The sequence below is a fragment of the Cnephaeus nilssonii genome (genome assembly GCF_951640355.1).
Source record: "Cnephaeus nilssonii genome assembly, chromosome: 5".
Classification (NCBI taxonomy): Eukaryota; Metazoa; Chordata; class Mammalia; order Chiroptera; family Vespertilionidae; genus Cnephaeus; species Cnephaeus nilssonii.
In genome coordinates, this window is record NC_137076.1 from 26,529,800 (window position 1) to 26,601,888 (window position 72,089).

A 72,089-nucleotide genomic window follows, 5' to 3' on the forward strand; every position below is an offset into this window, starting at 1 on the left:
TTGCATCTGCCAAATCTATGTAATCAGGAAACTTCTGAGAATGCAGTTCACTGGTTTTTAATTATGGATTTTGTTGGAACCCTCTGGGGAGTTTTATAAATACTGATGACCGGGTCAGTTGGAGGAGTTCATCAAGATGTGACTGCCAGTGGACCCAGAGCTGGATCTGGGAAATCAGAGACTCATCCCCTTCCCCTGTCCTTGGAATGTTCATTTCACTTGCCTACCCTTCTCCAGAAGCTGGCCAAAGGATATACCCTTGAGCTAGTTATGTTTTGTTGAGACCATCTAGATGTTATGCATCACTGAACCCAGTTAAGGCCTTTATTGTATATAAACTTTTAAGATTTGGTGGGCAGGTGTATAGATACACTTTTCTTGTGCCCCCCCCCCCACCCGCCCAAGACAAGCCTTGCATATAAATTCACTGCTTCATGAAAACTGCCACCTGCCGGTCTATAGTGAGCTTTTTTTGGATTCTCCCAGCTTTGCATACAAGGGGGCTGGTTCAGATTTCACCTGGAAGTTCCTTAGACTGAGAACAAACAGAGTCTCCCTTGTCAAATATTAGTTGCCTGTGTATGCAGTGGTTTATTTCTGGGCTCTTGATTCTGTATCATCGGTCACTGTGTCCATTTTTAATCCATTCCTACATCCCATTGTGGCAATCGCTGCTCTTCTTCTTTGCTTTTAGCTGTGTCTTTATGTCTAAGCTTTGCCATTCTCTGGGTGGAGTGATATAAAACAGGTCTTTCCTATGGGGCACTAAAAGGTTTGGTAAACTAGTTGCTCACTCTACTCTCCCTTCTTCCATCAGGTTAACAACTCTTTCTAGCTTGGAGTTGCCTGTTGTTGCTGAGTAGCGAGGCCTGGGTGATGGCATGATGCAGGAACTATGAAGCTGCTCTTTGCTTCATTTTGTGTGGTCATTCTCAGGTGTGTTGTTCTACCGTGTTGCTGACATTCCATAAGTAGACTCTTGAGCTCTCCCAAATCTGCTTTTGTCCATGGATCTGATTGTTGATTTTGATGGGGCAATGGAGGCTAGTGTCTCCTACATTGCCAACTTGGTTTTGCGACATTTTCTACATATCAGTGAATGACAGACTGATCTCTAAATTCCTTATCCAACGTTCTCTGAGGCAGGAGGACTGCATGAGTAGGATGTGGCAGGTTGCAAAGTACCATCATTTCCATACTCATGTTATCAATTGGAAAAAAATAACAACAACGAAATAGGACCAAAACACACTATATAAATTTTAGGATCTGTGGACACAAAGCTAAAGAAAAATTCATCCTGGAATAGGTTAAGCTCTTCTCAATGACAGAAATCAGAAGCCATTGGCAACATTTGTTGAATCTGGGCACAGAATGGCGGCAGCTTGATGTGAGGGACCCTGGTGAAGGAAGGGAAACCATGTTGGCTTTTTTTAACTGTGTTTCCTGAGGGAACATGGTGGGGTTTGCAGAAACACCAAAACAGAGGCAATTTCTACTCATGTGTCAGTTTATCTGCAGAAATTTTGCTGAGAGCATTGTGGTGTGATGGGTTCTGGGCTATCTGGGAAGCAGAGCCATCTCTCCAGTGTTGTGGTGCTTAGAGACCAATGTCCTGATAGAGGGTGAGGCCTGCATGGTGGGCAGATTCCAATATGCTCCCAATGACATCTGCTCCCGTATTCATGCTGTTGTGGAGACACATCCTCTTGAGTGTGTCTTGGGCCTAGTGACTTGCTTCCAACCAACACAAGATGCAAAACTGATGAGATGTCACTTCTGATATTAGGGTACAAAAAGGCTTTATATTCCTGGCCCTTGTCTCCTGTTACCTGTCCTCATGGGAGCCACAGCCATGCATGAGCTTCCATGTGAGAGGCGCATTAGGCAGAGGACTGAGGAAAGCCTCTTGCCCACAGCCCACACGGAACTCCCTCCTTCCAAAAGTGAGTGGGAGTGGAAATAGATCAAACTCAGTCAAACTTTAAGGGGCCTGCCGCCCTTGCTAAAACTTTGATTGCACTCTTGTTGGGCACCCTGCTTAATTTAAGAGAAAGTCAGTAGTGTTTTAGTGTACCCAAAACGTCAATGAACAAGAAAATTCAGAAATTAGACTGTCATTTAAATAAGCAAACAATCCCTTACTTGACTCTGGGTCCTGAACACACAATACAATATACAGGTGACATATTATAAAATAGTACATCTGAAACCAATATAATTGTGTTAATCAATGTCATCCCCAATAAGTTCAAGAAGAAAAAATAAAAGAAAAAAGAAGTGAAAAAAGAGATCAGAAATACATAGTGCTGCAAAGAGCACCTTGCACACAGTACACCCCAATATACAATACGTATGTCTATTAAAAGTAAAACCTAAAAAAGAGAAATAGACTTTTTCTTTTAAAGACAGAAGATTTAACAAACAAAAGGGAAATAGTTGTAGGTTCTTGTTAGAGAAGGCCTAATCGTCCCTAACTTACATGATTAATACAATGATTTTGCAGATGTCAAACTCAAAATGTCATAAATTGAAAAGAATTTGCATTCTATGTTAAGATTCTTGAATCTGGAAGTCAAAAGCAAAGTGTACAGATGCGCATTCTCCTGAGAAGAGGGAAGTCCCAGACCCTCCTAAGTACATTCACTATTCTCCATTTCCTCTTTGTTAATATTAGGAAGTCCTCAGAGGTTAGGAAAACAATGGACCAATTTCACTAATTATGAGCTCTGTGCATTGAGCACAAAAGGCCATGCAGGCTGCCAGTCCCAGTTAAGAGTCAGGTGTGTGGCTCTTCCTCCCAGAATTGAGACCTGCTTCAGGAGATCCATGGCTGAGGCTGTCTTCACACCAGTCCTGAGAACAGAGCCTCAGGCTTCTCATTACCTGGCAAGAGACAGCAGTGGAACCAAACTCCTAGGTCATGACTCAGCAGAGAGACAGCACAAACCAGTGAGTGGCAAGGGATATGGTGGATGGAGGGGGAATTATGAAGAAACTTGTTTCCTTATTATCAAGGCAGCAGGACAGCTGAGATAGCCAGATGGGAGGGCATCGATAAGCACAGTTACAGCTCAGAGGCCTATGAAGTTTACGTTATTTTTTCCATTGGGGATTTTAGAACTCTCATTCAGAATTCTGCTCTCAATCAGAATTGTGCCAGATTCAGAGCTCTGTGTTATGTAGCTTCCATTGTCACCTGCATAATACCCTCAATATCAGGGTATACAACTTCTGTTATTTTAGAGTTGAGAAAAGAGCAAAATATTCGTATTCAATTTGTGCCCAGATCCTTGGCTAAAAAGGGTGGAGTCAGATTTGGATCTGAGCAGTGGGACGATTTTCACAGGACACAGGGTGCAGAAGGATGTCTTTCCCTACAATTTAGGTTCACATGGCTATTGAGCTCTTAAATTGTGGCTAGTCCCAACTGAGATGGGCTGTCCTTATAGTAGTAAAACACCGGGTTTTGAAGACGTATATAAAAAGACGGTAAAATATCTCAATTGTGTATATTGGTAAAACTATGTTTTTGGTATAATGGGTTAAATCAAATATGAAAATGAAAATAAACCCATAATATCTCCTGGCCAACCTACTCAGTCTATCCTTTCTCATTCCAGGTCACCGCAGGCAGCATGCTTGTGGGGACGCAACTGAGTCTCATTTATTTCTGATTGCCCAGCACCCACAATGTGGTTGGCACAGAGTAGGGAATTAGAAAAAACAAAAACATTTATACAATCTGTTACATATTGATTCCATGTTGTTAGTGGATAATAACACAGCATAGTCTATATGGCTGACACACACTGGCGGTTTTTCTGCCTGGGCTTTCATCACTTCTGGGGATGTCTTATGACTAAAGTAATGAATAATATTTGTCATTTTCCTCAAAGCACCCTTCCCAGAATGACTAATTGAAACTGATGAGGGGGCTTTGAGAACTTCTGATTTGTAGTTAACTTGGACTGAAGATTGTTTTTATTTTGTTTGTTTATTTTGTTCTTTAGATTCTGCATACTAGTGAAATCATATGGTATTTGTCTATCTCTGCCTGACTTATTTCACTTAGTATAATACCCTCTAGGTCCATCTATTCTGTCACAAAAGGTGAGATATCGTTCTTTTTTGCACACTAAATAATGGACTCATACAGTTTATTACACAGAGTTATGCATACTCATTTAAATTAGTGTTTCAAGTTTCTTCAGAGATATTCCCTGAAGTGAAATTGTTGAGTCATAAGACAATTTAATTTTTTTAGGAACTTCCACAATATTTTCCATAGTGGTTGCACCAATCTGTATTCCCACCAATGAACTAGGGTTCCTTTTTCTCCACATCCTCACCAACAGGCTTTCTTATCAGCTAGCCGGTGAACAGAAGGAGAAGACAGAGAAATGGATTAAAAACTGTTAGCAGCCAAACATCACACACACAAAAATGGACTCGGGCAGTTCATTACATAGTTCTTATAGCGTGCTTATAAACACTACAAATCAAACGAATTAATCACCCTGCATTTGGATAAAATAAAGTACATTTAACTGCTTATTAGTGTCCTTGAACTAATAATGACAATAATAAAAAGCATTTTGTTGGAAAAGATGGATAGTTCTCATTCCATTTTTTTCTTTCTTAGGAGGGTACTGATAAGCTTGTGTGTGCTTATGGATTTATAAACACCTAAATAACCTTACTTCTCTCATTTATTTGGCCCATCCTTTCCAAAGTGTAGCATGCAGTAATTGGCTCATGGAGCAAAATGCAATATGCAAAGAGTTCTAAGAAGAATGTTTGTCATAACCAAGGAATATTACTAAAGGGGCATGGACCTTAAGTGTGAAAACTATGAACTGCTTAAATTCCAAATATAGACACACTAATGTGCTTGTTTCCTTTATACCAGCCCTCAGGTATTTTCTCAAAGGTGTCTGTGCTATGTGGAGCCCCAGAATCTAACAGGTGCATTGGAATTCCTCCTTCTGGGCTTCTCAGATGATCCGGAACTGCAGCCTCTAACGTTCAGCCTGTTCCTGGCCATGTACCTGGTCACTCTGCTGGGGAATCTGCTCATCATCCTGGCCATCGGCTCTGACTCCCGCCTGCACACCCCCATGTACTTCTTCCTCTGCAACCTGTCCATGGCTGACATTGGCTTTTCTTCTACCACCGTCCCAAAGGTGCTTTTGGACATTCAAACTCATAGCAGAGTCATCTCCTATGCTGGCTGCCTGACTCAGTTGTCTTCTTTAGATTTTTTTGGGTGTTTGGACAGTACACTCCTCACTGTGATGGCCTACGATCGGTTTGTTGCTGTCTGTAATCCCCTGCACTACCTGGATATCATGAACCCCCGTGTCTGTAGCCTGCTGCTTCTGCTATCCTTTTTGATCAGCCTTTTGTACTCCCAACTGCACTGCTTGAATATATCACAGCTTTCCTTTTGCACAAACATGGAAATTCCTCATTTCTTCTGTGACCCTCCTCAACTTCTCCAGCTTGCTTGTAATGATACCTCTACTAGTAAAATATTACTCTATTTTATAGTAGCGATCTTTGCTGGCATTCCAGTCTCAGGTATCTTTTTCTCTTACTACCAAATTGTTTCCTCCATTCTGAGAATCTCATCATCAGGTGGAAAGTATAAAGCCTTCTCCACCTGTGGTTCTCACCTGTCAGTTGTTTGTTTATTTTATGGGACAGGCCTTGGTGTGTACCTCAGTTCCGCTGTCTCACATTTTTCCAGGAAGGCTGCAGCGGCCTCTGTGGTGTATACTGTGGTCACCCCTATGCTGAACCCTTTCATCTACAGTCTGAGGAACAGGGACATCAAGAGGGCCTTGCAGCGATTCCTCAACAGAATGGCCTAGTCTCAATACCTGGGCCATTGGAGATGTTTTTCTTATTCATTTATTTATAATTAATTTTTTCTGTGGATTAAAAATGACTCTAAACCAAACAAAGGTAGTTTGCAAACATACCTTTTTGGTCAGACAATTTTTGCAGCTTATGGTTTTCATTCCACTTGATCTATCATGTCTAAAAATAGTTTATTTGAGCACATCCCTGATGGGATTAAGGGAGTATTCTGGGATCCTATTTATGTCAAAATCACCACCCAATTGAATTCTATTACAATATGGAATTTTCTGTATTTGTTACCTATGACTCAGGCTTTCTTTAGAAATTCGCAACTCTTTTTTAATGCGAATGTTATATATGATTCTCAATCATTTCACTGTCTATGCTATTTTTTGTGTCCATCCTATTTTTCATAAAATTTTGGCTCTAATCAAATCTATTAGTGCAGGTGTATGAGAGAATGTGTGTCACTGATCTTCAATCTATAAAGCATCTGATGAACTTTAAAAATCTTCATGCCTGAGTCCATTAACCATACATAAAGCTTTAACTGAATTAGAGAGGAAAAGAGTATAATATTTTTAACAGTATCCCAAGTGGGTCTAATATGTATTTAGACAAGGCTGGGAACTACTGAATTTAGTCTGAGATTTTATTTAAAAAAGACTTGTATGTCTTGGGTTCTTTACAGTTCATTATCAGATACTGAAGATCTTAAAGTGATCAGAGCTCCAAAGGAGCAGATATGAAAGCTTGCCTTGGTAACAGTCAATGTGATTTCCTCCACTCACACTCTGGGTAATATCTTTTTTTACATATCTTCTCCCTTCACACTCCACAGATGTCTCTGTACTTGATATTAAGCTATAGTTTTTCTGCTCCAAACTTACCCTTTTAACTTTCAGTTGTTGTGCTGTGTTGCGGCCTCTGATTTCCCACCTGGCTTCTCTTTAGATTCTTCCAGTAATTGTCAATAAGAGGAAAGGTTCTTCCAGCCAGTTACCTTGCCCCTTATCCCATGTGGTTGTCACTACATCTGCAGTTATGACACTGTATTACCATATTTTTTCATTTATGCCTTACATCTTTCAAAAGCTATTTAATCATACCTATATTAAACTATCTCCATTAAAAATGACTCGTGTGGCTACTGTCTCCTTACTGAACCCTCACCGATAACTCATAATCTGGGGAATAAAACTATGGTGTGGTATACAATTGGAAGAATTTAAAGTGAGCTCAGGAACAAAAGATAATTGTAATGTTATGTGTGGGTCAGGGGCATCCAATTGAGTTTTAAAATAGTGGTATGGTATTTCCAGTGGCTGTGTGATTCTAATTGTGCCTGTAGATTGTTAAGTCTCCCAAGTCATTATGAATGAACTTAACTCTATTTTCATTTTCATTACTCAGGGATAGCAAAGGACCATGTCCTCAGCAAAGGGAATATTTTTCCTTTTACTGGCAACTACATCCTTAGGATTCCACTTTGTAACCATCATTCCTTCTTTGTAATCATGGAAGTCTGTCCTTGACCTCCTATTGTCTTATTCAATACTAGAAGCCAAGTGCACAAAATTCGTGCACTGGTAGGGTCCGCAGCAGCTGCTAGCTGCTGGCCAGGACCTCCCTCCCTTCCCCTGGGCAGCCCCACCACCTGGTTGAATTCCCGGTCGAGTGGGTAATTTGAATACTACGCTTTTATAATATAGAATACTTAGATATCTTTGTACATATCAATTTTTCCTTAAAAGATACTATACATATTTGCAGAGGTAGAAGTCTGAGCTTTCTGAGAAACTATCCAATAACTTATTTAATTTAACCACTACTCCATATAGCCTACCAGCTTCACTATAGTGAATTGAGTATCTAATTGGCTTAGTTTATCATTACACTTTTCCTCCTACCATAGCATTCTAAAATGTGCCAACACTCACATGTCCTTCTTCACTTTCCTATACTCCTGCTATTTGGTCATTTGGGATCACCAAAGTTATCTGATGCCATTTAGGAACACACACATAATTAGCATACTTGCCTTGATTGAGACAGGAGAGGCTTCACCCTTTCCGCCATAAAATGGCATTACATTTTTGGAATTGTATATTATTAGTAAGCACACTATCCTAATAATGGTTGAAATCCTTTGTTAAAAAAAATGATCAAACCTTTCTTGACTTCCAAACTTCCCTTAGGTCCCACACGTGGTCTAGAGATGAATGTTTGGCCATTTCCAAGAAGGAACACAAGCACAGAGATTCTGAGATTTCCACACACTCCACATGGAGGGCATGAAAGATTCAGGACTCAAAAATGGATCTCCTTAATCCTGCACCAGGGCACTGTTACCTCCATGTTAGCTAAGGAGTGGTTCTTTCAAACCTACTTGGTCCCCAATGTGAAAGGGAGGGAGAAGAACTGATTTATCCCCTTTTGGTTCAGTGAGTTCACCTGTGAATTAGGAAATATGTCAGTTATTTACATGTGCCATAATGTCACAAACATTGTGGATTTTATGGTTTTCAATAAATAGTCAAGCATTGTACAGTCCAATTTTGAAATCCAAAATGGTAAATAAATTTCTATGAAGATGAAAATTTCATGTGGAGCTTTCATGGAATGGTTATCATAAAACAGACTTCAACGATACTTTCAAATTCATACACTTATAGTAAAAGGTTGAAGTTAATAGAAAATGATAGAAAATGATTTTTGTATTGGAACAAGAAATACTGTCAATTAGGCGTTAGTTAAATTGGAGAAGAAACCTCAGTTCCCCAAGATATGTTATTAGTGCTGGGGCCCCGCCAGCAGGCGAGGGGATCCCAGGGCAGGTGCTAGGCGTGGAAGCCATGGGGGCATAGGCTACCAAGGAGACAGAACTGAACCTCACATCACCCTGCTTGGCCCCAGAGGATGGCTGGTTAGCCAGAGACGGGTAAGGTTCCTCAGGGAAGGAACAACCTAATACAGGCACATTCGCAGAGGGGCCTTCAGGAGAGAACTTGGGGGTCAAAAGAGGTGGGGCACAGACCTTCACCACCCCCAACTTTGCAGGGCCTGAACCCTCACCCCTTTGAGGGAGGTCTCCTGCCCCCATGGCTGCTTCACTTCCCATGCCCAGCTAAAATCGGGACCCAGGTAACAGATAGAGACTTGGCTGACAGCAGCTGCCCTCTCACTGCAACAAGACTTGTTTGAATTGTCTTGTACCCATGGTGTGGGGAAGTGGGTTTTTGATATCTAAATCCAGCCTAGCACCAGGAATGCTCACGGCCTACTCAAGAAGGCAAATAATCCTTTCCACTAATATTTACAGGGTAAAATAAGATTGTTGTTAGTGTATTAAATTTGACAGTAAAATAGTAGTCAAAATTTCAGACTATTTTCAATTGGCTAATTGAAATAAGCGAATATCAAGAAAAATTAATTGTACTGGACAAAAAGCTGTTCCTAAAGTGTTAACTAAAATTTTTATTGGTAGTTCATCTCATGGTAAAATTGCGTAATATGTAATGAGCCTAAAGCAGTCATATTTATTGCAAAAAAATGTAAATTTAAAAGCTATCAAGATTACATTATAAAATGTCCAAAAGCCTCCTAATATTTAGATAAAAAAAAGGGGGGGATAATAGAAGAATGTCATGTAAGGAAAAATATCCTTTAAGTAAATTACATCTAGAAAATTTTTACTTTAGAAAATTAACTTTTCATTTGTAATGCTAACAGCAAGACACCCATGAAAAACATACATGCTGTCAAAACAAGCCAAAGGAAATTCGTCTGGGCAAAAAATGAAAAAGGATCCCAAGTCAAATTTATAGAAAAGATTCCTTTATTAACTTTTGGTCGAGAATATGTTTGTATATTTTCAGAAAACAACTCCAAGACCATGTTGATTCAGGCAACAGAGAGGAATTGACAGGATTGTTCCAGCCATGAAGATAGAAGAGAAACAGTCCAGAGGTGGGAGACGCTGACGAAGCCTCACCATACTAGCAGTCAGCATCTGTGCATCACTGCAGGTTGCCCAGACCAAACCAGAGAGGGTCGGACCTGCATTACCACCATTTGTCCACCATCCAGAACTGAAATATCATTGCTGACATGTACACATAAGGAACAGTTTGACATTAAAATTAGGACTAAAAGAACTGTTGGCCCAGAAAGAAACTCACTACAGACTGATGCATTTGCCTCTCAGCATAACCATTATTACTTGTCTCATTTTCGTTTCTTATGAATGTGTTTCTAGTATCACATGCTCTCACTCATCTAGGGGAAATAATGAACAACATAAACTGATGAACAAAAACAGACCCAGAGACAGGGAAGCATCGATCAGACTGTCAAACCTTAGAGGGAAGGTATCAGAGGGTGGGGGTAAGGGGGAGAGATAAACCAAAGGACTTGTAGGCATGCATATAAGCCTAACCAGTGGTTAAGGACAACAGGGGTGTGGGGACATGCGTAGGGAGGGGTTTGGGATGGAAATGGGGGGATGAGGACAAATATGTGATACCTTAATCAATAAAGAAATTAAAAATAAAAAAAATATCTTTCCAAGAAAAAATAAAAATAAAAAATAAATTGCACATGTACCAATTTGTTGGGAAGCACAAGAGACTTGGTTGGAAAGTTGTAAGGAGGACCTTCTGATAAAAGGGAAGTGTGTGGAAGGCTGCCTGCTCTGTTTATTGGCATTCCAACCTAAAGGAGATTCAGGGGAGTGTGGAAGGCAGTGCCCCTAATTATTCCTTGACTCTTCCAAATAAGTCTGTGTGCATTCAAACCATCAGGTGTTTACTGGAATCCTTAATCTTAATCCCTGAATGTCCTTGCTAGAGGACAATGTAAACACATGTGTCCTCCCAAGATTACTCACCCTAATGCTTGTATCTAAAGATAAAAATTCCCATAAAGGCCTAATAAGGCAGGCAATAGAGGCTGCTCTGGTCACTAGAGCCAGGGAACCCCTTAGCCCTCTCTTTCACAGTCAAACTGTGTCAGAGTTATCTGTTCATCCTTAGTTCAGAGGCTGCAGATTAGCCCGGCACCAATTATTAGAAGTTGAAATATTAATCACCACTAACTTATCAATACAAATTCTCACTTGTGTGAAATCAAGAGAGATGCAAGAATTTTCATGGAATTGTGGTATGAAGAAACTGATATAAATAATAATATAATAGAAATATAAAATATATAATGTAAAATAAATAGGTAATATAAAAATAAAATGTATTAAATTATAAATATATGTTAAATATATTTTTACATTAATCAAATTTATATTAAAATGTATAGACATAAATTTATAAACCAAATAAAATGAAGTCTTCCCTCACATAATAATGTGTATCAGTAAAATGTTTAAGGTCAATGTATGTACTGCATAAAGAAACTTGAACACACTGTTGTGGTAAGGAGTACATTTAAGTGATAATGTGTATAGTATACTGGTTAGGCAAGGTTTTAAGAAAACTGCTTATGGGTACATAAGTCAACATTGACAAAAAAGAAAAATGCCCACCAAACCAATGACACTGGTTGCCTTTGGGCAATGAGTATATATAGAAATGGGATTGAATTAAGATACCAATAAAAATAAAAATTTATCAGTAATGTTTCAAATCTCTCCACAACATGAGATGTGAAGGAAATATTGTTAAATGTTTATATTTTTAATGTGGGTGGTGGGTATTAATGCCAGTAATAATAGGTAATATCAAAGGAGTATTACCTAAGTGTTTGGTAGTATTCTAAGGCAGTGTTTCTCAATTCCGGCTACACCCCAGGACAACCAAGAATCTCATATGTAGAGCTGCTGCATAAATTGGTTCTAGGCTGCGGCCACAGTCTCTGTATATTTTGAAAGAAACACAGGCAAATCTATCAATCAACTGGAAATAAGAATCACTGGTTTAAGCAACGTAAGTGATTTTTTAAACTTTCTTACAATAATATTTAAAGATAGCTTCAATTATTATCTCAATTTTACACCAGCGGAAACTGCCCAGATATATTTACATTGTTCTATTTTGCATTTTTTCTCAATTGAATCATAGTGTGATCTGTCAAAATAATAAACTTTCTGGTAGCTGAAGAAAGAGAATTTCAATCACTGTGTCAGAAAAGATTGATATGAATATCTACTATCTAGGCACTAGAGGCCTGGTGCCCGGAATTATGCACCGGTGGGGTCCCTTGTCCTGGCCTCTGGGGATCAGGCCGAAACCGGCTGTCCGACATCCATGAGGGGTCCTGGATTGCAAGAGGGCGCAGGCCAGGCCTAAAGACCCCACAGGTGCACAATCAGGGCCAGGGAGCAACCGTGGGAGGTCTCAAGGATGTCGGGCCCATCTTGCACAGCCCCAATCAGCCAGACCCCAGCAGCAAGCTAACCTACCGGTTGGAGCCCCGTTGTCAGTGAGTGTCATAGCGACTGGTCGAGTAGTCAAGCAAATGGTCAGACACTTACAATATTAGGCTTTTATTATGCAAGATAAAAAATCTTGGGCTTAGACCTCACAGTGGGACCTCCCCAATGCTAAACTCCTCAACTATAAATAGGAGGGATTATGATCAGAAAAACAAAAGTAACAGTCCTATATGAAAAGCTGTTCAACATCACTATCCATCAGGGAAATGGAAATAAAAATCACAAAAGTATATAACCTCACACCTATCAGAATGGATATTATAAAAAAGAAAATCTTATATGTGGTATCTAATCAATACAATAAACTGATGAGGAAAATATATCCAGGGACATAGAAGCATGGAACAGACTGATAAATCTCAGAAGGAAGGTAGTGGTGGGTGGGGTGGGTAGGGTGGGTGGGGAAAGATTAACCAAATGATTTATATGCATATATGCATAACCCATGGACACAGAGAACAGTGTAGTGAAGGCCTGGGGAGGGGCGTAGGGGTCTAGAGTGGAGGAGGTTAATGGGGAAAAAAGGGTGACATTTGTAATACTATCAACAAAAAAGATAAATTAAGGTGAAAAAAGACACATTTTGGGGAGGATGTGGAGAAAAGGGAACCCTGGTACACTGTTGGTGTGAATAAATATCATATAGGCATTATAATAAACAATATGGAGGCTCCTCAAAAAATTTTAAACTAGTACTACTTGAAAAAAGGACTTTAAAATGACTTAAAGGATACCTCTCATGCTTGAGTCATCACTTATTTCTATGAAGGAGAAACAGAAAACCAAAGAATGGTAAAACTCCTGAAGATAACTATCACATAAAAACATTTTCTGATTATGAACATTGAACTTTCATTTAGAATCCAGATTACACAATCCTGTTTTTTATACAGTGTTGAAATACTCTAAATAAAGGAACTATCTAGCTAGCATTGTATTTTAATAAAAGAAGGTATATTTAGCTACTTCTTAATTTCTTAAAATTAGAATGATTTTTTCCTTAAAGGGGGATGGGTATTTCTCATTATATTTATTTACACACACACACACACACACACACACACACACACACACACACACACACACATTAAAGAAGTAGCTGTGTTTTCCTGTGATTATGACTTTGTTATCCCTAATGTTCTTGCTCCTCTGATACTTTTCAATGGAGTTTCTGGACAGTAAAGTGTATATAGAAAGAGGTGAATAACATGGAATCCAATAAGGAAAGATAATAGTGTGGTGAAGGCCTGGGTCTGGGGGGGGGGCAGGCTGGAAGGGTCAATATGGGGGTGGGGACAAGTGTACATCTGTAATGCTTTCAACAATAAAAAAAAAAAGAAAATAAAGAAACAGTCCTAATTAAATAGGATTTGTCATACTGAGAAATATTGGTAAAGGTACTGGGGTATATGACCTCAGGAGTGAATAGCTTGAAAACAGAATATGCATAGTATTCTGTATGCTCATTTACTTATTTTCCTTTTCCCAATCCTCTTCTAAAGGTGCCCTGGCTACATAGAACCACAAAATCTATCACACGTCTCAGAATTCTTCCTCCTGGGTCTCTCCAATGACCTGGAACTGCAGCCTCTGCTCTTGGGACTCTTCCAGTCTATGTACCTGGTTGCCGTGTTGGGGAACATGCTCATCATCCTGACTGTCAGCTCTGACTCCCACCTGCACACCCCCATGTACTTCTTCCTCTGCAACCTGTCCTTGGCTGACATCGGTTTCATTTCTACCACTGTTCCAAAGATGATTGTGGGCATCCAGACTCACAGCAGAGTCATCTCCTATGGGGGCTGCCTGATACAGATGTCTTTTTTATTCTTTTTGGATGTATGGATGGCATGCTTTTGACTGTCATGGCTTATGACCGGTTTGTGGCCATCTGTCACCCTCTGCACTACTCAGCCACCATGAACCCACGCCTCTGCTGCTTCTTAGTTTTGGTGTCATTTTTATCAGCCTTTTGGACTCCCAGCTGCATACTTTAATTGTGTTACAACTTACCTGCTTTAAAGATGTAAACATTTCTAATTTCTTCTGTGATCCTTCTCAACTCTTTCATCTTGCCTGCTCTGACACCATCACCAATGACATAGTCATGTATTTTGTTGGCGCCATCTCTGGTTTTCTCCCTATCTCAGGGATATTTTTCTCTTACTATAAAATTGTTTCTTCCATTCTGAGAGTTCCATCGATAGGTGGGAAGTATAAAGCCTTCTCCACCTGTGGCTCTCACCTGTCAGTTGTTTGCTTATTTTATGGAACAGCTATTGGAGGTTACCTTGGATCAGCACTGTTGCCTTCCCCAGGAAGGACATGGAGCCCTCAGTCATGTACACTGTAGTCACCCCCATGCTGAACCATTTCATTTACAGTCTGAGGAACAGGGACATTAAGAGTGCCCTATGGAGGCTCTACAGCAGAACAGACTACTCTTAAAACCTCTGTAATCCCTTTTGGAGTATAGTTAGAAAATCTAGCAAAACCAAACATGTAGACCAGTGAACACTGTTTCCTTAGTCATATTGTGTTTAGTCTCATGGTTCTCATTCCTCTCCATGCTTCAAATATGAACTTTACTTCTTTTGCATTGAATTGGCAGAGTAACCTGGGATCCTTTGTATATCATCATAATTGCATAATAAATGCATGGACTGTGGTATCCAGTTGAAATGTACAATTTTCTTAATAAATACTTAAATGTTACATCTTTCCCCATGGTTTTGTTGCATTTTCCATACACACTTGCATCTGCCAAATCTATGTAATCAGGAAACTTCTGAGAATGCAGTTCACTGGTTTTTAATTGTGGATTTTGTTGGAACCCTGTGGGGAGTTTTATAAATACTGATGACCGGGTCAGTTGGAGGAGTTCATCAAGATGTGACTGCCAGTGGACCCAGAGCTGGATCTGGGGAATCAGAGACTCGTCCCCTTCCCCTGTCCTTGGAATGTCCATTTCACTTGCCTACCTTTCTCCAGAAGCTGGCCCAAGGAGATACCCTTGAGCTAGTTATGTTTTGTTGAGACCATCTAGATGTTATACATCACTGAACCCAGTTAAGGCCTTTATTGTATATAAACTTTTAAAATTTGGTGGGCAGGTGTATAGATACACTTTTCTTGTGGCCCCCCCCCATACTGGCCTTGCATATAAATTCACTGGTTTATGAAAACTGCCACCTCCCAGTCTGTAGTGATCTTTCTTTGGTCTCTCCCTGCTTTGCATGCATGGGGGGCTGGCTCAGATTTCACCTGGAAGTTCCTTAGACTTAGAACCAACAGAGTCTCCCTTGTCAAATATTAGTGGCCTGTGTATGCAGTGGTTTATTTCTGGGCTCTTGTCTCTGTGCCATCGGTCTCTGTGTCCATTTTTAATCCATTAAACATCCCATTGTGGCAATCCCTGCTCTTCCTCTTTGTTTTTAGCTGTGACTTTATGTCTAAGCTTTGCCATCCTCTGGGTGGAGTGAAATAAAACAGGTCTTTCCTATGGGGCACTAAAAAGCTTGGGAAACTAGTTGCTCACTCTACTCTCCCTTCTTCCACCAGGTTAACAACTCTTTCTAGCTTGGAGCTGCCTGTTGTTGCTGAATAGTGAGGTCTGGGCGATGTCATGATGATGGAACTATGAAGGTGCTCGCTGTTTCCTTTTGTGTGTTTATTCTCAGGTGTTTTGTTCCACAGTGTTGCTGATGTTTCATAAAGACTCTTGAGCTATGCCAGATCTGCTTTTGTTCATGGATCTAATTGTTGATCTTTGCCTGGCAACAGAGACTGGTGTCTCCTACATCACCAACTTGTTTTTGCCACATTTTCTTCCTATCAGTTAATGACAGACCGATCTCTATATTCCTCACCCAGAGTTATCTGATGCAGGAGGACTGCATGAGTAGGATGTGGGAGGTTGTGAAGTACCATCATTCCCATACTCATGTTATCAATTGGAAAAAAATAACAACAACGAAATAGGCCCAAAACACACTATATAAATTTTAGGATCTGTGGTCATAAACCTGAAGAAAAATTCATCCTGGAATAGGTTAAGCTCTTCTCAATGACAGAAATCAGAAGCCATTGGAGACATTTGTTGAATCTGGGCACAGAATGGCTGCAGCTTGATGTGAGGGACCCTGGTGATGGAAGGGAAACCATGCTGGCTTTTTCGGACTGCGTGTCCTGAGAGAACATGGTAGGGTCTGGGGAAACACCAAAACAGAGGCAATTTCTATTCATGTGCCAGTTTATCTGCAGAAAATTTTGCTGAGAGCATTGTGTTTAATGGATTGTGGACTATCTGGGAAGCAGAGCCATTTCTCCAATGTTGTGGTGCTTAGAGACCAATGTCCTGATAGAGTTGAGGCCTGCATGGTGGGCAGATTCCAATATGCTCCCAATGACATCCGCTCCTGTGTTCACGCTGTTGTGGAGACTGATCCTGTTGAGTGTGTCTTGGGCCTAGTGACTTGCTTCCAACCAACACAACATGGCAAAACTGATGAGATGTCACTTCTGATATTAGGGTATAAAAAGACTTTATATTCCTGGCCCTTGTCTCTTGTAACCTGTCCGCATGGAAGCCACAGCCATGCATGAGCTTCTCTGTGAGAGGCCCATTAGGCAGACGACTGAGCAAGGCCTCTGGCCAACAGGCCACAAGGAGCTCCCTCCTTTAAAACGTGTGTGGGATTGGAAATAGATCAACCCCAGTCAAACTTTGAGGGGCCTGCAGCCCTTGCTAAAACTTTGATTGCACTCTTGTTGGGTACCCTGCTTGGTTTAAGAGGAAGTCAGTAGTGTTTTAGTGTACCCAAAACATCAATGAACAAGAATAATCAGAACTTGGACTGTCACTTAAATAAGCAAACAATCCCTTACTTGACTCTGGGTGCTGAACACACAATACAATATACAGGTGACATATTATCGAATAGTACTTCTGAAACCAATATAATTGTGTTAATCAATGTCATCCCCACTAAGTTCAAGAAAAGAAAAAAGAAGTGAAAAAAGAGATCAGAAATGCATTGTGCTGCAAATAGCACCTTGCACACAGTAAATCCCAATATACAATACTTATGTCTATTAAAAGTAAAACCTATAAAGCAACAAACAGACTTTCAAATTACAGGGGGAAAGTTAAGGAGGGGGGGGAGATAAGAAATCAAACGAAGGACTTGTATTCATGCATATAAGCATAAACAATGGACGCAAAACTCTGGGGGGTGAGGGCATATGTGGGTGTGGGGTGGGAAGGGTAATGGTAAGATATGTACACATATAATACTTCAATAAAAAATTTTAAAAAATAAAAAATAAAAAAGAAATTATGTAAAAAAAAAAAAGTAAAACCTAAAAAAGAGAAATAGACTTTTTTTTTAAAGACACAAGATTTAACAAAGAAAATGGAAAGAGTTAAAAGTTCTTGTTAGAGAAGGCCTAATTGTCCCTAATTTACATGGTTAATACAATGATTTTGCAGATGTCAAACTCAAAAATTCATAAATAAAAAAGGGTCTGCATTCTATGTTAAGAATCTTGAAATTGGAAGTCAGAAGCAAAGTGTACAGATGCACTTTCTCCTGAGAAGAGGGAAGTCCCAGACCCTCCTAAGTACATTCACTATTCTCCATTTCCTCTTTGTTAATATTAGGAAGTCCTCCGAGGTTAGGAAAACAATGGACCAATTTCACTAATTATGAGCTCTGTGCATTGAGCGCTCAAGGCCATACAGCCTGCCAGTCCCAGTTAAGAGTCAGGTGTGTGGCTCTTCCTCCCAGAATTGAGACCTGCTTCAGGAGATCCATGGCTGAGGCTGTCTTCACACCAGTCCTGAGAACAGAGCCTCAGGCCTCTCATTACCTGGCAAAAGACAGCAGTGGATCCAAACTCCTAGGTCATGACTCAGCAGAGAGACAGCACAAACCAGTGAGTGGCAAGGGATATGGTGGATGGAGGGGGAATTATTGAGAAACTTGTTTCCTCATTATCAAGGCAGCAGGACAGCTCAGATAGCCAGATGGGAGGGCATCGATAAGCAGAGTTACAGCTCAGAGGCCTATGAAGTTTACGTTATTTTTTCCATTGGGGATTTTAGAACTCTCATTCAGAGTTCTGCTCTCAATCAGAATTGTGCCAGATTCAGAGGTCTGAGCTATGTAGCTTCCATAGTCACCTGCATAATACCTTCAACATCAGGGTATACAACTACTGTTATTTTAGAGTTAAGGAAAGGAGTAAAATATTCCTATTCAATTTGTACCCACGTCCTTGGGTAAAAAGGGTGGAGTAAGATTTGGATAGTGAGATGCTATTCACAGGACACAGGGTGCAGAAGGATGTCTTTCCCTACAATTTAGGTTCACATGGCTATTGAGCTCTTGAAATGTGGCTAGTCCCAACTGAGATGTGCTGTCCTTATAGTAGTAAAGCACCGGATTTTGAAGACATATATAAAAAGACTTTAACATATCTCAATTGTGTATATTGGTAAAACTATGTTTTTGGTATAATGGGTTAAATCAAATATGAAAATTAAAATAAACCAAAAAGACCTCCTGGCCAACCTATTCAGTCTCTCCTTTCTCTTTCCAGGTCACCCCAGGCAGCATGCCTGTGGGGATGCAACTGAGTCTCATTTATTTCTGATTGCCCAGCACCCACACTGTGGTTGGCACAGAGTAGGCAACTAAAACAAACAAAAACATTTATACAATCTGTTACATATTGATTCCATGTTGTTAGTGGATAATAACACAGCATAGTCCATATGGTGACACACACTGGCAGTTATTCTGCCTGGGCTTTCATCACTACTGGGGATGTCTTATGACTAAAGAAATGAATGATATTCGTCATTTTCCTCCAAGCATCCTTCCTAGAATGACTAATTGAAGCTGATGAGGGGGCTTTGAGAACTTCTGATTTGTAGTTAACTTGGACTGAAGATTTTTTTTATTTGTTTGTTTATTTTGCTCTTTAGATTATGCATACAAGTGAAATCATATGTTAATGGTCTATCTCTGACTTATTTCGCTTAGTATAATACCCTCTAGGTCCATCTATTCTGTCACAAAAGGTGAGATATCATTCTTTTCTGCACACTAAAATATGGACTCATACAGTTTATTACACAGAGTTATGCATACTCATTTAAATTAGTGTTTCAAATTTCTTCAGAGATATTCCCTGAAGTGAAATTGTTGAGTCATAAGACAATTTAATTTTTTTAGGAACTTCCACAATATTTTCCATAGTGGTTGCACCAATCTGTATTCCCATCAATGAACTAGGGTTCCTTTTTCTCCACATCCTCACCAACAGGCTTTCTTATCAGCTAGTCTGTGAACAGAATGAGAAGACAGACAAATGGTTTACAAACTGTTAGTAGCCAAACATCACACACACAAAAATGGACTCAGACAGTTTATTACATAGTTCTTATAGCGTGCTTATAAATACTACAAATCTAACGAATTAATCACCCTGCATTTGGATAAAATAAAGTACATTTAAATGCTTATTAGTGTCCTTGAACTAATAATTACAATAATAAAAAGCATTTTGTTGGGAAAGATGGATAGTTCTCATTCCGTTTTTTTATTTCTTAGGAGGGTACTGATAAGCTTGTGTGTGCTTATGGATTTATAAACACCTAAATAACCTTACTTCTCTCATTTATTTGGCCCATCCTTTCCAAAGTGTAGCATGCAGTAATAGGCTCATGGAGCAAAATGCAACATGCAAAGAGTTCTAAGAAGAATGTTTGTCATAACCAAGGAATATTACTAAAGGGGCATGGACCTTAAGTGTGAAAACTATGAATTGCTTAAATTCAAAATACAGACACACTAATGTATTGTTTCCTTTATACCAGCTCTCAGGTATTTTCTCAAAGGTGTCTGTGCTGTGTGGAGCCCCAGAATCTAACAGGTGCATTGGAATTCCTCCTTCTGGGCTTCTCAGATGATCCGGAACTGCAGCCTCTAACGTTCAGCCTGTTCCTGGCCATGTACCTGGTCACTCTGCTGGGGAATCTGCTCATCATCCTGGCCATCGGCTCTGACTCCCGCCTGCACACCCCCATGTACTTCTTCCTCTGCAACCTGTCCATGGCTGACATTGGCTTTTCCTCTACCACCGTCCCAAAGGTGCTTTTGGACATTCAAACTCATAGCAGAGTCATCTCCTATGCTGGCTGCCTAACTCAGTTGTCTTCTTTAAATTTTTTTGGGTGTTTGGACAGTGCACTCCTCACTGTGATGGCCTATGATCGGTTTGTTGCTGTCTGTAATCCCCTGCACTACCTGGATATCATGAACCCCCGTGTCTGTAGCCTGCTGCTTCTGCTGTCCTTTTTGATCAGCCTTTTGTACTCCCAACTGCACTGCTTGAATATATCACAGCTTTCCTTTTGCACAAACATAGAAATTCCTCATTTCTTCTGTGACCCTCCTCAACTTCTCCAGCTTGCTTGTAATGATACCTCTACTAATAAAATATTACTCTATTTTATAGGAGCCATCTTTGGCGGCATTCCAGTCTCAGGTATCATTTTCTCTTACTACCAAATTGTTTCCTCCATTCTGAGAATCTCATCGTCAGGTGGAAAGTATAAAGCCTTCTCCACCTGTGGTTCTCACCTGTCAGTTGTTTGTTTATATTATGGGACAGGCCTTGGGTTGTACCTTGGTTCTGCTGTCTCACATTTTTCCAGGAAGGCTGCAGGGGCCTCTGTGGTGTACACTGTGGTCACCCCTATGCTGAACCCTTTCATCTACAGTCTGAGGAACAGGGACATCAAGAGGGCCTTGCAGCGATTCCTCAACAGAATAGCCTAGTCTTAACACGTGAGCCATTGGAGATTTTTTTCTTATTCATTTATTTATAATTAATCTTGTTTGTGGATTAAAAATGACTCAAAGCAAACATTGGTAGTTTGCAAACATACCTTTTTGGTCAGACAATTTTTGCAGCTTACGGTTTTCATTCCATTTGATCTATCATGTCTAAAAATAGTTTATTTGGGCACATCATTGATGGGATTAAGGGAGTATTCTGGGATCCTATGTATGTCATAATCACCACCAAATTGAATTCTATTACAATATGGACTTTTCTGTATTTGTTACCTATGACTCAGGCATTTTTTAAAAATTCACAACTCTTTTTTAATGTGTATGTTATATATGGTTCTCAATCATTTCACTGTCCATGCTCTTTTGTGTGTGTCCGTGCTATTTTTCATAAAACTTTGGCTTTAATCAAATCTATTAGTGCAGGTGTATGAGAGAATGTGTGTCACTGATCTTGAATCTAGGAAGCATCTGATGAGCTTTAAAAATCTTCATGCCTGAGTCCAACAATCATACATTAAGTTTTAACTGAATGGGAGAGTGAAAAGAGTATAATATTTTTAACAGTATCCCAGGTGTGTCTAATATGTATTTAGACACGGCTGAGAACTACTAAATTTTGTCTGACATTTTATTAAAAAAGGATTTGTATGTCTTGGGTTCTTTACTGTTCATGATCAGATAGTGAAGATCTTAAAGTGGTCAGAGCTCAGAAGGAGCAGATATGAAAGAGCTTGCCTTGGTAACAGTGAGATTTCCTCCACTCACACTCTGTGTAATACCTTTTTTTACATATCATCTCCCTCCACACTCCTCAGCTGTCTCTAGGTACTTGATATTAAGCTACAGTTTTTCTGCTCCAAACTTACCCTTTTACACTTTCAGTTGTTGTGCTGTGTTGCGTCCTCTGATTTCCCACCTGGCTTCTCTTTAGATTCTTCCAGTAATTGTCAATAAGAGGAAAGGTTCTTCCAGCCATTTCCCTTGCCCCTTATCCCATGTGGTTGTCACTAAAACCTGCAGTTATGACACTGTATTACCATATTTTTTCATTTATACCTTACATCTTTCAAAAACTATTTAATCATACCTATATTAAACTATTTCCATTAAAAATGACTAGTTTGGCTACTGTCTCCTTACTGAACCCTCAGTGATAAGTCATAATATGGGGAATAAAGCTATGGTGAGATATACAATTGGAAGATTTTAAAGTGAGCTCAGGAAGAAAAGGTAATTGTAATGTTATGTCTGGGTCAGGGGCATACAATTGAGATTTAAAATAGTGGTATGATATTTCCAGTGGCTGTGTGATTCTAATTGTGCCTGTAGATTGTTAAGTCTCCCAAGTCATTATGAATGAACTTAACTCTGTTTTCATTTTCATTACTCAGGGATAGCAAAGGACCATGTCCACAGCAAAGGGGACATTATTCCTTTCACTGTTAACTGCATCCTTAGTATTCCACTTTGTAACCATCATTCCTTCTTTGTAATCATGGACAATCTGTCCTTCATCTCCTATTGTCTTATTCTATACTAGAGGCCATGTGCACAAAATTCATGCACTGGTAGGGTCCGTAGCAGTTGCCGGCTGCTGGCCAGCACTTCCCTCCCTTCCCCTGGGCAGCCCCACCACCTGATTGAATTCCTGGTTGACGGGGTAATTTGAATACTACGCTTTTATTACATAGGATACTTAGGTATCTTTGTACATATCAATTGTTTCTTAAAAGATACTATACATCTTTGCAGAGGTAGAAGTCTGAGCTTTCTGAGAAACTATCCAATAACTCATTTAATTTAACCACTACACTATATAGCCTACCAGCTTCACTACAGTGTATTGAGTATCTAATTGACTCAGTTTACTATTACACTTTTCCTCCTACCATAGCATTCTAAAATGTGCCAACACTCACATCTCCTTCTTCACTTTCCTATACTCCTGCCATTTGGTCATTTGGGATCCCCAAAGTTTTCCTCTGCCATTTAGGAACACACACATAATTACCATACTTTATCACTTATCCAGCTTAACTTGGCAACTATTTAAGTTTTCATCATATCAGTTAAATCACTCTCTGAGCTCCTCAGACAGAGAAGTCTGAGCCAGGAGGACTGCAAAGGTTAGGGGTTGTCACCAATTATGATTACCATACATCCCACTTTTACTCACCATGTAAGGCAGAGTAACATTTTAAAAGACTTGAAGAGCTAAAATGCAAAGATTATAAATGAACATATATTTGGAGAGAGACTAGTCCTTTCTAGTGAAACAGAAATCAGAAGCCTCTAGGAACACGTGTTGAATTAGTCCTGAAATGGCTGGGACTTCTCCTGGCAAATGGGAAAGTACTGTGTAGGTATAAGAGAAACCAGGGAGACTTCTTTTCATGGCATGGCAAGAAGCAGCAATGTGGGACCTGCAGAAATACCTAAAGCAGAGCAATATCTTGTGTGTGCTAGTTTCTGTTTGTTTTGAGGAGATGGTGATGTGAAGGGCTGGAGACTGTGCTGGAAAGCAGAGAGACAGCTCTAGTGTCATGTGCTCAGAATGCAAATTTCTGTCAGAAATTGATGCCTTGTGGTGGGTGGCTTTTATATACTTCCAGTATCCTCTGCCTTCTGTATGCATGCCCTTGTATATACCCCTTTCCATCTGGGCTGGACCTTGTGACTTACATGAAATAAATAAAATATCAAAAATTATTGGGCTGTCACTCCAACATTAATGTGTAAAAAATAGACTCAGGCTTTCAACTACCAGCCCTATTTTACTCTCTTACCAGCTCACTCTGATGGAAGATAGCTACCATGTTGTCAGCTTCCCACTGGAGAAGCTCATGTGGCAAGGAACTGGGGTTGTCTATTGGCAACTTATCCTATATAATAAAAGGCTAATATGCAAATCGACCGAATGGCAGAACAGACGGGTTGCTTTGATGTGCACTGACCACCAGGGGGCATATTTTATGCAGGAGTTGTCCCCTGGTGGCCAGTGCGATTCCACCAAAGGAGCACCACTCAGCCAGATGCCAGGCTCATGGTTGGCGAGCGCAATGGTGGTGATGGAAGCCTCTTCTGCCTCCGCAGCAGCTCTAAGGGTGTCTGGGGATTGGGCCTAAGCTGTCAGTTGGACATCCTACATGGGTCCCCGGACTGCAAGAGGGCTCCCCCCCCCCATTCAAGTACACAAATTTAGTGCACCTGGCCTCTAGTAAATATATAAAAATCAATAGTATTTTAATATATTAATATGATTCAATTAAAGAAAAACTTAGAACTGAAGACTCATTCAAACTGGCAAAAACAAACAAACAAAAAACAAAATAAACACTCCCTAAAGAAAAACCAAAACACCTGTCAATCTCCAAAATACAAAATGCCAACCAACAACTAAGGCAATGAAAATAAGAAGTTATCCTTAGAGACAAATATTAATTGATAAAATGAAAAGAGTATCACATTCTTGGTATAGAAGAACTGACTCTGTATAGATTTTGTGATTAATACAATGCAATTTACAGATACAAAAATCACACAGTAAGTGGTTAAATTAAAAAAAAAAAAAGAAGTCTGAGTTTTATGTTAAGAACCTCAAACTTAAAGTAAGAAGCAGGAAGTAGAGGTGACCTTCCTTCTCAGGAGAGAAAGCACCAAGATCTTCCAGGGACCTTCACTTTTTTCCTTTTTTCCCTTCCATTGATACTAGCAAATATCCAGAGATTAGGACCACATGGACCAATTGGCTAATTAGGAGATTTGTGCAATGAGCCCCTAAGATGATAACATCCTCTATAATAAAGTGGTAATATGCAAACTGACCATCATGCCCTTGCACACAATATGGCCGCCCCCATGTGGTCACAAAATGGCTGCCCCCATGTTGTCATAAGATGGCTACACCCATGTCATCACAAGATGGCTGCCACTAGATGGTGGCAGAGGAGGGCAGTTGGGGGTGCATAGGCCAGTAGAGGAGGGCAATAAGGGGCAAACAGGCTGGCAGGGGAGCGCAGTTGGGGGCAACCAGGCCGAAAGGGGATGGCAGTTAGAGCAACCAGGCCAGCAGGAGTATTCAGTTGGGGGCGACCAGGCCAGCATGGGAGGGTAGTTGGGGGCGACTGGGTCATCAGGGGAGGGCAGTTGGGTGTGATCAAGCTGGCAGGGGAGGGCAGTTGGGGGCAATCAGGCCAGCAGGGGAGAAGTTAGGCATCGATCAGGCTGGCATAGGAGTGGTCAGGGGGTGACCAGGCTGGCAGGCAGAAGCAGTTAGGAGCCACCAGTCCCGGATTGTGAGAAGGATATCCAACTGCCAGTTTAGGCCTGATCCCTGGGGATGTAGCCATCTTGTGACAACATGGGGGCGGCCATATTGTGTGCAAGGGCATGATGGTCAGTTTGCATATTACCTCTTTATTATAGAGGATGTTATCATCTTAGGGGCTCATTGCACAAATATCCTAATTATGTTAATATTATGAAGTCCTCCGAAGTTAGGAAAACATGGACCAATACAATATACAGGTGGACATCCCCTGAGGGGTCCCAGATTGGAGTGGGTGAAGGCTGGGCTGAGGGACACCCAACCCAGTGCACCAATATCCTTTACTGGGCCTCTAGTCCTATCTAATAAAAGAGTAATATACAGATTGATCATCACTGTAACACACAATATAGCTGCCCCCATGTGGTCAAAGATCCTGCCCCCATGTGGACACAAGATGGCCACCACAAGATGGCCAGCAGGAGAGGGCAGTTGGGAGGCACCCGGCCTGCAAGGGAGGGCAGTTGGAGGTGATCAACCCTGCAGGAGAGGGCAGTTAGGGGTGACCAGGCTGGCAGAGGAGGGAAGTTGGGGGCCAACAGGATGGCAGGGGAGCAGTTAAGCATCAACCAGGCTGGCAGCAGAGTGGTTAGGGGGTGATCAGGCTGGCAGGCAGAAGCGGTTAGGGGCAATCAGGAAGGCAGGCAGGCAAGCAGTTGGGAGTCAGCAGTCCTGGATTGTGAGAGGGATGTCCGACTGCCCGTTTAGGCCCGATCCCACCAGGAGTCCCAGATTGGAGAGGGTACAGGCTGGGCTGAGGGACAACCCCCTGCCATGCACGAATTTCGTGCACCGGGCTTCTAGTAGTAAATAATTGGCCATTATGGATGTGAATTCTACTGTAGTGGCTACATATCTATCTCCTTTCTTTGTGGTATATGCATCAGAAGGTCCCTGTTTTCCTGCCATCCCTGAGGATAAACTCTTGAGCTCTCCCAGATCTGCCTTTGTTCATGGATCTAATTGTTGATCTTCATGGGGCAACAGAGGCTGGTGTCTCCTACATTGCCAACTTGTTTTTGCCACATTTTCTTCCTATCAGTGAATGAGAGACCTATCTCTACATTCCTCATCCAGAGTTATCTGAGGCAGGAGGACTGCATGAGTAGAATGTGGGAGGTTGCAAAGTACCATCATTCCCATACTCATGTTATCAATTGGAAAAAAATAACAAAGAAATAGGCCCCAAACACACTATATAAATTTTAGGATCTGTGGACACAAAGCTAAAGAAAAATTCATCCTGGAACAGGTTAAGCTCTTCTCACTGATAGAAATCAGAAGCCATTGGAAACATTTGTTGAATCTGGGCACAGAATGGCGGCAGCTTGATGTGAGGGACCCTGGTGATGGAAGGGAAACCATGCTGGCTTTTTTGGACTGTGTGTCCTGAGGGAACATGGTAGGGTTTGCAGAAACACCAAAACAGAGGCAATTTCTACACATGTGCCAATTTATCTGCAGGAAATTTTGCTGAGAGCATTGTGTTGTGATGGATTGTGGGCTATCTGGGAAGCAGAGCCATCTCTCCAGTGTTGTGGTGCTTAGAGACCAATGTCCTGAGAGAGGGTGAGGCCTGAATGGTAGGCAGATTCCAATATGCTCCCAATGACATCTTTTCCTGTATTCATGCTGTTGTAGAGACCCATCCTCTTCAGTGTATGTTGGGCTTAGTGACTTGCTTCCAACCAACACAACATGGCAAAACTGATGAGATGTCACTTCTGATATTAGGGTACAAAAGGGCTTTATATTCTTGGCTCTTGTCTCTTGTAACCTGTCCTCATGGGAGCCACAGCCATGCATGAGCTTCCCTGTGAGAGGCCCATTAGGCAGAGGACTGAGCAAGGCCTCTGGCCAACAGCCCACAAGGAACTCCCTCCTTCCAATAGTGAGTGGGATTGGAAATAGATCAACCCAGTCAAACTTTGAGGGAAGTGCAGCCCTTGTTAAAGCTATGATTGCACTCTTGTTGGGCACCCTGCTTAATTTAAGAGGAAGTCAGTAGTGTTTTAGTGTACCCAAAACATCAATGAGCAAGAAAAATCAAAACTTGGACTGTGATTTAAATGAGCAAACAATCCCTTACTTGACTCTGGGTGCTGAACACACAATACAATATACAGGTGACATATTATAGAATAGTATATCTGAAACCAATATAATTGTATTAATCAATGTCATCCCCAATAAGTTCAAGAAAAAAAAAGAAAAAAGAAGTGAAAAAATATGTCAGAAATACATAGTGCTGCAAAGAGCACCTTGCACACATTAAACCCCAATATACAATACTTATGTCTATTAAAAGTAAAACCTAAAAAAGGGAAATAGACTTTTCCTTTTAAAGACAGAAGATTTAACAAACAAAAGGGAAATAGTTATAGGTTCTTGTTAGGGAAGGCCTAATTGTCCCTAATTTACAGGATTGATACAATGATTTTGCAGAAGTCAAACTCAAAAGTCAAAAATTGATAAGAGTCTGCATTCTATATTAAGATTTTTGAAACTGGAAGTCAGAAGCAAAGTGTACAGATGCACTTTGCCCTGAGAAGAGGGAAGTCCCAGACCCTCCTAAGTACATTCACTATTCTCCATTTCCTCTTTGTTAATATTAGGAAGTCCTCAGAGGTTAGGAAAACAATGGACCAATTTCACTAATTATGAGCTCTGTGCATTGAGCGCTCAAGGCCATACAGGCTGCCAGTCCCAGTTAAGAGTCATATGTGTGGCTCTTCCTCCCAGAATTGAGACCTGCTTCAGGAGATCCATGGCTGAGTCTGTCTTCACACCAGTCCTGAAAACAGAGCCTCAGCCTTCTCATTACCTGGCAGGAGACAGCAGTGGATCCAAACTCCTAGGTGATGACTCAGCAGAGAGACAGCACAAACCAGTGAGTGGCAAGAGATATGGTGGAAGGAGGGGAAATTATGAAGAAACTTGTTTCCTCATTATCAAGGCAGCAGGACTGCTGAGATAGCCAGATGGGAGGGCATCGATAAGCAAAGTTACAGCTCAGAGCCCTATGAAGTTTATTTTTTCCATTGGGGATTTTAGAACTCTCATTCAGAATTCTGCTATCAATCAGAATTGTGCCAGATTCAGAGCTCTGTGTTATGTCGCTTCCATTGTCACCTGCATAATACCCTCAATATCAGGGTATAAACTATTGTTATTTTAGAGTAAAGGAAAGGAGTAAAATATTCCTATTCAATTTGTACCCAGGTCCTTGGTTAAAAAGGGCGGAGTCAGATTTGGATAGTGAGATGCTATTCACAGGACACAGGGTGCAGAAGGATGTCTTTCCCTACAATTTAGGTTCACATGGCTATTGAGCTCTTGAAATGTGGCTAGTTCCAACTGAGATGTGCTGTCCTTATACTTGTAAAACACCGGGTTTTGAAGACGTATAAGAAAAGATTGTAAAATATCTCAATTATGTATATTGGTAAAACTATGTTTTTGGTATAATGGGTTAAATCAAATATGAAAATTAAAATAAACCAAAAAGACCTCCTGGCCAACCTATTCAGTCTCTCCTTTCTCTTTCCAGGTCACCCCAGGCAGCATGCCTGTGGGGAAGCAACTGAGTCTCATTTATTTCTGATTGCCCAGCACCCACACTGTGGTTGGCACAGAGTAGGCAACTAAAACAAACAAAAACATTTATGCAATCTGTTACCTATTGATTCCATGTTGTTAGTGGATAATAACACAGCATAGTCCATATGGTGACAAACACTGGCAGTTTTTCGGCCTGGGTATCATCACTTCTGGGGATGTCTTGTGACTAAAGAAATAAATGATATTCGTAATTGTCCTCCAAGCACGCTTCCCAGAATGACTAATTGAAACTGATGAGGGGGCTGTGAGAACTTCTGATTTGTAGCTAAGTTGGACTGAAGATTGTTTTTATTTTGTTTGTTTATTTTGCTCTTTAGGTTCTGCATACTAGTGAAATCATATGGTATTTGTCTATCTCTGTCTGACTTATTTCACTTAGTATAATACCCTCTAGGTCCATCTATTCTGTCACAAAAGGTGAGATATCATTCTTTTCTGCACACAAAAAAATGGACTCATACAGTTTATTACATAGTTCTTATCTTGACTATTTTAAATAACGCTGCAATAAACACAGAGGTATGAATACACTTTCAAATTAGTGTTTCAAGTTTCTTCAGAGATATTCCCAGAAGTGAAATTGTTGAGTCATAAGACAATTTAATTTTTTTAGGAACTTCCACAAAATTTTCCATAGTGGTTGCACCAATTTGTATTCGCAACAATAATGAATTAGGGTTCCTTTTTCTTCACATCCTCACCAACAGGCTTTCTTATCAGCTAGCCTGTGAACAGAAGGAGGAGAGAGAGAAATGGTTTAAAAACTGTTAGTAGCCAAACATCACATAAAAATGGACTCAGACAGTTTATCACATAGTTCTTATAGTGTGCTTATAAATAATACAAATCAAATGAATTAATCACACTGCATTTGGATAAAATAAAGTACATTTAACTGCTTATTAGTGTCCTTGAACTAATAAGGACAATAATAAAGAGCATTTTTTTTTAGGAGAGATGGATAGTTCTCATTCATTTTTTTTTTTCTTTCTTAGGAGGGTACTGATAGGCTAGTGTGTGCTTATGGACTTATAAACCTCTAAATAACCTTACTCCTCTCACTTATTCCGCCCATCCTTTCCAAAGTGAAGCATGCAGTAATAGGCTCATGGAGCAAAATGCAACATGCAAAGAGTTCTAAGAAGAATGTTTGTCATAACCAAGAAATATTACTGAAGGGGCATGGTCCTTAAGTGTGAAAACCATGAATTGCTTAAATTCAAAATACAGACACACTCATGTGCTTGTTTCCTTTATACCAGCCCTCAGGTATTTTCTCAAAGGTGTCTGTGCTATGTGGAGCCCCAGAATCTAACAGGTGCATTGGAATTCCTCCTTCTGGGCTTCTCAGATGATCAGGAACTGCAGCCTCTAACGTTCAGCCTGTTCCTGGCCATGTACCTGGTCACTCTGCTGGGGAATCTGCTCATCATCCTGGCCATCGGCTCTGACTCCCGTCTGCACACCCCCATGTACTTCTTCCTCTGCAACCTGTCCATGGCTGACATTGGCTTGTCTTCTACCACCGTCCCAAAGGTGCTTTTGGACATTCAAACTCATAGCAGAGTCATCTCCTATGCTGGCTGCCTGACTCAGTTGTCTTCTTTAATTTTTTTTGCATATTTGGACAGTACACTCCTAACTGTGATGGCCTACGATCGGTTTGTTGCTGTCTGTTATCCCCTGCACTACCTGGATATCATGATTCCCCGTGTCTGTAGCCTGCTGCTTCTGCTGTCTTTTTTGATCAGTCTTTTGTACTCGCAACTGCACTGCTTAAATATATCACAGCTTTCCTTTTGCACAAACATGGAAATTCCTCATTTCTTCTGTGACCCTCCTCAACTCCTCGAGCTTGCTTGTGATGATACCTCTGCTAATAAAATATTACTCTATTTTATTGGGGCCATCTTTGGCGGCATTCCACTCTCAGGTATCTTTTTCTCTTACTACAAAATTGTTTCCTCCATTCTGAGAATCTCATCGTCAGGTGGAAAGTATAAAGCCTTCTCCACCTGTGGTTCTCACCTCTCAGTTGTTTGTTTATATTATGGGACAGGCCTTGGGTTGTACCTAGGTTCCGCTGTCTCACACTTTCCCAGGAAGGCTGCAAGGGCCTCTGTGGTGTATACTGTGGTCACCCCTATGCTGAACCCTTTCATCTACAGTCTGAGGAACAGGGACATCAAGAGGGCTTTGCAGTGATTCCTCAACAGAATAGCCTAGTCTCAATACCTGGGCCATTGGAGATGTTTTTCTTATTCATTTATTTATAATTAATTTTGTCAGTGGATTAGAAATGACTCAAAACCAAACATTGGTAGTTTGCAATCATACCTTTTTGCTCAGACCATTTTTGCAGCTTATGGTTTTCATTCCACTTGATGTATCATGTCTAAAAATAGTTTATTTGGGCACATCCTTGATGGGATTAAGGGAGTATTCTGGGATCTTTTGTATGTCAAAATCACCACCCAATTGAATCCTATTACAATATGGAATTTTCTGTATTTGTTAACTATGACTCAGGCATCCTATAGAAATTCACAACTCTTTTTTAATGTGCAGGTTATATATGATTCTCAACCATTTCACTGTCCATGCTATTTTTTTGTATCCATACTATTTTTCATAAAAATTTGGCTTTAATCAAATCTATTATTGCAGGTGTGTGTGAGAATCTGTGTCACTGATCTTGAATCTAGGAAGCATCTGATGAGCTTTAAAAATATTCTTGCCTGAGTCCAATAATCATACATTAAGATTTAACTGAATTGGAGAGTGGAAAGAGTATTATATTTTTTAACAATATCCCAGGTGGGTCTAATGCATATTTAGAAATGGCCGAGAACTACTGAATTTTCTATGACCTTTTATTAAAAAAGGACTTGTATGTCTTGGGTTATTTATTGTTCATCATCAGATACTGAAGATCTTAAAGTGATCAGAGCTCAAAAGGAGCAAATATGAAAGAGCTTGGCTTGGTAACAGTCAATGTGATTTCCTCCGCTCACACTCTGTGTAATATCTTTTTTTACATATCTTCTCCACCACACTCTACAGCTGTCTCTCTCTACTTGATATTAAGCTATAGTTTTTCTGCTCCAAACTTACCCTTTTGCACTTCCAGTTTTTACGCTGTGTTGCGGCCTCTGATTTCCCACCTGGCTTCTCTTTAGATTCTTCCAGTAATTGTCAATAAGAGGAAAGGTTCTTCCAGCCATTTCCCTTGCCCCTTATCCCATGTGGTTGTCACTAAAACCTGCAGTTATGACACTGTATTACCATATTTTTTCATTTATGCCTTACATCTTTCAAAAACTATTTAATCATACCTATATTAAACTATCTCCATTAAAAATGACTAGTGTGGCTACTCTCTCCTTACTGAACCCTCACCGATAACTCATAATATGGGGAATAAAGCTATGGTGTGATATACAATTGGAAGAATTTAAAGTGAGCTCAGGAACAAAAGGTAATTGTAATGTTAACTCTGGGTCAGGGGCATACAATTGAGGTTTAAAACAGTGGTATGATATTTCCAGTGGCTGTGTGATTCTAATTGTGCCTGTAGATTGTTAAGTCTCCCAAGTCATTAGGAATGAACTTAACTCTACTTTCATTTTTATTAGTCAGGGATAGCAAAGGACCATGTCCTCAGCAAAGGGGACATTTTTCCTTTCACTGTTAACTGCGTCCTTAGTATTCCACTTTGTAACCATCATTCCTTCTCTGTAATCATGGACAATCTGTCCTTGATCTCCTATTGACTTATTCTATACTAGAAGCCAAGTGCACAAAATTTGTGCACTGGTAGGGTCCGCCGCAGCTGCCAGATGCTGGCCAGGACCTCCCTCCCTTCCCCTGGGCAGCCCCACCATCTGGTTGAATTCCCAGTTGAGGGGGTAATTTGAATACTACGCTTTTATTACATAGGATACTTGGGTATCTTTGTACACAACAATTTTTCCTTAAAAGATACTATACTTATTTGCAGAGGTAAAAGTCTGAGCTTATAATAAAAGGATGCGGTTAATAGAAAAGGATTTTTGTATTGGAATAAGAAATACGGTCAATTAGGCGTTAGTTAAATTGCACATGTGACCAATTTGTTGTGAGCACAAGAGACTTGGTTGGAAAGTTGTAAGGAGGACCTTCTGATAAAAGGGAAGTGTGTGGAAGGCCGCCTGATCTGATTATCAGAATTCTGACTTAGGGGAGACTTAAGGGAGTGTGGAAGGCAGTGCCCCTAATTATTCCTGACCTTTCTAAACAAGTCTGTGTGTGTTCAGAAAACCGGGTGTTTACTGATATCGTTAATCTTAATCCCTGGATGTCCTTGCCTAGAGGACAATGTAAACTCATGTGTCCTCCCAAGATTATTCACCCTAATGTTTGTATCTAAAGATAAAAATTCCAATAAAGGTCTAATGAGGCAGGCAATAGAGGCTGCTCTGTCCACTAGTGCCAGGGAGCTCTTTAGCCCTCACTTTCACAGTTGAATTGTGTCAGAGTAATCTGTTCATCCATCGTTCAGGGGCTGCTGATTAGCCTGGTACCAATTATTAGAAGTTGAAATATTTATCACCACTAACTTATCAATACAAATTCTCACTTGTGTGAAATCAAGAGAGATGCAAGAATTTACAGGGAATTGTGGTATGAAGAAACTGATATAAATAATAATATAATAGAAATATCTTACCTAATAATAGAGAAACATGTAAATTGACCATACCTTCGCTACGTCCACAGCCAATCAGAGTGAGTATGCAAATTAACCCAACAAAGATGGCGGATAATTTGCATACATACCTGGGTCCGGGGAACCTCCTTGACACCCAGGTCACTCCCAGCCGGCCATCAAGCAGAGGCTTTAGGCTTTGGAAGGGGCCGAGACTGTGATCAGAGGGGTGGGGGTCTCCTTCCCAAGCCTAAACCTGGGGCTGAGGCTTTAGGCTTGGGAAGGGGCTGAGCTTGGTATTGGAGGGAAGGGGAAAATATCAATGAAAATATATCCTCAGGTGAGGATAAAAAGAAAAATAAAGAAAGAAATGTCATATTCTATAAAAGACACATCTTGAAAATGCTTGAAGAAAGTTGTCATTTTTTCATGATGAAGGGACTGGAGTCCGTGTTGATGAAAATACCTTGGCAGCTGCGGTAGCTGGCAGTGGCCGCAAAAGCAAGGTGATGGGGCTGGTGCCTTCCCCTGATCAGCCAGGTCGCCTCAAGCAAAGGGAGGCCAGACTTCGGCTTAGGTCCACTCCAAATGGGGAGCGGGCTTAAGCCATCCGTAGAACATCCCCAGAGGGCTCCCAGTATGTGAGAGGGGGCAGGCTGGGCTGAGGGACCCCTCCGCAGTGCATGAATTTCATGCACCAGACCCCTAGTAAAATATATAATGTAAAATAAATGGTTAATATAAAAATAAAATGTATTAAGTTATAAATGTATGTTAAATATATTTTACATTGGTCAAATTTATATTAAAATGTATAGACATAAATTTATAAACCAAATAAAATAAATTCTTCCCTCACATAATAATGTGCATCAGTAAAATGTTTAAGGTCAATGTATGTACTGCATAAAGAGACTTAAACACAGTGTTGTGGTAAGGAAGAACACTTCAGTGATAACATGTATAGTATACTGGTTAGGCAAGGTTTAAAGAAAACTGCTTATGAGTACATAAGTCAACATTGACAAAAAAAAACATGCCCACCAAACCAATGACACTGGTTGCCTTTGGGCAATGAGTATATACAGAACTGGGATTGAATTAAGATACCAAGAAAAGTCAAAATTTATTGTAATGTTTCAAATCTCTCCACAACATGAGATCTGAAGGAAATATTGTTAAATGTTTATATTTTTAATGTGGGTGGTGGGTATCAATGAGAGTAATAATAGGTAATATCAATAGAGTATTACCTAAGTGTTGGGCAGTATTCTAAGGCAGTGTTTCTCAATCCTGGGTACACATCAGGACAACCAAGAATCTCACATGTAGAGATGCTGCATAAATTGGTTCTAGGCTGAGGCCACAGTCTCTGGATATTTTAAAATAAACACAGGCAAGTCTATCAATCAACTGGAAATAAGAATCACTGGTTTAAGCAACTGAAGTGATTTTTTAAAACTTTCTTACAATAATCCTTAAAGGTAGCTTTAATTATTATCTCAATTTTACACCTGAGGAGATTGCGCAGATATATTTACATTGTTCTATTTTGCATTTTTCGTCAATTGAATCATAATGTGATCTGCCAAAATAATAAACTTTCTGGTAGCTGAAGAAAGAGAATTTCAATCACTGTGTCAGAAAGGATTGATATGAAAATCTATTATCTGGGCACTAGTGGCTTGGTGCATGGAATCATGCACCAGTGGGGTCCCTCGGCCTGGCCTGTGGGGATCTGGCCAAAACTGGCTCTTTGACATCCCCTGAGGCGTCCCAGACTGTGAGAGGGTGTAGTTCAGGCTGAGGGACCCCACCAGTGCATGATTGGGGCCAGGGAGGGACTGTGAGACGGCTCTGGGACGTGACTGGCTCATCTCGCCCAGTCCTGATTGGCCGGACCCAGCAGCAAGCTAACCTACCAGTCAGAACATCTGCCCCATGGTGGTCGTGCATATCATAGTGACTGGTTGAACAGTCGAAAGAACAGTCACACACTTAGCATATTAGGTTTTTATTATACAGGATAAGAAGTCTTGGTCTTAAACCTGGCAGTGGGATTTCACCAATGCTAAACTCCTCAACTATAAATAGGAGGGATTATGATCAGAAAAATAAAACTAACAGTCACATATGAAAAAGTGCTCAACATCACTATCCATCAGGGAAATGCAAATAAAAATCACAATAGTACATAATCTCACACCTATCAGAGTGGCTATTATAGAAAAGAAAATATGTAGTATCTAATCAACACAATAAACTGATGAACAAAATAGATCCGGAGACATAGAATGATGAAACAGACTGATGAATCTCAGATGGAAGGTGGGGGTGGGTGGGGTGGGTGGGGAGAGATTAACCAAATAATTTATATGCATAACCCATGGACACAGACAACTGTGTAGTGAAGGCCTGGGGAGGGGGAAAGGGGTCTAGGGGGAATGAGGGTCAATGGGGACAAAAGGATGACATTTGTAATACTTTTACCAATTAAGATAAATTACGAAAAAAAAGTGACAAGTTGGTGAGGATGTGGAGAAAAGGGAACCCTGGTACACTGTTGGTGTGAATAAAATTCCTACAGGCATTATAATAAACAATATGGAGGCTCCTCAAAAAATTCTAAACGAGTACTAATTGAAAAAGAACTAACAAATGACTTTTAAGGACACCTCTCATGCTTGAGTAATCACTTATTTCTATGAAGGAGAGACCGAAAACCAAAGAATGGTAAAAGTCCTGAAGATAGCAATCACATAAAAATATTTTCAGATTATGAAAATTCAACTTTCATTTAGAATCCAGATTACACAATCCTGTCTTTTATACAGTGTTGAACGTACTCAAAATAAAGGATCTAGCTAGCACTGTATTTAAATAAAAGAAGGTATATTTAGCCACTTCTTAATTTCTTAAAATTAGAATGATTTTTTTCATTAAAGGGGAATGGGTGTTTCTCATTCTATATATATATTAAAGAAGTAGCTGTGTTTTCCTGTGATTATGGCTTTGTTATCTCTAATGTTCCTGCTCCTCTGATATTTTCAATGGAGATTCTGGACAGTAAAGTGTATATAGAAAGAGCTGAATAACATGGAAACCAATAAAGAAAGACAATAGTGTAGTGAAGGCCTGGGTCTAGGGGCGGGGCAGGCTGGAAGGGTCAATGTGGTGGTGGGGAAAGGGTACATCTGTAATGCTTTCAACAATAAAAAAAAAAAGAAAAGAAAAAAGAAACAGTTCTAATTAAATAGGGTTTGTCATATTGAGAAATATTCGTAAAGGTACTGGGGTAAATGACCTCAGGGGTGAATAGCTTGAATACAGAATATGCATACAATGCTGTGTGCTCATTTACTTGTTTTCCTTTCTCGAATTCTCTTCTAAAGGTGCCCTGGCTACATAGAACCACAAAATCTAACACGTGTCTCAGAATTCTTCCTCCTGGGTGTCTCAGATGACCTGGAACTGCAGCCTCTGCTCTTGGGGCTCTTCCTGTCCATGTACCTGGTTGCCGTGTTGAGGAACATGCTCATCATCCTGACTGTCAGCTCTGATTCCCACCTGCACACCCCCATGTACTTCTTCCTCTGCAACCTGTCCTTGGCTGACATCGGTTTCATTTCTACCAGTGTTCCAAAGATAATTGTGGGCATCCAGACTCACAGCAGAGTCATCTCCTATGGGGGCTGCCTGACACAGATGTCTTTTTTGATTCTTTTTGGATGCATGGATGACATGCTTTTGACTGTCATGGCCTATGACCGGTTTGTGGCCATCTGTCACCCTCTGCACTACTCAGCCATCATGAGCCCATGCCTCTGCTGCTTCTTAGTTTTGATGTCATTTTTCATCAGCCTTTTGGACTCCCAGCTGCAAACTTTGTGTTACAACTTACCTGCTTCAAAGATGTAAACATTTCTAATTTCTTCTGTGATCCTTCTCAGCTCCTTCATTTTACCCGCTCTGACACCTTCACTAATAACATAGTCATGTACTTTGTTGGCGCCATCTCTGGTTTTCTCCCTATCTCAGGGATCTTTTTCTCTTTCTATAAAATTGTTTCCTCCATTCTGAGAGTTCCATCGATAGGTAGGAAATATAAAGCCTTCTCCACCTGTGGTTCTCACCTGTCAGTTGTTTGCTTATTTCATGGAACAGGTATTGGAGGTTACCTTGGATCAGCACTGTTGCCTTCTCCCAGGAAGGATGTGGTGCCCACAGTCATGTACACTATAGTCACCGCCATGCTGAACCCTTTCATTTGCAGTCTGAGGAACAAGGACATTAAGAGTGCCCTAGGTTCATTATATGGTGCACAATTTTATCATGAGATGAAGTACCAATAAAAATTTTAGTTGACACTTTAGGAACACCTTCTTTCCAGTACAATTAATTTTTCTAGAATATTCGCTTGTTTCAACTAGCCAATTTAAATTTGCCTGAAAACTTGACTACTATTTTACTGTCAAATTTATTACTCTAACAATAATCATGTTTTACCCTGTAAATATTGGTGGAAGGGATTATTTGCCTTCTTGAGTAGGTCCTGAGCATTCCTGGTGGTAGGCTGGATTTAGATATCGTAAACCCACTTCCCCACACCTTGGGTAAAAGGCAACTGAAACAATTCTTGTTGGAGTGAGAAGGCAGCTGCTTTTGGCCAAATCTGTCGGTCACCTGGGTCCTGATCTGAGCTGGGCATGGGAAGCACGAAGCAGCCATGGGGGCAGGAGACCTCCCTTAGAAGGGGCTAGGATTCACGCCCCTGCAATGTTGGGGGGGGTGAGGTTCTCATGATAAAATTGTGCACCATATAATGAACCTACTTCATCTCATGATAAAATTGTGCACCATATAATGAACCTAAAACAGTAATATTATACTGCAAAAAATTAAAATTTAAAAGCCATCAAGACTACATTATAAAATTTTCAAAAGCCTCCTAACATTTAAATCAAAAAAGAAGGAGATAGTAGAGGAATATCATGTAAGGAAAAATATCCTGTAAGTAAATTACATCTAGAAAATTAATACTTTAGAAAATTAATTGTAAGCCTAAAAGCAAGACACCCATGAAAAACACACAAGGTGACAAAACAAGCCAGAGGAAAATCATTTGGGCAAAAATTGAAAAAAGATCCCGAGTCAAATTTATAGAAAATATTCCTTTATTAACTTTTGGTAGAGAATATGTTTGTATATTTTCAGAAAACAACTCTGAGACCATGTGGATTCCAGCAAGAGAGGAATCGACAGGACTACTCCAGCCATGAAGACAGAAGAGAAGCAGTCCAGAGATGGAAGACGCTGATGTGGCCTTCCCATACTAGCAGTTAGCAGCTGTGCATCACTGCAGATTGCCCAGGACCAAACCGGACAGAGTCGGACCTGCATTACCACCATTTGTCCACCATCCAGAACTGAAATGTCAGTGCTGACATGTACACATAAGGAACTGTTGGACATTGAAATTGGGTCTCAAAAGAACTGTTGGCCCAGAAAGAAACTCACTACACACTGATTCATTTGCCTGTCACCATAACCATTATTGCTTGTCTCATTTTCGGTTCTTATAAGTGTATTTCTAATAGCACATGATCTCACTCATCTAGGGGAAATAATGAACAACATAGACTGATGAACAAGAACAGACCCAGAAACAAGGAGGCATGGATCAGACTGTCGGGCCTTGGGAGGAGGGTAGGGAAGGGTGGGGGTAAAGGGGGAGATCAACATAAGGACTTGTGTGCAGGTATATGAGCCTGACCTGCGGTTGAGGACAGCGGGGGTGGGGGTGGGGGCATGTGTGGGGAGGGGTGTAGGATGGGAATGGGGGGACGAGAACAGATATGTGATACCTTGATCAATAAAGAAATTTAAAAAAAAAAGAGTGCCCTATGGAGGCTCTACAGTAGAACAGACTACTCTTAACATCTCTGTAATCCCTTTTTGAGTGTAGTTAGAAAATCTAGCAAAACCAAACTTTTAGCCCAGTGAACACTATTTCCTTAGCCATATTGTGTTTAGTCTCATGGCTTTCATTCCTCTCCATGCTTCATATATGAACTTTACTTCTTTTGAATTGAATTGGCAGAGTAACCTGGGATCCTTTATACATCATCATAATTGCATAATAAATGCATTGACTCTGGTATCCAGTTGAAATGTACAATTCTCTTAATAAATATTTAAATGTTACATGTTTCCCCATGGTTTTATTGCATTTTCCATACACATTTGCATCTGCCAAATCTATGTAATCAGGAAACTTCTGAGAATGCAGTTCCCTGGTTTTTAATTGTGGATTTTGTTGGAACCCTCTGGGGAGTTTTATAAATACTGATGACCGGGTCAGTTGGAGGAGTTCATCAAGATGTGACTGCCAGTGGACCCAAGAGCTGGATCTGGGAAATCAGAGACTCATCCCCTTCCCCTGTCCTTGGAATGTTGCCTACCCTTCTCCAGAAGCTGGCCAAAGGATATACCCTTGAGCTAGTTATGTTTTGTTGAGACCATCTAGATGTTATGCATCACTGAACCCAGTTAAGGCCTTTATTGTATATAAACTTTTAAGATTTGGTGGGCAGGTGTATAGATACACTTTTCTTGTGCCCCACCCCCACCCCCAGACAAGCCTTGCATATAAATTCACTGCTTTATGAAAACTGCCACCTGCTGGTCTATAGTGAGCTTTTTTTGGATTCTCCCAGCTTTGCATACAAGGGGGCTGGTTCAGATTTCACCTGGAAGTTCCTTAGACTGAGAACCAACAGAGTCTCCCTTGTCAAATATTAGTTGCCTGTGTATGCAGTGGTTTATTTCTGGGCTCTTGATTCTGTATCATCGGTCTCTGTGTCCATTTTTAATCCATTCCTACATCCCATTGTGGCAATCGCTGCTCTTCTTCTTTGCTTTTAGCTGTGTCTTTATGTCTAAGCTTTGCCATTCTCTGGGTGGAGTGATATAAAACAGGTCTTTCCTATGGGGCACTAAAAGGTTTGGTAAACTAGTTGCTCACTCTACTCTCCCTTCTTCCATCAGGTTAACAAATCTTTCTAGCTTGGAGTTGCCTGTTGTTGCTGAGTAGCGAGGCCTGGGTGATGGCATGATGCAGGAACTATGAAGCTGCTCTTTGCTTCATTTTGTGTGGTCATTCTCAGGTGTGTTGTTCTACTGTGTTGCTGACGTTCCATAAGTAGACTCTTGAGCTCTCCCAAATCTGCTTTTGTCCATGGATCTGATTGTTGATTTTGATGGGGCAATGGAGGCTAGTGTCTCCTACATTGCCAACTTGGTTTTGCAACATTTTCTACATATCAGTGAATGACAGACTGATCTCTAAATTCCTCATCCAGCGTTCTCTGAGGCAGGAGGACTGCATGAGTAGGATGTGGCAGGTTGCAAAGTACCATCATTTCCATACTCATGTTATCAATTGGAAAAAAAATAACAACAACAAAATAGGACCAAAGCACACTATATAAATTTTAGGATCTGTGGACACAAAGCTAAAGAAAAATTCATTCTGGAATATTTTAAGCTGTTCTCAGTGACAGAAATCAGAAGCCATTGGCAACATTTGTTGAATCTGTGCACAGAATGGCGGCAGCTTGATGTGAGGGACCCTGGTGAAGGAAGGGAAACCATGCTGGCTTTTTTTAACTGTGTTTCCTGAGGGAACATGGTGGGGTTTGCAGAAACACCAAAACAGAGGCAATTTCTACTCATGTGTCAGTTTATCGGCAGAAATTTTGCTGAGAGCATTGTGGTGTGATGTGTTGTGGGCTATATGGGAAGCAGAGCCATCTCTCCAGTGTTGTGGTGCTTAGAGACCAATGTCCTGATAGAGGGTGAGGCCTGCATGGTGGGCAGATTCCAATATGCTCCCAATGACATCTGCTCCTGTATTCATGCTGTTGTGGAGACACATCCTCTTGAGTGTGTCTTGGGCCTAGTGACTTGCTTCCAACCAACACAACATGGCAAAACCGATGAGATGTCACTTCTGATATTAGGGTACAAAAAGGCTTTATATTCCTGGCCCTTGTCTCTTGTAACCTGTCCTCATGGGAGCCACAGCCATGCATGAGCTTCCATGTGAGAGGCGCATTAGGCAGAGGACTGAGGAAAGCCTCTTGCCCACAGCCCACACGGAACTCCCTCCTTCCCAAAGTGAGTAGGATTGGAAATAGATCAAACTCAGTCAAACTTTGAGGGGCCTGCCGCCCTTGCTAAAACTTTGATTGCACTCTTGTTGGGTACACTGCTTAATTTAAGAGAAAGTCAGTATGTTTTAGTGTACCCAAAACATCAATGAACAAGAAAATTCAGAACTTAGACTGTCATTTAAATAAGCAAACAATCCCTTACTTGACTCTGGGTGCTGAACACACAATACAATATACAGGTGACATATTATAAAATAGTACATCTGAAACCAATATAATTGTGTTAATCAATTTCATCCCCAATAAGTTCAAGAAGAAAAAATAAAAGAAAAAAGAAGTGAAAAAAGAGATCAGAAATACATAGTGCTGCAAAGAGCACCTTGCACACAGTACACCCCAATATACAATACGTATGTCTATTAACAGTAAAACCTAAAAAAGAGAAATAGACTTTTTCTTTTAAAGACAGAAGATTTAACAAACAAAAGGGAAATAGTTGTAGGTTCTTGTTAGAGAAGGCCTAATCGTCCCTAACTTACATGATTAATACAATGATTTTGCAGATGTCAAACTCAAAATGTCATAAATTGAAAAGAATTTGCATTCTATGTTAAGATTCTTGAATCTGGAAGTCAAAAGCAAAGTGTACAGATGCGCATTCTCCTGAGAAGAGGGAAGTCTCAGACCCTCCTAATTACATTCACTATTCTCCATTTCCTCTTTGTTAATATTAGGAAGTCCTCCGAGGTTAGGAAAACAATGGACCAATTTCACTAATTATGAGCTCTGTGCATTGAGCGCTCAAGGCCATGCAGGCTGCCAGTCCCAGTTAAGAGTCATATGTGTGGCTCTTCCTCCCAGAATTGAGACCTGCTTCAGGAGATCCATGGCTGAGGCTGTCTTCACACCATTCCTGAGAACAGAGCCTCAGCCTTCTCATTACCAGGCAGGAGACAGCAGTGGAACCAAACTCCTAGGTGATGACTCAGCAGAGAGACAGCACAAACCAGTGAGTGGCAAGGGATATGGTGGATGAAGGGGGAATTATGAAGAAACTTGTTTCCTTATTATCAAGGCAGCAGGACAGCTGAGATAGCCAGATGGGAGGGCATCGATAAGCACAGTTACAGCTCAGAGGCCTATGAAGTTTATGTTATTTTTTCCATAGGGGATTTTAGAACTCTCATTCAGAATTCTGCTCTCAATCAGAATTGTGCCAGATTCAGAGCTCTGTGTTATGTAGCTTCCATTGTCACCTGCATAATACCCTCAATATCAGGGTATACAACTTCTGTTATTTTAGAGTTGAGAAAAGAGCAAAATATTCCTATTCAATTTGTGCCCAGATCCTTGGCTAAAAAGGGTGGAGTCAGATTTGGATCTGAGCAGTGGGATGCTTTTCACATGACACAGGGTGCAGAACGATGTCTTTCCCTACAATTTAGGTTCACATGGCTATTGAGTTCTTGAAATGTGGCTAGTCCCAACTGAGATGGGCTGTCCTCTTAGTAGTAAAACACCGGGTTTTGAAGACGTATATAAAAAGACGGTAAAATATCTCAATTGTGTATATTGGTAAAACTATGTTTTTGGTATCATGGGTTAAATCAAATATGAAAATGAAAATAAACCCATAATACCTCCTGGCCAACCTACTCAGTCTATCCTTTCTCTTTCCAGGTCACCGCAGGCAGCATGCTTGTGGGGACGCAACTGAGTCTCATTTATTTCTGATTGCCCAGCACCCACACTATGGTTGGCACAGAGTAGGGAATTAAAAAAAAACAAAAACATTTATACAATCTGTTACATATTGATTCCATGTTGTTAGTGGATAATAACACAGCATAGTCTATATGGTGACACACACTGGCGGTTTTTCTGCCTGGGCTTTCATCACTTCTGGGGATGTCTTATGACTAAAGAAATGAATGATATTTGTCATTTTCCTCAAAGCACCCTTCCCAGAATGAATAATTGAAACTGATGAGGGGGCTTTGAGAACTTCTGATTTGTAGTTAACTTGGACTGAAGATTGTTTTTATTTTGTTTGTTTATTTTGCTCTTTAGATTCTGCATACTAGTGAAATCATATGGTATTTGTCTATCTCTGTCTGACTTATTTCGCTTAGTATAATACCCTCTAGGTCCATCTATTCTGTCACAAAAGGTGAGATATCGTTCTTTTTTGCACACTAAATGATGGACTCATACAGTTTATTACACAGAGTTATGCATACTCATTTAAATTAGTGTTTCAAGTTTCTTCAGAGATATTTCCTGAAGTGAAATTGTTGAGTCATAAGACAATTTAATTTTTTTAGGAACTTCCACAATATTTTCCATAGTGGTTGCACCAATCTGTATTCCCACCAATGAACTAGGGTTCCTTTTTCTCCACATCCTCACCAACAGGCTTTCTTATCAGCTAGCCGGTGAACAGAAGGAGAAGACAGAGAAATTGATTAAAAACTGTTAGTAGCCAAACATCACACACACAAAAATGGACTCGGGCAGTTTATTACATAGTTCTTATAGCGTGCTTATAAATACTACGAATCAAACGAATTAATCACCCTGCATTTGGACAAAATAAAGTACATTTAACTGCTTATTAGTGTCCTTGAACTAATAAGGACAATAATAAAAAGCATTTTGTTGGGAAAGATGGATAGTTCTCATTCCGTTTTTTTATTTCTTAGGAGGGTACTGATAAGCTTGTGTGTGCTTATGGATTTATAAACACCTAAATAACCTTACTTCTCTCATTTATTTGGCCCATCCTTTCCAAAGTGAAGCATGCAGTAATAGGCTCATGGAGCAAAATGCAATATGCAAAGAGTTCTAAGAAGAATGTTTGTCATAACCAAGGAATATTACTAAAGGGGCATGGACCTTATGTGTGAAAACTATGAATTGCTTAAATTCAAAATACAGACACACTAATGTATTGTTTCCTTTATACCAGCCCTCAGGTATTTTCTCAAAGGTGTCTGTGCTATGTGGAGCCCCAGAATCTAACAGGTGCATTGGAATTCCTCCTTCTGGGCTTCTCAGATGATCAGGAACTGCAGCCTCTAACGTTCAGCCTGTTCCTGGCCATGTACCTGGTCACTCTGCTGGGGAATCTGCTCATCATCCTGGCCATCGGCTCTGACTCCCGTCTGCACACCCCCATGTACTTCTTCCTCTCCAACCTGTCCATGGCTGACATTGGCTTTTCTTCTACCACCGTCCCGAAGGTGCTTTTGGACATTCAAACTCATAGCAGAGTCATCTCCTATGCTGGCTGCCTGACTCAGTTGTCTTCTTTATATTTTTTTGGATGTTTGGACAGTGCACTCCTCACTGTGATGGCCTATGATCGGTTTGTTGCTGTCTGTTATCCCCTGCACTACCTGGACATCATGAACCCCCGTGTCTGTAGCCTGCTGCTTCTGCTGTCCTTTTTGATCAGCCTTTTGGACTCCCAACTGCACTGCTTGACGATTTCACAGCTTTCCTTTTGCACAAACATGGAAATTCCTCATTTCTTCTGTGACCCTCCTCAACTTCTCCAGCTTGCTTGTAATGATACCTCTACTAAAATATTACTCTATTTTATGGGAGCCATCTTTGGCGGCATTCCAGTCTCAGGAATCTGTTTCTCTTACTACAAAATTGTTTCCTCCATTCTGAGGATCTCATCGTCAGGTGGAAAGTATAAAGCCTTCTCCACCTGTGGTTCTCACCTGTCAGTTGTTTGTTTATTCTATGGGACAGCCCTTGGGTTGTCCCTAGGTTCTGCTGTCTCACATTTTTCCAGGAAGGCTGCAGGGGCCTCTGTGGTGTATACTGTGGTCACCCCTATGCTGAACCCTTTCATCTACAGTCTGAGGAACAGGGACATCAAGAGGGCCTTGCAGCGATTCCTCAACAGAATAGCCTATTCTTAACACGTGGGCCATTGGAGATTTTTTTCTTATTCATTTATTTATAATTAATTTTGTTTGTGGATTAAAAATGACTCAAAACCAAACAAAGGTAGTTTGCAAACATACCTTTTTGGTCAGACAATTTTTGCAGCTTATGGTTTTCATTCCACTTGATCTATCATGTCTAAAAATAGTTTATTTGAGCACATCCCTGATGGGATTAAGGGAGTATTCTGGGATCCTATTTATGTCAAAATCACCACCCAATTGAATTCTATTACAATATGGAATTTTCTGTATTTGTTACCTATGACTCAGGCTTTCTTTAGAAATTCGCAACTCTTTTTTAATGCGAATGTTATATATGATTCTCAATCATTTCACTGTCTATGCTATTTTTTTGTGTCCGTGCTATTTTTCATAAAACTTTGGCTTTAATCAAATCTATTATTACAGGTGTATGAGAGAATGTGTGTCACTGAACTTCAATCTAGGAAGCATCTGATGAACTTTAAAAATCTTCATGCCTGAGTCCATTAACCATACATAAAGCTTTAACTGAATTAGAGAGGAAAAGAGTATAATATTTTTAACAGTATCCCAAGTGGGTCTAATGCGTATTTAGACACGGCTGAGAACTACTGAATTTTGTCTGACCTTTTATTAAAAAAGGATTTGTATGTCTTGGGTTCTTTACAGCTCATTATCAGATACTGAAGATCTTAAAGTGATCAGAGCTCCAAAGGAGCAGATATGAAAGCTTGCCTTGGTAACAGTCAGTGAGATTTCCTCCACTCACACTCTGGGTAATATCTTTTTTTACATATCTTCTCCCTTCACACTCCACAGATGTCTCTGTACTTGATATTAAGCTATAGTTTTTCTGCTCCAAACTTACCCTTTTAACTTTCAGTTGTTGTGCTGTGTTGCGGCCTCTGATTTCCCACCTGGCTTCTCTTTAGATTCTTCCAGTAATTGTCAATAAGAGGAAAGGTTCTTCCAGCCAGTTACCTTGCCCCTTATCCCATGTGGTTGTCACTACATCTGCAGTTATGACACTGTATTACCATATTTTTTCATTTATGCCTTACATCTTTCAAAAGCTATTTAATCATACCTATATTAAACTATCTCCATTAAAAATGACTCGTGTGGCTACTGTCTCCTTACTGAACCCTCACCGATAACTCATAATCTGGGGAATAAAACTATGGTGTGGTATACAATTGGAAGAATTTAAAGTGAGCTCAGGAACAAAAGATAATTGTAATGTTATGTGTGGGTCAGGGGCATCCAATTGAGTTTTAAAATAGTGGTATGGTATTTCCAGTGGCTGTGTGATTCTAATTGTGCCTGTAGATTGTTAAGTCTCCCAAGTCATTATGAATGAACTTAACTCTATTTTCATTTTCATTACTCAGGGATAGCAAAGGACCATGTCCTCAGCAAAGGGAATATTTTTCCTTTTACTGGCAACTACATCCTTAGGATTCCACTTTGTAACCATCATTCCTTCTTTGTAATCATGGAAGTCTGTCCTTGACCTCCTATTGTCTTATTCAATACTAGAAGCCAAGTGCACAAAATTCGTGCACTGGTAGGGTCCGCAGCAGCTGCTAGCTGCTGGCCAGGACCTCCCTCCTTTCCCCTGGGCAGCCCCACCACCTGGTTGAATTCCCGGTCGAGTGGGTAATTTGAATACTACGCTTTTATAATATAGAATACTTAGATATCTTTGTACATATCAATTTTTCCTTAAAAGATACTATACATATTTGCAGAGGTAGAAGTCTGAGCTTTCTGAGAAACTATCCAATAACTTATTTAATTTAACCACTACTCCATATAGCCTACCAGCTTCACTATAGTGAATTGAGTATCTAATTGGCTTAGTTTATCATTACACTTTTCCTCCTACCATAGCATTCTAAAATGTGCCAACACTCACATGTCCTTCTTCACTTTCCTATACTCCTGCTATTTGGTCATTTGGGATCACCAAAGTTATCTGATGCCATTTAGGAACACACACATAATTAGCATACTTGCCTTGATTGAGACAGGAGAGGCTTCACCCTTTCCGCCATAAAATGGCATTACATTTTTGGAATTGTATATTATTAGTAAGCACACTATCCTAATAATGGTTGAAATCCTTTGTTAAAAAAAATGATCAAACCTTTCTTGACTTCCAAACTTCCCTTAGGTCCCACACGTGGTCTAGAGATGAATGTTTGGCCATTTCCAAGAAGGAACACAAGCACAGAGATTCTGAGATTTCCACACACTCCACATGGAGGGCATGAAAGATTCAGGACTCAAAAATGGATCTCCTTAATCCTGCACCAGGGCACTGTTACCTCCATGTTAGCTAAGGAGTGGTTCTTTCAAACCTACTTGGTCCCCAATGTGAAAGGGAGGGAGAAGAACTGATTTATCCCCTTTTGGTTCAGTGAGTTCACCTGTGAATTAGGAAATATGTCAGTTATTTACATGTGCCATAATGTCACAAACATTGTGGATTTTATGGTTTTCAATAAATAGTCAAGCATTGTACAGTCCAATTTTGAAATCCAAAATGGTAAATAAATTTCTATGAAGATGAAAATTTCATGTGGAGCTTTCATGGAATGGTTATCATAAAACAGACTTCAACGATACTTTCAAATTCATACACTTATAGTAAAAGGTTGAAGTTAATAGAAAATGATAGAAAATGATTTTTGTATTGGAACAAGAAATACTGTCAATTAGGCGTTAGTTAAATTGGAGAAGAAACCTCAGTTCCCCAAGATATGTTATTAGTGCTGGGGCCCCGCCAGCAGGCGAGGGGATCCCAGGGCAGGTGCTAGGCGTGGAAGCCATGGGGGCATAGGCTACCAAGGAGACAGAACTGAACCTCACATCACCCTGCTTGGCCCCAGAGGATGGCTGGTTAGCCAGAGACGGGTAAGGTTCCTCAGGGAAGGAACAACCTAATACAGGCACATTCGCAGAGGGGCCTTCAGGAGAGAACTTGGGGGTCAAAAGAGGTGGGGCACAGACCTTCACCACCCCCAACTTTGCAGGGCCTGAACCCTCACCCCTTTGAGGGAGGTCTCCTGCCCCCATGGCTGCTTCACTTCCCATGCCCAGCTAAAATCGGGACCCAGGTAACAGATAGAGACTTGGCTGACAGCAGCTGCCCTCTCACTGCAACAAGACTTGTTTGAATTGTCTTGTACCCATGGTGTGGGGAAGTGGGTTTTTGATATCTAAATCCAGCCTAGCACCAGGAATGCTCACGGCCTACTCAAGAAGGCAAATAATCCTTTCCACTAATATTTACAGGGTAAAATAAGATTGTTGTTAGTGTATTAAATTTGACAGTAAAATAGTAGTCAAAATTTCAGACTATTTTCAATTGGCTAATTGAAATAAGCGAATATCAAGAAAAATTAATTGTACTGGACAAAAAGCTGTTCCTAAAGTGTTAACTAAAATTTTTATTGGTAGTTCATCTCATGGTAAAATTGCGTAATATGTAATGAGCCTAAAGCAGTCATATTTATTGCAAAAAAATGTAAATTTAAAAGCTATCAAGATTACATTATAAAATGTCCAAAAGCCTCCTAATATTTAGATAAAAAAAAGGGGGGGATAATAGAAGAATGTCATGTAAGGAAAAATATCCTTTAAGTAAATTACATCTAGAAAATTTTTACTTTAGAAAATTAACTTTTCATTTGTAATGCTAACAGCAAGACACCCATGAAAAACATACATGCTGTCAAAACAAGCCAAAGGAAATTCGTCTGGGCAAAAAATGAAAAAGGATCCCAAGTCAAATTTATAGAAAAGATTCCTTTATTAACTTTTGGTCGAGAATATGTTTGTATATTTTCAGAAAACAACTCCAAGACCATGTTGATTCAGGCAACAGAGAGGAATTGACAGGATTGTTCCAGCCATGAAGATAGAAGAGAAACAGTCCAGAGGTGGGAGACGCTGACGAAGCCTCACCATACTAGCAGTCAGCATCTGTGCATCACTGCAGGTTGCCCAGACCAAACCAGAGAGGGTCGGACCTGCATTACCACCATTTGTCCACCATCCAGAACTGAAATATCATTGCTGACATGTACACATAAGGAACAGTTTGACATTAAAATTAGGACTAAAAGAACTGTTGGCCCAGAAAGAAACTCACTACAGACTGATGCATTTGCCTCTCAGCATAACCATTATTACTTGTCTCATTTTCGTTTCTTATGAATGTGTTTCTAGTATCACATGCTCTCACTCATCTAGGGGAAATAATGAACAACATAAACTGATGAACAAAAACAGACCCAGAGACAGGGAAGCATCGATCAGACTGTCAAACCTTAGAGGGAAGGTATCAGAGGGTGGGGGTAAGGGGGAGAGATAAACCAAAGGACTTGTAGGCATGCATATAAGCCTAACCAGTGGTTAAGGACAACAGGGGTGTGGGGACATGCGTAGGGAGGGGTTTGGGATGGAAATGGGGGGATGAGGACAAATATGTGATACCTTAATCAATAAAGAAATTAAAAATAAAAAAAATATCTTTCCAAGAAAAAATAAAAATAAAAAATAAATTGCACATGTACCAATTTGTTGGGAAGCACAAGAGACTTGGTTGGAAAGTTGTAAGGAGGACCTTCTGATAAAAGGGAAGTGTGTGGAAGGCTGCCTGCTCTGTTTATTGGCATTCCAACCTAAAGGAGATTCAGGGGAGTGTGGAAGGCAGTGCCCCTAATTATTCCTTGACTCTTCCAAATAAGTCTGTGTGCATTCAAACCATCAGGTGTTTACTGGAATCCTTAATCTTAATCCCTGAATGTCCTTGCTAGAGGACAATGTAAACACATGTGTCCTCCCAAGATTACTCACCCTAATGCTTGTATCTAAAGATAAAAATTCCCATAAAGGCCTAATAAGGCAGGCAATAGAGGCTGCTCTGGTCACTAGAGCCAGGGAACCCCTTAGCCCTCTCTTTCACAGTCAAACTGTGTCAGAGTTATCTGTTCATCCTTAGTTCAGAGGCTGCAGATTAGCCCGGCACCAATTATTAGAAGTTGAAATATTAATCACCACTAACTTATCAATACAAATTCTCACTTGTGTGAAATCAAGAGAGATGCAAGAATTTTCATGGAATTGTGGTATGAAGAAACTGATATAAATAATAATATAATAGAAATATAAAATATATAATGTAAAATAAATAGGTAATATAAAAATAAAATGTATTAAATTATAAATATATGTTAAATATATTTTTACATTAATCAAATTTATATTAAAATGTATAGACATAAATTTATAAACCAAATAAAATGAAGTCTTCCCTCACATAATAATGTGTATCAGTAAAATGTTTAAGGTCAATGTATGTACTGCATAAAGAAACTTGAACACACTGTTGTGGTAAGGAGTACATTTAAGTGATAATGTGTATAGTATACTGGTTAGGCAAGGTTTTAAGAAAACTGCTTATGGGTACATAAGTCAACATTGACAAAAAAGAAAAATGCCCACCAAACCAATGACACTGGTTGCCTTTGGGCAATGAGTATATATAGAAATGGGATTGAATTAAGATACCAATAAAAATAAAAATTTATCAGTAATGTTTCAAATCTCTCCACAACATGAGATGTGAAGGAAATATTGTTAAATGTTTATATTTTTAATGTGGGTGGTGGGTATTAATGCCAGTAATAATAGGTAATATCAAAGGAGTATTACCTAAGTGTTTGGTAGTATTCTAAGGCAGTGTTTCTCAATTCCGGCTACACCCCAGGACAACCAAGAATCTCATATGTAGAGCTGCTGCATAAATTGGTTCTAGGCTGCGGCCACAGTCTCTGTATATTTTGAAAGAAACACAGGCAAATCTATCAATCAACTGGAAATAAGAATCACTGGTTTAAGCAACGTAAGTGATTTTTTAAACTTTCTTACAATAATATTTAAAGATAGCTTCAATTATTATCTCAATTTTACACCAGCGGAAACTGCCCAGATATATTTACATTGTTCTATTTTGCATTTTTTCTCAATTGAATCATAGTGTGATCTGTCAAAATAATAAACTTTCTGGTAGCTGAAGAAAGAGAATTTCAATCACTGTGTCAGAAAAGATTGATATGAATATCTACTATCTAGGCACTAGAGGCCTGGTGCCCGGAATTATGCACCGGTGGGGTCCCTTGTCCTGGCCTCTGGGGATCAGGCCGAAACCGGCTGTCCGACATCCATGAGGGGTCCTGGATTGCAAGAGGGCGCAGGCCAGGCCTAAAGACCCCACAGGTGCACAATCAGGGCCAGGGAGCAACCGTGGGAGGTCTCAAGGATGTCGGGCCCATCTTGCACAGCCCCAATCAGCCAGACCCCAGCAGCAAGCTAACCTACCGGTTGGAGCCCCGTTGTCAGTGAGTGTCATAGCGACTGGTCGAGTAGTCAAGCAAATGGTCGGACACTTACAATATTAGGCTTTTATTATGCAAGATAAGAAATCTTGGTCTTAGACCTCACAGTGGGACCTCCCCAATGCTAAACTCCTCAACTATAAATAGGAAAGATTATGATCAGAAAAACAAAAGTAACAGTCCTATATGAAAAGCTGTTCAACATCACTATCCATCAGGGAAATGGAAATAAAAATCACAAAAGTATATAACCTCACACCTATCAGAATGGGTATTATAAAAAAGAAAATCTTATATGTGGTATCTAATCAATACAATAAACTGATGAGGAAAATATATCCAGGGACATAGAAGCATGGAACAGACTGATAAATCTCAGAAGGAAGGTAGTGGTGGGTGGGGTGGGTGGGGAAAGATTAACCAAATAATTTATATTCATATATGCATAACCCATGGACACAGAGAACAGTGTAGTGAAGGCCTGGGGAGGGGCGGAGGGGTCTAGAGTGGAGGGGGTTAATGGGGAAAAAAGGGTGACATTTGTAATACTATCAACAAAAAAGATAAATTAAGGGAAAAAATACACATTTTGGGGAGGATGTGGATAAAAGTGAACCCTGGTACACTGTTGGTGTGAATAAATATCCTACAGGCATTATAATAAACAATATGGAGGCTCCTCAAAAAATTTTAAACTAGTACGACTTGAAAAAAGGACTTTAAAATGACTTAAAGGATACCTCTCATGCTTGAGTCATCACTTATTTCTATGTAGGAGAAACAGAAAAGCAAAGAATGGTAAAACTCCTGAAGATAACTATCACATAAAAACATTTTCTGATTATGAACATTGAACTTTCATTTAGAATCCAGATTACACAATCCTGTCTTTTATACAGTGTTGAAATACTCTAAATAAAGGAACTATCTAGTTAGCATTGTATTTTAATAAAAGAAGGTATATTTAGCTACTTCTTAATTTCTTAAAATTAGAATGATTTTTTCCTTAAAGGGGGATGGGTGTTTCTCATTATATTTATTTACACACACACACACACACACACACACACACACACACACACACACACACATATATATTAAAGAAGTAGCTGTGTTTTCCTGTGATTATGGCTTTGTTATCTCTAATGTTCCTGCTCCTCTGATACTTTTCAATGGAGTTTCTGGACAGTAAAGTGTATATAGAAAGAGGTGAATAACATGGAAACCAATAAAGAAAGACAATAGTGTGGTGAAGGCCTGGGTCTGGGGGCGGGGCAGGCTGGAAGGGTCAAGGTGGGGGTGGGGAAAGGGTACATCTGTAATGCTTTCAACAATAAAAAAAAATAAAAGAAAGAAACAGTTCTAATTAAATAGGATTTGTCATACTGAGAAATATTGGTAAAGGTACTGGGGTATATGACCTCAGGAGTGAATATCTTGAAAACAGAATATGCATAGTATTCTGTATGCTCATTTACTTATTTTCCTTTTCCCAATCCTCTTCTAAAGGTGCCCTGGCTACATGGAACCACAAAATCTATCACACGTCTCATAATTCTTCCTCCTGGGTCTCTCCGATGACCTGGAACTGCAGCCTCTGCTCTTGGGGCTCTTCCTGTCCATGTACCTGGTTGCCGTGTTGGGGAACATGCTCATCATCCTGACTGTCAGCTCTGACTCCCACCTGCACACCCCCATGTACTTCTTCCTCTGCAACCTGTCCTTGGCTGACATCTGCTTCATTTCTACCAGTGTTCCAAAGATGATTGTGGGCATCCAGACTCACAGCAGAGTCATCTCCTATGGGGGCTGCCTGACACAGATGTCTTTTTTGATTCTTTTTGGATGCATGGATGACATGCTTTCGACTGTCATGGCCTATGACCGGTTTGTGGCCATCTGTCACCCTCTGCACTACTCAGCCATCATGAGCCCATGCCTCTGCTGCTTCTTAGTTTTGATGTCATTTTTCATCAGCCTTTTGGACTCCCAGCTGCATACTTTAATTGTGTTACAACTTACCTGCTTTAAAGATGTAAACATTTCTAATTTCTTCTGTGATCCTTCTCAACTCTTTCATCTTGCCTGCTCTGACACCTTCACCAATAACATAGTCATGTACTTTGTTGGCGCCATCACTGGTTTTCTCCCTATCTCAGGGATCTTTTTCTCTTACTATAAAATTGTTTCCTCCATTCTGAGAGTTCCATCGATAGGTGGGAAGTATAAAGCCTTCTCCACCTGTGGCTCTCACCTGTCAGTTGTTTGCTTATTTTATGGAACAGCTATTGGAGGTTACCTTGGATCAGCACTGTTGCCTTCCCCAGGAAGGACATGGAGCCCTCAGTCATGTTACACTGTAGTCACCCCCATGCTGAACCCTTTCATTTACAGTCTGAGGAACAGGAACATTAAGAGTGCCTTATGGAAGCTCTACAGCAGAACAGACTACTCTTAACACCTCTATAATCCCTTTTGGAGTGTAGTTAGAAAATCTAACAAAACCAAACATGTAGACCAGTGAACACTGTTTCCTTAGTCATATTGTGTTTAGTCTCATGGTTTTCATTCCTCTCCATGCTTCACATATGAACTTTACTTCTTTTGAATTGAATTGGCAGAGTAACCTGGGATCCTTTGTATATCATCATAATTGCATAATAAATGCATTGACTCTGGTATCCAGTTGAAATGTACAATTCTCTTAATAAATACTTAAATGTTACATCTTTCCCCATGGTTTTGTTGCATTTTCCATACACACTTGCATCTGCCAAATCTATGTAATCAGGAAACTTCTGAGAATGCAGTTCACTGGTTTTTAATTGTGGATTATGTTGGAACCCTGTGGGGAGTTTTATAAATACTGATGACCGGGTCAGTTGATGGAGTTCATCAAGATGTGACTGCCAGTGGACTCCGAGCTGGATCTGGGGAATCAGAGACTCGTCCCCTTCCCTGTCCTTGGAATGTTCATTTCACTTGCCTACCCTTCTCCAGAAGCTGGCCCAAGGAGATACCCTTGAGCTAGTTATGTTTTGTTGAGACCATCTAGATGTTATGCATCACTGAACCCAGTTAATGCCTTTATTGTATGTAAACTTTTAAGATTTGGTGGACATGTGTATAGATTAAGGTGACCAGATTTTAACATTGGTAAAGGGGGACACCATTGACTGGGGGAGCGGTGAGAGAAGGGGTTCTTTATTTTTTGCAGAGAGGAAGAGAGAGGGATGGAGAGTTAGAAAAATCGATGAGAGAGAAACATGGATCAGCTGCCTCTTGCACACCCCCTACTGGGGATGTGCCCGCAACCAAGGTACATGCCCTAGACCGGAATCGAACCTGGGACCCTTGAGTCCGCAGGCCAATGCTCTATCCACTGAGCCAAACCGGTTTCGGCCCCGGGGTGGGGAGGGGTGGGGGGGTTCTTGATTAGAAATTTGGTCTATATTGCAATCGCTTTGGGTTTTTTTTAATTAAAGGAAATTCACTTCTTAGATCATCGTTGAATTTGCATCCTCTTTTCTTATTATGTTAAAAATCTAAAAAAAATAATTTAAAATTATACTATAAATTATTATATACGTATTGCTTAAAAACACAGTAAGTAGGTACATAATTACATGAACATATTTTATTGTTAGTTTATAAATTAAATTATTTTGATTGTTATAAAGTAACTATGTTTTAAAAATTATTTTAATCCTATATTTCTTTCTAAATAATAACAATACTAACTTGTATTATTTTTCCTCTGAATTTGCCGTAACGTAAGTCGTAAGTGTCACTTTCAAGGCCGGCGCTAGACTTTTTGCCGCCACTATAAAATATAAATAATACGAGTACTGTCTGCTAAATTCAAGAAAATTTGTGTATTTATGAAATAAATAAATAAATTACTTACCTAAATTATCTGATTAGCTGATTTGTAATGACATCACTTGTTTAACTAGCTTACTAGCATGCAGTACGATGTGTATCGTCTGAGAGACAGTTACAAAATGTTTTCATCGTTGCCAATCCTAAAAAATGCCATTGTTCATTAAGTCCAAACAATGGTGGTCGAATTCTAACAACTGATCAACAATGTGAACTTTGATAAGCAGTTCTTGATAATCAGTTCTCAACAATTATTTGTTATTATTAAAGTTTAACATTATAAAATTAACAAAAATAATATAAAACTCATATCCTGGCTAAATAGCCACATGGCTGCCAAAAACTGTATATTCCCTTCCCATTCTCCACCTTTCCCTAGCTTGTCGTGCATTCTATCCAAAAATCGGGACTTTTTTAAAACGCCGCAGGACGCGGGAAAAATTGTTAAAAATCGGGACTGTCCCGCCAAAAGCGGGACGTCTGGTCACCTTAGTATAAATACACTTTTCTTGTGGGCCCCCAGACAGGCCTTGCATATAAATTCACTGGTTTATGAAAACTGCCACCTCCAGGTCTGTCCTGAGCTTTCTTTGGTCTCTCCCTGCTTTGCATGCATGGGGGGCTGGCTCAGATTTCACCTGGAAGTTCCTTAGACTGAGAACCAACAGAGTCTCCCTTGTCAAATATTAGTTGCTTGTGTATGCAGTGGTTTATTTCTGGGCTCTTGATTCTGTATCATCGGTCTCAGTGTCCATTTTTAATCCATTCCTACATCACATTGTGGCAATCCCTGCTCTTCTTCTTTGCTTTCAGCTGTGACTTTATGTCTAAGCTTTGCCATTCTCTGGGTGGAGTGATAGAAAACAGGTCTTTCCTATGGGGCACTAAAAAGCTTGGGAAACTAGTTGCTCACTCTACTCTCCATTCTTCCACCAGGTTAACAACTCTTTCTAGCTTGGAGTTGTCTGTTGAAGCTGAATAGTGACGCCTGGGTGATGACATGATGCAGGAACTATGAAGGTGCTCGCTGTTTCCTTTTGTGTGTTTATTCTCAGGTGTTTTGTTCCACTGTGTTGCTGATGTTTCATAAGGACGGTTGAGCTATCCCAGATCTGCTTTTGTTCATGGATCTAATTGTTGATCTTTGCCTGGCAACAGAGACTGGTGTCTCCTACATCACCAACTTGTTTTTGCCACATTTTCTTCCTATCAGTTAATGACAGACCGATATCTAAATTCCTCATCCAGAGTTATCTGAGGCAGGAAGGCTGCATGAGTAGGATGTGGGAGGTTGTGAAGTACCATCTTTCCCATACTCATGTTATCAATTGGAAAAAAAACACCAACAATGACATAGGCCCCAAACACACTATATAAATTTTAGGATCTGTGGACACAAAGCTAAAGAAAAATTCATCCTGGAACAGGTTAAGCTCTTCTCACTGATAGAAATCAGAAGCTATTGGAAACATTTGTTGAATCTGGGCACAGAATGGCTGCAGCTAGATGTGAGGGACCCTGGTAATGGAAGGGAAACCATGCTGGCTTTTTTGGACTGCGTGTCCTGAGGGAACATGGCAGGGTTTGGAGAAACACTGAAACTGAGGCCATTTCTACTCATGTGCCAGTTTATCTGCAGGAAATTTTGCTGAGAGCATGGTGTTGTGGTAGGTTGTGGGGTATCTGGGAAGCAGAGCCATCTCTCCAGTGTTGTGGTGCTTAGAGACCAATATCCTGATAGAGGTGAGGCCTGCATGGTGGGCAGATACCAGCATGCTCCCAATGACATCCGCTCCTGTGTTCATGCTGTTGTGGAGACCCATCCTCTTGAGTGTGTCTTGGGTCTAGTGACTTGCTTCCAACCAACACAACATGGCAAAACTGATGAGATGTCCCTTCTGATATTAGGGTACAAAAAGGCTTTATATTCCTGGCCCTTGTCTCTTGTAACCTGTCCTCATGGGAGCCACGGCTATGCATGAGCTTCCCTGTGAGAGGCCCAATAGGCAGACGACTGAGCAAGGCCTCTGGCCAACAGCCCACAAGGAACTCCCTCCTTCCAAAAGTGAGTGGGATTGGAAATAGATCAACCCCAGTCAAACCTGTAGCCCTTGCTAAAACTTTGATTGCACTCTTGTTGGGTACCCTGCTTAATTTAAGAGGAAGTCAGTAGTGTTTTAGTGTACCCAAACATCAATGAACAAGAAAAATCAGAACTTGGACTGTCATTTAAATAAGCAAACAATCCCTTACTTCACTCTGGGAGTTGAATACACAATACAATATACAGGTGACATATTATAGAATAGTACATATGAAACCAATATAATTGTGTTAATCAATGTCACCCCTACTAAGTACAAGAAAAGAAAAAAGAAGTGAAAAAAGAGATCAGAAATACATAGTGCTGCAAACAACACCTTGCACACAGTAAATCCCAATATAAAATACTTATGTCTATTAAAAGTAAAACCTAAAAAAGAGAAATAGACTTTTCCTTTTAAAGACAGAAGATTTAACAAAGAAAATGGAAAGAGTTAAAGGTTCTTGTTAGAGAAGGCCTAATTGTCCCTAATTTACATGGTTAATACAATGATTTTGCAGATGTCAAACTCAAAAGTCATAAATAGAAAAGTGTCTGCATTCTATGTTAAGAATCTTGAAACTGGAAGTCAGAAGCAAAGTGTACAGATGCACTTTCTCCTGAGAAGAGGGAAGTCCCAGACCCTCCTAAGTACATTCACTATTCTCCATTTCCTCTTTGTTAATATTAGGAAGTCCTCAGAGGTTAGGAAAACAATGGACCAATTTCACTAATTATGAGCTCTGTGCATTGAGCCCTCAAGGCCATACAGCCTGCCAGTCCCAGTTAAGAGTCATATGTGTGGCTCTTCCTCCCAGAATTGAGACCTGCTTCTGGAGATCCATGGCTGAGTCTGTCTTCACATCAGTCCTGAGAACAGAGCCTCAGCCTTCTCATTACCTGGCAAGAGACAGCAGTGGATCCAAACTCCTAGGTCATGACTCAGCAGAGAGACAGCACAAACCAGTGAGTGGCAAGGAATAAATGGTGGATGGAGGGGGAAATATGGAGAAACTTGTTTCCTCATTATCAAGGCAGCAGGACAGCTGAGATAGCCAGATGGGAGGGCATCGATAAGCACAGTTACAGCTCAGAGGCCTATGAAGTTTATGTTATTTTTTCCATTGGGGATTTTAGAACTCTCATTCAGAATTCTGCTCTCATTCAGAATTGTGCCAGATTCAGAGCTGTGTTATGTAGCTTCCATTGTCACCTGCATAATACCCTCAATATCAGGGTATACAACCATTGTTATTTTAGATTTAAGGAAAGGAGCAAAATATTCCTATTCAATTTGTACACAGGTCCTTGCGTATAAAGGGTGGAGTCAGATTTGGATCTTAGCAGTGGGACGCTTTTCACAGGACACAGGCTGCAGAATGATGTCTTTCCCTACAATTTAGGTTCACATGGCTATTTGAGCTCTTGAAATGTGGCTAGTCCCAACTGAGATGTGCTGTCCTTATACTAGTAAAGCACCGGATTTTGAGGACGTATATTAAAAGACTTTAACATATCTCAATTGTGTATATTGGTAAAACTATGTTTTTGGTATAATGGGTTAAATCAAACATGAAAATGAAAATAAACCGAAAAAAACCTCCTGGCAAACCTACTCAGTCTCTCCTTTCTCTTTCCAGTTCACCCCAAGCAGCATGCTGGTGGGGACGCAACTGAGTCTCATTTATTTCTGATGGCCCATCACCCACACTGTGGTTGGCACAGAGGAGGCAACTAAAACAAACAAAAACATTTATACAATCTGTTACATATTGATTCCATGTTGTTATTGGATAATAAAACTAGGCTGTGTTATTATCCACTATGGACTCATATGGTGACACACACTGGCGGTTTTTCTGACTGGGTATCATCACTTCTGGGGATGTCTTGTGACTAAAGAAATGAATGATAGTCCTCATTTTCCTCCAAGCATCCTTCCTAGAATGACTAATTGAAACTGATGAGGCGGCTTTGAGAACTTCTGATTTGTAGCTAAGTTGGATTGAAGATTGTTTTTTATTTTGTTTATTTATTTAGCTCTTTAGATTATGCATACAAGTGAAATCATATGGTATTTGTCTATCTCTGTCTGACTTATTTCACTTAGTATAATACCCTCTAGGTCCATCTATTCTGTCACAAAAGGTGAGATATCGTTCTTTTTTGCACAAAAAAAAAAATGGACTCATACAGTTTATTACACAGTTATGCATACTCATTTAAATTAGTGTTTCAAGTTTCTTCAGAGATATTCCCTGAAGTGAAATTGTTGAGTCATAAGACAATTTAATTTTTTTTTGGAACTTCCACAATATTTTCCATAGTGGTTGCACCAATCTGTATCCCCACCAATAATGAACTAGGGTTCCTTTTTCTCCACATCCTCACCAACAGGCTTTCTTATCAGCTAGCCTGTGAACAGAAAGAGAAGACAGACAAATGGTTTACAAACTGTTAGTAGCCAAACATCACACACACAAAAATGGACTCAGACAGCTTATTACATAGTTCTTATAGGGTGCTTATAAATACTACAAATCAAAGGAATTAATCACAACTCATTTAGAGAAAATAAAGTACATTTAACTGCTTATTAGTGTCCTTGAACTAATAAGGACAATAATAAAGAGCATTTTGTTGGGAAAGATGAATAGTTCTCATTCGTTTTTTCTTTCTTAGGAGGGTATTGATAAGCTTGTGTGTGCTTATGGATTTATAAACACCTAAATAACCTTACTCCTCTCATGTATTTGGCCCATCCTTTCCAAAGTGTAGCATGCAGTAATAGGCTCATGGAGAAAAATGCAATATGCAAAGAGTTCTAAGAAGAATGTTTGTCATAACCAAGAAATATTACTAAAGGGGCATGGTCCTTAAGTGTGAAAACAATGAATTGCTTAAATCCAAATACAGACACACTAATGTGCTTGTTTCCTTTATACCAGCTCTCAGGTATTTTCTCAAAGATGTCTGTGCTATGTGGAGCCCCAGAATCTAACAGGTGCATTGGAATTCCTCCTTCTGGGCTTCTCAGATGATCCGGAACTGCAGCCTCTAACGTTCAGCCTGTTCCTGGCCATGTACCTGGTCACTCTGCTGGGGAATCTGCTCATCATCCTGGCCATCGGCTCTGACTCCCGTCTGCACACCCCCATGTACTTCTTCCTCTCCAACCTGTCCATGGCTGACATTGGCTTTTCTTCTACGACCGTCCCAAAGGTGCTTTTGGACATTCAAACTCATAGCAGAGTCATCTCCTATGCTGGCTGCCTGACTCAGTTGTCTTCTTTAAATTTTTTTGGGTGTTTGGACAGTGCACTCCTAACTGTGATGGCCTACGATCGGTTTGTTGCTGTCTGTTATCCCCTGCACTACCTGGATATCATGAGCCCCCGTGTCTGTAGCCTGCTGCTTCTGCTGTCCTTTTTGATTAGCCTTTTCTACTCCCAACTGCACTGCTTGAATATATCACAGCTTTCCTTTTGCACAAACATGGAAATTCCTCATTTCTTCTGTGACCCTCCTCAACTCCTCGAGCTTGCTTGTAATGATACCTCTACTAGTAAAATATTACTCTATTTTATAGTAGCGATCTTTGCTGGCATTCCAGTCTCAGGTATCTTTTTCTCTTACTACCAAATTGTTTCCTCCATTCTGAGGATCTCATCATCAGGTGGAAAGTATAAAGCCTTCTCCACCTGTGGTTCTCACCTGTCAGTTGTTTGTTTATTTTATGGGACAGGCCTTGGTGTGTACCTCAGTTCCGCTGTCTCACATTTTTCCAGGAAGGCTGCAGGGGCCTCTGGGGTGTATGCTGTGGTCACCCCTATGCTGAACCCTTTCATCTACAGTCTGAGGAACAGGGACATCAAGAGGGCCTTGCAGCGATTCCTCAACAGAATAGCCTAGTCTCAATACCTGGGCCTTGGAGATTTTTTTCTTATTCATTTATTTATAATTAATTTTTTCTGTGCATTAAAAATGACTCAAAACCAAACAAAGGTAGTTTGCAAACATACCTTTTTGGTCAGACAATTTTTGCAGCTTACGGTTTTCATTCCACTTGATCTATCATGTCTAAAAATAGTTTATTTTGACACATCACTGATGGGATTAAGGGAGTATTCTGGGATCCTATGTATGTCAAAATCACCACCCAATTGAATTCTATTACAATATGGAATTTTCTGTATTTGTTACCTATGACTCAGGCTTTCTTTAGAAATTCGCAACTCTTTTTTAATGTGTATGTTATATATGATTCTCAATCATTTCACTGTCTATGCTATTTTTTGTGTCCATGCTATTTTTCATAAAATTTTGGCTTTAATCAAATCTATTAGTGCAGGTGTATGAGAGAATGTGTGTCACTGATCTTCAATCTAGGAAGCATCTGATGAACTTTAAAAATCTTCATGCCTGAGTCCATTAACCATACATAAAGCTTTAACTGAATTAGAGAGGAAAAGAGTATAATATTTTTAACAGTATCCCAAGTGGGTCTAATATGTATTTAGACAAGGCTGGGAACTACTGAATTTTGTCTGACTTTTTATTAAAGAAAGACTTGTATGTCTTGGGTTCTTTACAGTTCATTATCAGATACTTAAGATCTTAAAGTGATCAGAGCTCCAAAGGAGCAGATATGAAAGCTTGCCTTGGTAACAGTCAATGTGATTTCCTCCACTCACACTCTGGGTAATATCTTTTTTTATATATCTTCTCCCTCCACACTCCACAGATGTCTCTGTACTTGATATTAAGCTATAGTTTTTCTGCTCCAAACTTACGCTTTTAACTTTCAGTTGTTGTGCTGTGTTGCGGCCTCTGATTTCCCACCTGGCTTTACTTTAGATTCTTCCAGTAATTGTCAATAAGAGGAAAGGTTCTTCCAGGAATTTCGCTTGCCCCTTATCCTTTGTGGTCGTCACTATATCTGCAGTTATGACACTGTATTACCATATATTGTTTTTCATTTATGCCTTACATCTTTCAAAAACTATTTAATCATACCTATATTAAACTATCTCCATTAAAAATGACTCGTGTGGCTACTGTCTCCTTACTGAACCCTCACCGATAACTCATAATATGGGGAATAGAGCTATGGTGAGATATACAATTGAAAGAATTTAAAGTGAGCTCAGGAAGAAAAGGTAATTGTAATGTTATGTCTGGGTCAGGGGCATACAATTGAGATTTAAAATAGTGGTATGATATTTCCAGTGGCTGTGTGATTCTAATTGTGCCTGTAGATTGTTAAGTCTCCCAAGTCATTATGAATGAACTAAATTCATGTTTTCATTTTCATTACTCAGGGATAGCAAAGGACTATGTCCTCAGAAGAGGGGACATTTTTCCCTTCACTGTTAACTGAGTCCTTAGTATTCCACTTTGAAACCATTATTCCTTCTCTGTAATCATGGACAATCTGTCCTTGATCTCCTTTTGTCTTATTCTATACTAGAGGAAAATTGCACAAAATTCATGCACTGGTAGGGTCCACAGCAGTTGCCGGCTGCTGGCCAGGACTTCCCTCCCTTCCCCTGGGCAGCCCCACCACCTGGTTGAATTCCCGGTCGAGCGGGTAATTTGAATACTACGCTTTTATTACATAGGATACTTAGGTATCTTTGTACATATCAATTGTTTCTTAAAAGATACTATACATCTTTGCAGAGGTAGAAGTCTGAGCTTTCTGAGAAACTATCCAATAACTCCTTTAATTTAACCACTACACTATATAGCCTACCAGCTTCACTACAGTGTATTGAGTATCTAATTGACTCAGTTTACTATTACACTTTTCCTCCTACCATAGCATTCTAAAATGTGCCCACACTCACATCTCCTTCTTCACTTTCCTCTACTCCTGCCATTTGGTCATTTGGGATCCCCAAAGTTTTCCTCTGCCATTTAGGAACACACACATAATTACCATACTTTATCACATATCCAGCTTAACTTGGCAACTATTTAAGTTTTCTTCATATCAGTTAAATCACTCTCTGAGCTCCTCAGACAGAGAAGTCTGAGCCAGGAGGACTGCAAAGGTTAGGGGTTGTCACCAATTATGATTACCATACATCCCACTTTCACTCACCATGTAAGGCAGAATCACATTTTAAAAGACTTCAAGAGTTAAAATGCAAAGATTATAAAAGAAAATATATTTGGAGGTAGATTAGTCCTTTCTAGTGGAAGAGAAATCGGAGGCCTCTAGGAACACCTGTTGAATTAGTCCTGAAATGGCTGTTGAAATAGTCCTGGCAAATGGGAAAGTACTGTGTAGGTATAAGAGAAACCAGGGAGACTTCTTTTCATGGCATGGCAAGAAACAGCAATGTGGGACCTGCAGAAATAACTAAAGCAGAGCAATATCTTGTGTGTGCTAGTTTTTGTTTGTTTTGAGGAGATGGTGATGTGAAGGGCTGGATACTGTGCTGGAAAGCAGAGAAACAGCTCTAGTGTCATGTGCTCAGAATGCCAATTTCTGTCAGAAATTGAGGCCTTGTGGTGGGTGGCTTTTATATATTTCCAGTATCCTCTGCCTTCTGTATTCATGCCCTTTGTATATACCCATTTCCATCTGGGCTGGACCTTGTGAATTACATGAAATAAATAAAATATCAAAAATTATTTGGCTGTCACTCCAACATTAATGTGTAAAAAATAGACTCAGGCTTTCAACTACCAGGCCTATTTTACTCTCTTACCAGCTCACTCTGATGGAAGATAGCTACCATGTTGTCAGCTTCCCACTGGAGAAGCTCATGTGGCAAGGGACTGGGGTTGTCTATTGGCAACTTATCCTATATAATAAAAGGCTAATATGCAAATTGACCAAATGGCAGAACGGACGGGTTGCTTTGATGTGCACTGACCACCAGGGGGCATATTTAATGCAGGAGTTGTCCCCTGGTGGCCAGTGCGATTCCACCGAAGGAGCACCGCTCAGCCAGACGCCAGGCTCATGGTTGGCGATCGCAATGGTGGTGATGGAAGCCTCTTCTGCCTCTGCAGCAGCTCTAAGGGTGTCTGGCGATTGGGCCTAAGCTGTCAGTTGGACATCCCCCATGGGTCCCCGGACTGCAAGAGGGCTCCCCCCCCCCCCCATTCAAGTACACAAATTTAGTGCACCTGGCCTCTAGTAAATATATAAAAATCAATAGTATTTTAATATATTAATATGATTCAATTAAAGAAAAACTTAGAACTGAAGACTCATTCAAACTGGCAAAAACAAACAAACAAAAAACAAAATAAACACTCCCTAAAGAAAAACCAAAACACCTGTCAATCTCCAAAATACAAAATGCCAACCAACAACTAAGGCAATGAAAATAAGAAGTTATCCTTAGAGACAAATATTAATTGATAAAATGAAAAGAGTATCACATTCTTGGTATAGAAGAACTGACTCTGTATAGATTTTGTGATTAATACAATGCAATTTACAGATACCAAAATCACACAGTAAGTGGTTAAATTAAAAAAAAAAAAATAGAAGTCTGAGTTTTATGTTAAGAACCTCAAACTCAAAGTAAGAAGCAAGAAGTAGAGGTGACCTTCCTTCTCAGGAGAGAAAGCACCAAGATCTTCCAGGGACCTTCACTTTTTTCCTTTTTTCCCTTCCATTGATACTAGCAAATATCCAGAGATTAGGACCACATGGACCAATTGGCTAATTAGGAGATTTGTGCAATGAGCCCCTAAGATGATAACATCCTCTGTAATAAAGAGGTAATATGCAAACTGACCATCATGCCCTTGCACACAATATGGCCGCCCCCATGTGGTCACAATATGGCCGCCCCCATGTTGTCACAAGATGGCTACACCCATGTCATCACAAGATGGCTACCACAAGATGGCTGGCAGAGGAGGGCAGTTGAGGGTGCAGGGGAGGGCAGTAGGCCAGCAAGGGAGGACAGTAAGGGGCAAACAGTCTGGCAGGGGAGGGCAGTTGGGGGCAACCAGGCCTAAAGGGGATGGCAGTTAGAGCAACTAGGCCAGCAGGGGTATTCAGTTGGGGGCGACCAGGCCAGCATGGGAGGGCAGTTGGGGGCGACTGGGTCATCAGGGGAGGGCAGTTGGGAGTGATCAAGCTGGCAGGGAAGGGCACTTGGGGGCAATCAGGCCAGCAGGGGAGAAGTTAGGCATCGATCCGGCTGGCGTAGGAGTGGTTAGGGGGTGATCAGGCAGGCAGGTAGAAGCAATTAGGAGCCACCAGTCCCGGATTGTGAGAGGGATATCCAACTGCCAGTTTAGGCCTGATCCCTGGGGATGTAGCCATCTTGTGACAACATGGGGGCAGCCATCTTGTGACCACATCGGGGCGGCCATATTGTGTGCAAGGGCATGATGGTCAGTTTGCATATTACCTCTTTATTATAGAGGATGTTATCATCTTAGGGGCTCATTGCACAAATCTTCTAATTATGTTAATATTAGGAAGTCCTCCGAGATTAGGAAAACATGAACCAATACAATATATAGGTGGACATCCCCTGAGGGGTCCCAGATTGGAGTGGGTGCAGGCTGGGCTGAGGGACACCCAACCAAGTGCACCAATATCCTGCACGGGGCCTCTAGTAGTAAATAATTGGCCATTATGGATATGAATTCTACTGTAGTGGCTACATATCTATCTCCTTTTTTTGTGGTATATGCATCAGAAAGTCCCTGTTTTCCTGCTATCCCTGAGGATAAACTCTTGAGCTTTCCCAGATCTGCCTTTGTTCATGGATCTAATTGTTGATCTTCGTGGGGCAACAGAGGCTGGTGTCTCCTACATTGCCAACTTGTTTTTGCCACATTTTCTTCCTATCAGTGAATGAGAGACCTATCTCTACATTCCTCATCCAGAGTTCTCTGAGGCAGGAGGACTGCTAGAGTAGAATGTGGGAGGTTGCAAAGTACCATCATTCCCATACTCATGTTATCAATTGGAAAAAAACAACAACAACGAAATAGGCCCCAAACACACTATATAAATTTTAGCATCTGTGGACACAAAGCTAAAGAAAAATTCATCCTGGAATAGGTTAAGCTCTTCTCAATGACAGAAATCAGAAGCCATTGGAAACATTTGTTGAATCTGGGCACAGAATGGCTGCAATTTGATGTGAGGGACCCCGGTGATGGAAGGTAAACCATGCTGGCTTTTTTGGACTGTGTGTCCTGAGCGAACATGGTAGGGTTTGGAGAAACACCAAAACAGAGGCAATTTATACTCATGTGATAGTTTATCTGCAGGTAATTTTGCTGAGAGCATTTTGGTGTGATGGGTTGTGGGCTATCCGGGAAGCAGAGCCATCTCTCCAGTGTTGTGGTGCTTAGAGACCAATGTCCTGATAGAGGGTGAGGCCTGCATGGTGGGCAGATTCCAATATGCTCCCAATGACATCTTTTCCTGTATTCACGCTGTTGTGGAGACTGATCCTGTTGAGTGTGTCTTGGGCCTAATGACTTGCTTCCAACCAACACAACATGGCAAAACTGATGAGATGTCACTTCTGATATTAGGGTACAAAAAGGCTTCATATTCCTGGCCCTTGTCTCTTGTTACCTGTTCTCATGGGAGCCACAGCCATGCATGAGCTTCCCTGTGAGAGGCCCATTAGGCAGACGACTGAGCAAGGCCTCTGGCCAACAGGCCACAAGGAACTCCCTCCTTCCAAAAGTGAGTGGCTTGGAATAGGTCAACCCCAGTCAAACTTTGAGGGGCCTGCAGCCCTAGTTAATACTTTGATGGCACTCTTGTTGGGTACCCTCCTTGATTTAAGAAAAAGTCAGTAGGTTTTTAGTGTATCCAAAACATCAATGATTGAGAAATATCAGAACTTGGACTGTCATTTAAATAAGCAAAAAATCCCTTACTTGACTTGGGGTGATGAACACACATTACAATATACAACTGACATATTATAGAATAGTACATCTGTAACCTATGTAATTGTGTTAATCAATGTCATCCCCAATAAGTTCAAGTGAAAAAAAAAGAAAAAAGAAATCAGAAATGTATTGTGCTGCAAACAGCACCTTGCACACAGTAAATCCTCAATATACAATACTTATATCTATTATAAGTAAAACCTAAAAAAGAGAAATAGACTTTTCCCTTTAAAGACAAAAGTCTTAATGGAAATAGTTATAGGTTCTTGTTAGAAAAGGCCTAATTGTACATAATGTACATGATTAATACAATGATTTTGCAGATGTCAAACTCAAAAAGTCAACTTGAAAAGAGTCTGCATTCTATGTTAAGATTCTTGAAACTGGAAGTTAGAAGCAAAGTGTACAGATGCACTTTCTTCTGAGAAGGGGAAAGTCGCAGACTCTCCTAAGTACATTCACTATTCTACATTTCCTCTTTGTTAATATTAGGAAGTCCTCAGAGATTAGTTAAATATGGACCAGCTTCACTAATTATGAGCTCTGTGCATTGAACGCTCAAGGCCATACAGGCTGCCAGTCCCAGTTAAGAGTCAGGTGTGTGGCTCTTCCTCCCAGAATTGAGACCTGCTTCAGGAGATCCATGACTGAGTCTGTCTTCACACCAGTCCTGAGAACAGAGCCTCAGCCTTCTCATTACCAGGCAGGAGACTGCAGTGGATCCAAACTCCTAGGTCATGACTCATCAGAGAGACAGCACAAACCAGTGAGTGGCAAGGGATACGGTGGCTGAAGGGGGAATTATGGAGAAACTTGTTTCCTCATTATCAAGGCAGCAGGACTGCTGAGATAGCCAGATGGGAGGGCATCGATAAGCAGAGTTACAGCTCAGAGGCCTATGAAGTTTATGTTATTTTTTCCATTGGGAATTTTCTCATTCAGAATTGTGCCAGATTCAGAGCTCTGTGTTATGTAGCTTCCATGTTCACCTACATAATACCCTCAACATCCGGGTATACCACTATTGCTATTTTAGAGTTGAGGAAAGGAGCAAAATATTCCTATTCAATTTGTACCCACGTCCTTGGGTAAAAAGGGTGGAGTCAGATTTGAATCTGAGCAGTGGAATGCTATTCACAGGACACTAGGTGCAGAACGATGTCTTTCCCTACAATTTAGGTTCACATGGCTATTGAGCTCTTGAAATGTGGCTAGTCCCAACTGAGATGTGCTGTCCTTATTGTAGTAAAGCACCAGATTTTGAGGACGTATAAGAAAAGATTGTAACATACCTCAATTGTGTATATTGGTAAAACTATATTTTTGGTATAATGGGTTAAATCAAATATGAAAATGAAAATAAACTGAAAAAAACCTCCTGGCCAAACTACTCCGTCTATCCTTTCTCTTTCCAGATCACCCCAGGTAGCATAACTGTGGGGAAGCAACTGAGTCTCATTTATTTCTGATTGCCCAGCACCCACACTGTGATTGGCACAGAGTAGGCAACTAAAACAAACAAAAACATATACACACTCTGTGAAATACTGATTACATGTTGTTAGTGTATAATAACACAGCATATTCCATATGGCTGACACACACTGGCGGTTTTGCTGACTGGATTTCATCACTTCCAGGGATAGCGTGTGACTAAAGAAATGAATGAGATTCATCATTTTCCTCCAAGCACCCTTCCCAGAATGACTAATTGAAACTGATGAGAAGGCTTTGAGAACTTCTGATTTGTACCTAAGTTGGTCTGAAGTTTGTTTTTATTGTGTTTGTTTACTTTGCTCTTTAGATTCTGGATACAAGTAAAATATATTTGTCTATCTCTGTCTGACTTATTTCACTTAGTATAATACCCTCTAGGTTCATCTACTCTGTCACAAAAGGTGAGATATCATTCTTTTTTACACACAAAATATGGGCTCAGACAGTTTATTACATAGTTCTTGTAGCGTGCTTATAAATACTACAAATCAAACGAATTAATCAAGCTGCATTTGGATAAAATAAAGTACATTTAACTGCTTATTAGTGTCCTTGAACTAATAAGGACAACATAAAGAGCATTTTGTTAGGAGAGATGGATAGTTCTCATTCCTTTTTTTTTCCTTCTTAGCAGGGTACTGATAGGCGAGTGTGTGTTTATGGATTTATAAAGTTCTAAATAACCTTACTCCTCGCATTTATTCAGACCATTGTTTCCAAAGTGAAGCATGCAGTAATAGGTTCATGGAGCAAAACGCAATATGCAAAGATTTCTAAGAAGAATGTTTGTCATAACCAAGAAATATTACTGAAGGGGCATGGTCCTTAAGTGTGAAAACTATGAATTGCTTAAATTCCAAATATAGACACACTAATGTGCTTGTTTCCTTTATACCAACTCTTATCTATTTTCTAAAAGGTGTCTGTGCTATGTGGAGCCCCAGAATCTAACAGGTGCATTGGAATTCCTCCTTCTGGGCTTCTCAGATGATCCGGAACTGCAGCCTCTAACGTTCAGCCTGTTCCTGGCCATGTACCTGGTCACTCTGCTGGGGAATCTGCTCATCATCCTGGCCATCGGCTCTGACTCCCGTCTGCACACCCCCATGTACTTCTTCCTCTCCAACCTGTCCATGGCTGACATTGGCTTGTCCTCTACCACCGTCCCAAAGGTGCTTTTGGACATTCAAACTCATAGCAGAGTCATCTCCTATGCTGGCTGCCTGACTCAGTTGTCTTCTTTACATTTTTTTGGATGTTTGGACAGTACACTCCTAACTGTGATGGCCTACGATCGGTTTGTTGCTGTCTGTTATCCCCTGCACTACCTGGATATCATGAACCCCCGTGTCTGTAGCCTGCTGCTTCTGCTGTCCTTTTTGATCAGCCTTTTGGACTCCCAACTGCACTGCTTGATGATATTAGAGCTTTCCTTTTGCTCAAACATGGAAATTCCTCATTTCTTCTGTGACCCTCCTCAACTCCTCAAGCTTGCTTGTAACAATACTTCTACTAATAAAATATTACTCTATTTTTTGGAGACCATCTTTGGTGTCATTCCAGTCTCAGGTATCTTTTTCTCTTACTACAAAATTGTTTCCTCCATTCTGAGGATCTCATCGTCAGGTGGAAAGTATAAAGCCTTCTCCACCTGTGGTTCTCACCTGTCAGTTGTTTGTTTATTTTATGGGACAGGCCTTGGTGTGTACCTCAGTTCCACTGTCTCACTTTTTTCCAGGAAGGCTGCAGGGGCCTCTGTGGTGTATGCTGTGGTCACCCCTATGCTGAACCCTTTCATCTACAGTCTGAGGAACAGGGACATCAAGAGGGCCTTGCAGCAATTCCTCAACAGAATAGCCTAGTCTTAACACATGGGCCATTGGAGATTTTTTTCTTATTTATTTTATTTTAATATTAATTTTATCTGTTTATTAGAAATGATTCATATGCAAACAATGGGAGTTGGCAAAGACACTTTTTGGTCAGACAATTTTTTTTAGCTTATGGTTTTCATTCCTCTTGATCAAATATATCTAAAAATAGTTTATTTGGGCACATCCTTGGTGTGATTAAAGGAGTATTGGGGGATCCTATGTATGTCAAAATAACAGCACAATTGAAGTTCTATTACAATATGGAATATTCTGTATTTGTTACCTATGACCCACGCATCATGTAGAAATTCACAAGTCTTTTTTAATGTGTACTTTAATGTTTATATATGATTCTCAACCATTTCGCTGTCCATGCTATTTTTTGTGTCTATGCTATTTTTCATAAAACTTTGGGTTTAATCAAATCCATTAGTGCAGGTGTGTGAGAGAATGTGTGGCACTGATCTTCAACCTAGGAAGCATCTGATGAGCTTTAAAAATCTTCATGCCTGA

General features: G+C 40.3%; 5 protein-coding genes and 2 pseudogenes across 7 annotated transcripts in view; all 7 read left to right on the top strand.

The window, feature by feature from the left end:
* Window positions 1-5,876, top strand: part of LOC307100591 (olfactory receptor 7E178-like) — a gene marked incomplete at its 3' end in the record, with an annotated part of 8,683 nt that extends 2,807 nt beyond the window's left edge. Inside the window, exons 2-3 of the mRNA XM_079773067.1 lie at window positions 4,646-4,649; window positions 4,934-5,876. Of these exons, the coding sequence (XP_079629193.1) occupies window positions 4,646-4,649; window positions 4,934-5,876 (947 nt within the window). The remainder of the gene's footprint in view (window positions 1-4,645; window positions 4,650-4,933) is intronic.
* Window positions 5,877-13,772: 7,896 nt separating this feature from the next.
* Window positions 13,773-21,162, top strand: LOC307100592 (uncharacterized protein; the record flags this gene model as incomplete). The annotated part of the gene is given in 6 exon segments (XM_079773068.1): window positions 13,773-13,811; window positions 13,814-14,129; window positions 14,132-14,272; window positions 14,275-14,616; window positions 14,619-14,733; window positions 20,220-21,162. Coding segments are annotated over 6 exon segments (1,896 nt in total).
* A 9,361-nt stretch (window positions 21,163-30,523) lies between these two features.
* LOC307098928 (olfactory receptor 7E178-like) lies at window positions 30,524-31,333 on the top strand (the record flags this gene model as incomplete). The annotated part of the gene is made up of 1 exon (XM_079770064.1): window positions 30,524-31,333. The coding sequence occupies one exon, from the start codon at window positions 30,524-30,526 to the stop codon at window positions 31,331-31,333; it is 810 nt and encodes a 269-aa protein (XP_079626190.1).
* A 4,926-nt stretch (window positions 31,334-36,259) lies between these two features.
* LOC307100593 (olfactory receptor 7E178-like) lies at window positions 36,260-45,924 on the top strand (annotated as a pseudogene). Its single transcript has 3 exons — window positions 36,260-36,342; window positions 37,208-38,087; window positions 45,861-45,924. The product of its transcript is annotated as an olfactory receptor 7E178-like (transcript).
* Window positions 45,925-53,806: 7,882 nt separating this feature from the next.
* LOC307100594 (olfactory receptor 7E24-like) lies at window positions 53,807-54,798 on the top strand (annotated as a pseudogene). The gene has a single exon. The product of its transcript is annotated as an olfactory receptor 7E24-like (transcript).
* A 6,498-nt stretch (window positions 54,799-61,296) lies between these two features.
* Window positions 61,297-62,217, top strand: LOC307098935 (olfactory receptor 7E178-like; the record flags this gene model as incomplete). Its single annotated transcript, XM_079770071.1, has 1 exon — window positions 61,297-62,217. Exon 1 carries the CDS (start codon window positions 61,387-61,389, stop codon window positions 62,215-62,217), a length of 831 nt encoding a protein of 276 aa, XP_079626197.1. The 5' UTR covers window positions 61,297-61,386.
* Window positions 62,218-70,643: 8,426 nt separating this feature from the next.
* LOC307098939 (olfactory receptor 7E178-like) lies at window positions 70,644-71,564 on the top strand (the record flags this gene model as incomplete). Its single annotated transcript, XM_079770075.1, has 1 exon — window positions 70,644-71,564. Exon 1 carries the CDS (start codon window positions 70,734-70,736, stop codon window positions 71,562-71,564), a length of 831 nt encoding a protein of 276 aa, XP_079626201.1. The 5' UTR covers window positions 70,644-70,733.
* Window positions 71,565-72,089: the final 525 nt, after the last annotated feature.